Here is a 68824-nt window from a genome sequence, read left to right on the forward strand (position 1 = left end):
GAGGGTAGTAATGAGGGATTCTTGCAGTTACAAAGTCTGACAACAGGCAGGTCCCACATGAGGTATTTTTTTGTTAGAATTCCCTATCAAACCAGATCCCTTGGATTCCCTCAAGGCTCCACCCCAGGAACACGTGATCCTGGGCTTGCTGCCCATTATTTTTAGAGCACTTTATTTATTTTCCCTTTCTGTACAGACTCTCCACACCATGGCCCTTTACCCAACATCATTGTTCCCATCTCAGACCGTGGGCCAGTCCCTCAAGGAGTGTAATCCCCATCTCTTTGCTGGGGGCCAGGATGGGTTCCGAAAGCATAGGGAATCCACTGATCAGTTACGTAATGCCTGCTTTGATGTCCCCACCTGTAAGGATACCAATGGGGCCTGCCCGCTACCTAACTCCCTACTTAGGAGGCCTGTCACTGGGGACTTCCTTATTGCTATTGATCTTTTGTGTGGAAGGTGCTCAGATATGATAGTGATGGACAGCAGGCCAAAACTAGATATCTCACCCATCCAGGAGTCAATCTCCCAACACTACAAAAACACTCCCAGAGTCTGGAAATGCTGAAACCCGAGGGGCTGCTCAGCTAAAAGGAACCTTCATGTAGAGCTGCTGAGAGGGGATAGGGGGCTACCAGGGCCCTAGAAGCCTGGCATCACAGAAAGGAGGGGACAGAGGTCGGCTCCATTACCAGTTGCAGTTTGCAGCAAGAAGTACCTCTGACATAACAGTCCCTTTGTGCTGCACAGAACACCCCTTGGAGATAACAGTCAGAGCTCCCGTTTCTCAAGGAAACAAAACTTCCTGTTAGCCCCATAGACTCAGCCCAGTGACAGGAGAGGGAACCAGAGGCTAGTCTGGCTCACACATCACCAGTAGAACGGTTAGATGAGCCAAGTGCTCTTGGTTACACTTGGGCAATCTAATGAAGGCAATGGGGTTAGGACTGTGTGGCTCACATGGGACCAGGACACAACGGTGATGAGGGGGAGGGGAATGTGGCTGCACGTGGCTCACCTGAGGGTGTGACCTGAAGGTCACAGGACAGTTTGGGTGATGACTGCACAGAGGTCAGGATATGGCCTGCCGAATCATTCTTGCTGGTGATGCTACAAGGCGGGGAAGACCTTAGCATAGCTCCCAGCTCCTGGGGAGTTTGAGGCATTTGTGTCACTGAGATGATGAGTACAGGGCCCCAAGAGGTGGGTTTGACAGTCACTCACCAGAACAGAGCTCACCAGAATCGTTTTCCTGTGCTGTGATGGGGAGGCCGCGAGGTCCTGCTCAGCTAGGGCACAGGGAGGGAGCTTCAGCCCCGACAAAGGATCCTGAGCTGGGAAGGGGCTAGGAAAGCCCTTGCAAAGGCTCCTCCTGGTCCCTTTGCTTCTTGTCCTCATCCTCTGCATGAGCAGCTTGTGCCCAGATGAGGTGCCAGTGCCGGGGCATGGCTGAGCGGCCACCTAGATCATGTGCCACAAAGAGGTAGACTGTGGTTGCCCATGGAGACCACAGCTTCCAACAAACCTGGGGTAGCAAGTGTGGGACCTGGGGAGGGAACCTGAGCCTAAAGTCTCCAAGAGGAGAATGAGGTGAGCCCAGAGGGCGGGAAAGAGTCTGGGCCCAGGGGAGGAGACTCGGGGGGGGGGTGTTTGAGTGGGGGCCAGAGGGGCAGCCTGGGCCCCAGGGGGTGGGGTATCTCTGAGATGGGGCAGGGAAAGGAGCCTGAGTCTAGTGGGGTGTGTCTCCGAGCTTGGGAGTGGGTCTCTGAGAGTGGGGGAGGGAGCCCGAGCAGGAGCTGTCTCGGGGGGTGGGGGCAATCTGGGCACCAGGGAAGGTCTGTGAGGGCAGGCGGGGCAGGACCTGAGCCAGGGGGTAGCAGGGGAGGGAGCCTAGGCCGGGGTGAGGCTCTTGGTTGACCCGGCACTCTACCTCCTGCATTCGAGGCCCCATTGGCTGGTAGTTCTGTCCCTCTCTCGTCCCAGCCAATCAGCGTCGTTCGGCTCCTCCAATGGCAGGAGGGGACGAGCCCACCAGGCGAAGTGGCCTGGGTGACGCGGGGACAGCCAGAACAAGGCTCCACCCAGGGAGCTCACGTGGCCTCTAGCCGGGCCGGCGCGGCTCCTCGCTGGAGACTTTGTCACGTGAAGTGAAGAGCTCCCCCTCCACGTGACCCGTGAGCCAGTAGGACAGGCTAAGAGGCGGGCCGAGACCGGGCTCGGCCAATGGGAAGACGGCCGAGGGGAGGGGAGGTGGGTTGCCCAGAAGCGGCGTCACGAGTGGCGCGGGTGCTGGGCGAGAGCATCCGGAAGAGGCGCTGTCTCTCCAGAAGCCCGGGCGCCTCCTGTTCGGGAGCTGTCCGGCGAGTGGCGGGCCGGGCCGCCCCGCTCTGCGCTGGGGTCGCTGGAGATCGGGCAGCACCGAGCAAGGACGGGGAGCGCGCCTCGGGGACAGGTGTGATGGGGCGGAGCTAAGGTGGGCGGGGTTACGGAAGGTGGGCGGGGCTAAGAGCGGTGTCTAAGGCAGGCATGATTGCTCATGCATGGGGTGGCTTGGGGCAGGATTTGGTAGGGTGTGTTGGAGTGGGGCAGGGTACGACAGGGTGCAGATGGATAGTGTGTGGTATGGGGATGGGATGGGTAGGGAGGGGAACAGCATGTGGGGGTAGGACAGGGTGCCAGAGGTGAGGGGAGGTGGGAGAGGGCAGGGTGCTGGAGGTGGTGTGGAAGTTTGGCAGTGTCTGGTGTGGGGTTGGGACAGGACAGGGTGCTGGAGGTGGGCCAGGGCAGGGGAGCAGTATGTAGGAGTGGAGTAGGACAGGTTGCTGGGGGGACAGTGTGTGGGGGGCAGGGACAGGTACTGGGGAGGTGGGGGGCAGTGTGTGGAGGGAAGGACTGGGCGCTGCAGAGTCTGTTGATGCCCCCAGCAGCGGCACACCTGCACTGACAAAGCATCTTCCCTTTCAGTTCTGTTTCCTTGCCTGGGTGGCTGCTCTTGTGCTGGCGGGATCAATAGGCCCTTCAGAGTGGTTTGGATGGGGATGCAGATGGAGAGTTGCAGAAACTGACAGTAGGGCTGCAGGCTCCATGCTAACAAAGCGAGCTGTAGGGAGGTGTGGGCTGGGACCCTCATCACCTGCCTCCAGTCCCAACTGCAGGCATCCCAGTTCAGTCTGGCCTTGGTGACCAGTGTGGTTAGTGATATGGACCATGTCCAGTCTAGGATTTAGGGGAGGGATGGGTTAAATCATAGAATCATAGAATATCAGGGTTGGAAGGGACCTCAGGAGGTCATCTAGTCCAACCCCCTGCTCAAAAGCAGGACCGATCCCCAATTAAATCATCCCAGCCAGGGCTTTGTCAAGCCTGACCTTAAAAACTTCTAAGGAAGGAGATTCCACCACCTCCCTAGGCAACGCATTCCAGTGTTTCACCACCCTCCTCGTGAAAATGTTTTTCCTAATATCCAACCTAAACCTCCCCCACTGCAACTTGAGACCATTACTCCTTGTCCTGTCCTCTTCCACCACTGAGAATAGTCTAGAACCATCCTCTCTGGAACCACCTCTCAGGTAGTTGAAAGCAGCTATCAAATCCCCCCTCATTCTTCTCTTCCGCAGACTAAACAATCCCAGTTCCCTCAGCCTCTCCTCATAAGTCATGTGTTCCAGACCCCTAATCATTTTTGTTGCCCTTTGCTGGACTTTCCAATTTATCCACATCCTTCTTGTAGTGTGGGGCCCAAAACTGGACACAGTACTCCAGATGAGGCCTCACCAATGTCGAATAGAGGGGGATGATCATGTCCCTCAATCTGCTCGCTAAATGGGATTAGATTAGCTCAGTCTCACTAACTCAGGCATTACATTGACTGGCTCAGTGTATGCTAAACATCTAAAGTGCAGTTTGTTTTTTCTTGACTAGGTGTTAGGTTAATCACTGTTATTTAGCCATCTATCTTCCTAACCTGGTGTAGCCAGAGCCCAGGAAGAGGGTGCACCCAGCTCGCTAAGGAGACCTGCAGCTGCTGTGAAAATGGCAGGAGTTGCAATCAGCACAGGACAGAAAGGCTCCCTGGAGAAGGAGGGGGCTGATTAAAAGAAGGGGAGAGGTTAGGAACGTGGGCAGTGACTTGCAAAATGAGGCACTGAATGGGCAAGTGCAGCTGGGACACCTGAGAGGGATGATCTGCCAGCCAGAACCTGGCTGGGAGATGGGACAGCCAGAGTGGCCAGAAGGAGCTGGGGGGAGGACACGTGGCAAAGGAGACCACCTGGGTCTGTGATGGGATGAGGCTGCAGGAAAGGCTGGTGCAGGTTGAGGCTGGTGTGCGTCTCCCACAGCAGGAACGGAGCCCTGTTCTTTGCAGAGCTGAGGCAGTTGGGATGTTGTGTTTGGGAGCTGGGTTTCTCGGAACCAGAAAGGGATTGACAAACCCTAGGGCATGAGAAGAGCCACAAAACAGTACAGGGAGCTGGAGGGGGAGACTCCAGAGAAGGGGGTGTGGGGGGGGGGCAATCGGCCTAAGGGCAAGGGAATGAGCCCCCAGGAGGGGGAGGGGTAACATGCAGGGGCAAGATTAGGAGCTCCAGCAGGGGACTAAGAAAGTAAATCTACCTCCCTTGATTCTTCTTGAAGCTTCAGTCTGACAGGGGTTCTCCTTCACTTCCCGCTAGGCACTCCTGTGTGGCTGTTCAACAGCTGCCTAGCCCCACCCCAGAGGTGGCTGCACATTAGTGCTGGATAAGGGCAGGGCCGGTGCAACCATTAGGTGAATGAGCCGATCGCCTAGGGCATCAAGATTTGGGGGCGCCAAAAAGCGGTGCCCCCCAATTTTTTTTTTTTTACATTTTAAACTTGTCTTTTCTCTGAGCATGGGCACTGCCTGGCCGCCGCGCAGCACCGGGGGACGGACCCTGGGTGCAGCTTTCACTGTGGCGGGCGGGGCAGCACTGCGGGCAGTAGCAGATTCATCATGGTGCCAGGCCCACACTCCGAAGGGGCCCCAGCGGCCACTCTTCTCCGTCCCCCGCCCTCCCCTGCAGGGGCAGAAGCTTGGTGCTGGGGCTCTGTTCTACTTCAATAAGGCAGGCTGTGCCTGCAGCCTAGCTCCTCCCCTCCCCCGCCTCTTCCCCCAGCGTGCTGGGTTCCCACCTCCCCCTCTCACTCCCTCTTCCTCCCTGCCACCGATCAGCTGTTGCCAGGGAGAGGGAGGAAGTGGAGAAGAGGCAGGAGCGGGGCCTTGGGGGAAAGGGGTGGAATCGGGGTATATCCCCTCCAGCCCCCTGCCGTGAGCCGCTCAGGGCAGGGGGCTGGGAGCATCCCCATGACCCTAGCCCACACCTCCAGCCCTCTGCCCTGACCCCTGCACCCCCCACACCTCCCAGCCTTGACCCCTGCACCCCCCACAAATACCCAACCCCCGCACACCACATGCCCTGACTCATGAACCCCCCTCACACACACCCTCAGTCCTGACTCCTGCACCCCCACATATACCCAGCCTGCCCACCTCATGCCCTGACTCCTGCACATCTCCACCCCCAGCAGGGACTAATCCTCCCCCCATGACCCACTGTGCTCATCTTGCCCCTGGCCCCTGTCTTGCTCCAGCTGGGGATCAATCCTTCCCCCCCACCATGCCCAGTTGTCAAGGTGGATAAAAATCAATGACTTAAAAAAAATGGATTTTTTTTAATTTAAATCGGATTTTTGAGGGAAAAATCCATCTAAAGATACATTATATCTTAATTAAAACTATGATGGAATAGGGATTATAAATTCTAATTCTATAGTATGAGACAATATATTCATGTAATGTTTAAGAAAAGTTTTGTAAATGATTTCTAATAGTTCATGGATTAGGGACCCAATCTTATGGGGTTCTGTATAGATTATTTATGTTAATTTTTCTATCTACCCAATGGGACTCAGTGCTCAGTCTAGAAGATACCTTCAGAGATGCTTAGTTTTGCAGTTCTCAAACTGTGGACTTGTGTCTCCAGAGATAACACGGTTGTTAACAGCAAAAATGTTTTAAATAAATAAATTAATGTATAGAGGTGAGAAATAACAGACCTCAACTCTATTGTCCCTCTGCAAATTTGTGTACACAGGGTCAACCCCTTACCTCTCTTTAAAAGTGAAAGTTTCAAAAAGTTCAATGAATAGAAGAATAGAATTTGGGGCAGAATAGATCTGGACAAGGAGAAGAAGTCTGGAGATAAATGAGAGAAGTGAGGGACATATGCTTTTTTTTGTTAAAATATTTTATGTTTGCTGTTGAAGAAAAAAATCGAGACTACTTAAAAATCAAAGACTACTTATGCTTTTTTTTGTTAAAATATTTTATGTTTGCTGTTGAAGAAAAAAATCAAAGACTACATATCTTTTTTTTTTGTTAAAATATTATAAATGTTAAAAATCAAAGACTACATATGCTTTTTTTTGTTAAAATATTTTGTTTGCTGTTGAAGAAAAAAATCGAGACTACTTAACGTTGTTGTTTTAGCTAAGTAAAACAATTTAAATGTCTTTCTGGTGATGTTCTCCTCCTAAAACAGCCTGGCAAGAAAATCCTCCAAATATTAATGATTAACCTCTTGAATTGAAGATAGTTCACCTCCCAATGACTTCATAAATATCTGCTCCAATTATCTTTGATAAATGAAATAACCAAACAATCATTCATTTTCATCTGAAAAGTTTTCAAAAATAAATCATTTAAAAAATGTATAGTGTGTACCTTCTAAAAATGAAACCTACATCTATCTCTGAGTTGTGAAGAATATGTATTAAGGTTATAACAACCAACAAGAATGCACTTTTATGTAGAAACCCATGATTAAATCAAGTCTTTCTAACTAGTGATTTAAGTCATGATTTAAATCAAATCCACCCTGCCTGCTGTGTTCTTGGCCCGGCCTCTTCATTCCCCAGAGGGGCCCACAAAAAGTTAATCCAGCCCTGAGGGGAGCCGGGCCGGCTCCCTCCAGGGTGGGGAGCACGGGGCCTGGCCTGCTCTGAGGCGGAGCACAGCCCCTATGGGCCCACAAGATGGGCCAGGCTTGTCCCACCTAAGGCAGGACCCTTCGCAGAGCAGGGCTGTGGCAAGACCAGATGGGAGCTGCAGGCGGGCGCTAGGGGGATGGAGCGGGACTCCTTGCCCAAAGCCTGAGGGTAAGGGATAGCTCAGTGGTTGGAGCATTGGCCTGCTAAATCCAGGGTTGTGAGTTCAGTCCTTGAAGGAGCCATTTAGAGATCTGGGACAAAAATTGGGGATTGGTCCTGCTTTGAGCAGGGGGTTGGACTAGGTCCCCTGAGGTCCCTTCCAACCCTGATATTCTATGGTACCTGGGTACCTGCCACTGCCTCCCCGTGTGCCCCCTGCAGCCTCAGTGACCCCTGCCTGCCCCCCTCATTCTACATTTGGCCCAGGACATTTTTAAATTTCTTGGGGCAGTTTACCCATCTCAGGATTTCTGTGGGAAATGCTCACCTGGAGCCACAGCTGGTCAATGCAGAGACAAGCAGGCACCATGAGGCATTATAGTTACCAAACATGGAAACCTCCCCCTCTGGGTACCTAGAATGTGTGTGTGTGCGATGTCATTTTCCTCGTCATGCGCAGCCATCACCCGTTCTGACAGATTGTTTTAGTGCTAAGTTGACTAGTTTTCGGAGGTTGTCGACTGAGGCTAACTATTTTTGTTGAGTTGTTTCAGATCTAAGACTCTGGCAAGTGCTGCTGCATCAAGTATTAACTTTGTGTCAGTTGTGTGTGTATGTTCAGTGTTTGAGTGTATATGTTTATGTGCAACTATGTGTGTGTAGGTTGTTGAAATTTGTCCTATTGATATTGTCATTGCCACTTTGTACCGTAGTGAAGCAGTACGAGGGGAGGGGAAAGGAGGGGAAGGGGGGGCGCAATGTGGAAGTTTTGCCTAGGGCGCAAATATCCTTGCACCAGCCCTGGGTAAGGGATCCCTGTGCATACAGGGGAAGTGCTTTGGGATCCTTCAGGGGAAAGGAACTAGAGATGTGCTGAGTTGATTATTCAGGGTGGTGTCTCTCCCATTTCTTCCCAGCATGTTGTACTGATTAGTCCCTGGAAGAGGCCTCAGTGCAGCACGCAAGGCACAGACTCTCCCCACCACAGGGCTGGATTATCTTGGGGTTCACGGCGCTGTGACCGGGGTTAGAGTTTGACACTCTCCCCACCCAAGGGTGGGAAAGAGCCCAGCTGCATCACTCTGTGGCCATGAGGTGCCTTGTTACCGGGGGCAATGTCAAAGGTGCGTGCAGGGCTACCAGCTGGGCATGGGGATGGGGAATAGGATGTGAGGCCTTTCCCCCTAAGGGTCACTGGCTCCCATCTGGCCCAGGGCAGAGGGACTGGTCTCAGCAGGGTGGGGAATGGGACACGGGGCCTTTCCCCTCTAGGGGGCGCTGGCTCCAAATGGCCTTTCTTCCTGCCTCAGAGAGCAGGAGTTTAGGGGAGTTGGGGTGGGATGGGTCTGGCGCAGGGTCACTGTCTCTCTCCTTCCCCCCCAGTCATAGGGAAGGCCGTGCACTCTCTGTCCCGCATCGGAGACGAGCTCTATGTAGAGCCCACGGAGGATGGGGTAAGGGGGGGTTTGTTCTAACTGTTGGGGGGCACCCTTCTGATCTGAGGGGGAGGGAAGAACTGAAGGGGGTTGTCAGCAGAGGACAGGGGTGTCTAATCAGGGTTTGGGAGTTGTCACTGAGCTCCAAGAGGAGCAAGCTGGGTCGCTCTCTGGTTGGTTATGGGGCTGGCTCTCCTGCGGGGGGGTTGGTTGGTGATGGGGCTGGCTTTCCCATGGGGGAGGCGGAGGAGCTGGTTGGTGGCGGGGCTGGCTCTCCCCGTGTTGGGCTGGTCGGTGATGCGGCTGGCTCTCCTCTCCACAGCTCTCCCTGCGTGCTGTGAACTCTTCCCGCTCAGCCTACGCCTGCTTCTTGTTCGCCCCACTCTTCTTCCAGCTTTACGAGGAAGGGAACTTGGACCCCGATGGGGAGACCTTCCGCTGCAAGGTCCTCATGAAGGTGAGGCTGTGGTGCCATCAGGGTGTCAAGGGTGGGCCTCAGAGGGATGCCCCAGGGCATAGGGATATCTGGGATATGGGAAGCCCAGCAGAGGGCCCTGGCTCTATGGTGGGGGAGTAGTCCATTTGCCCAGGGAGAGCTGGGCTCAGGGCTGTGCCCCTGGCTGCACCCCTGGCCGCACCCCTGGCCTGTGCTGTCTCCTAGCAGCCTGTGTGCCTAGTTCCTGTGTCCCAGGGGCTCGCCTGCAGGGAGCAGGAGCTTGTGACTTCCTTTGCCCTGGGCAGTGAGTGCAGCTGGCACAGGGTGTGGTGGGGGAGTGAGGAAGGGATCGGGGCTTGGGACCATCCTGTTCCATGGGAAAGAATCTTGGTGTGAATCTGCAGGAGTCCTGGGTTCTCTCCCTGGCTCTGGAAGGGGAATTGGTGTCTCATGGTTACAGCAGGGGAGCTGGGAGCCATTTCCCCAGCTGTGTGGCGGGAGGTGCAGGTGGTGACAGGGTGGTGTCTATGACCCCCTAGTCCTTCCTGGGTGTGTTCCGCTCGCTGCCCTCGCTGGAGAAGACTGTGGAGAAGTGTCTGATTTCCCTGAACCCCCGGGCCAGCCGGCTGGTTGTCCAGCTGCACTGCAAGTACGGTGAGTGCACTGCTGCTGGGGAGCCCTCTAGTGGAGTGGGAGGTGGGGATCTGGGTGGCCCTGCTGGGACAAGAAGGGGTGTCCAGGAAACTCCATTAGCAGGGTGGGGGAGGGAAATGAGGGAGCCCTCCAATGACAGGGGGCACCTCAGGGGTCCAGTGACGGTAGCAGGGGGCCTGGATGGAGTGAGTTTGGGTTGGAGGGCTGGGGCAAGCGGAGCTGGGGGCCAGGTGGGCAGAGGGGGCCCTGCAATGAATGGTACTGGGAAGCGGAAGGGGGCCTGCAGGTGGGCAGGGCCAAGGGGTGAGTGAAGCTTTGGGGGCGGGGGTGTGTGTGTGTGTGTGTGGCAGTTTCCAAGGGTCAGACCCTCGGCCTGGTTCCCTGTTGAACACAGGGCCAGGCTGGTGAGGTGCATTGGGGAGGATCTGCAGGGGTGGGTTCTGGGCTGGTGATGGTCCTGATGCCAGGGCAAAGACGGCCCTGGCCCTGAGCTGCTGTCCCGATGCCCTTGCCAGGAGTCACCAAGACCCACAACTTGTCATTCCAAGAGTGCGAGTTGCTGCAGGCCGTTTTCAACAAGGATCTGTGCGCCAACATGCTGCGCGCCCCTGCCCGGTGAGTGGCCTCTGCCAAGTCAGGGGAGAGGAAGCAAAGCATGAGGTATAGCTGAGGAGTTCACAGCCTTTTTCTTTCTGAGGCCTCCCTGCATGCTATAAAAATTCCAGGGCTCAGTGGGGAGGCCTCCAGGCTTCAGCTACCAAAGCAGGGGCGTCTTCTGGGAGGGAGGGACATGAGCCCGCTGGGGCTGGGACTCAGGGGCTTCAGCCGCAGTGTCAGGGGGGATCTTGGGACTGTGGGCTTCAGCCACTGGGTGAGGGGAGGAGTTCTGGGCTTTAGCCCTGTGGGGCTGGGGGCTTCTGCCTTATGGGGCACCAGGGCTCGGCGCGCCAGGCTTTGGCCCTGCAGCTTCACTTCTGGCTTTAGTCTCGCGGGGGAAAGGGACTTGGGGTTCCGGGCTTCAACTGTGGAGCCCGCAGACCCCTGAAACCAGTTCGCGGCCTCCCTGGGGTGCTGTGGACCCTTGGTTGAGAACCACAGATATAGATGAGGGGAGCGCAGAGAGATTGGGAACATATGCTGGCTCCCTTAGGTGCTAGTTTGGGGTGGGAAGATCGGGGGGGCAGAAGCGGTCTCTCTGGGGTGCTAAGTCGGCATGGAAGAGGTTGGAGGTTCGGGGGGGCACAGCTGGCTCTCTAGGGCGCTAGGTTGGCACAGAGAGGGTAGGAGGATTGGCGTCACAGCTGGCTCTCTGGGGTGCTAGGTTGGCACAGGTGGGAGGATCGAGGGGCACAGCAGGCTCTCTGGGGCAGTAGCTTGGCACGGAGGGGGTGGGAGGATCGGGGGTTCAATTGGCTCTCTGGGGCGCTCCACGGAGTGGGTGGGAGGATGCAGCTATGTCTGTAGGGTGGGGCTCACAGCTCGCTCACCTCTGGTGGCAGGGTGCTGGTGGATGCTGTGGTCCATTTTCCGGTGACACTGGCCGAGGTGACGCTGGGGGTCAGCCCTGCCGGGAAGGTGAGCTTCCGCAACTACCTGGATGAGGAGACAGGTGAGCCAGCCCGCCCACCATGGGCTTCATCCTAAAGAGACACAGCACGGCCCAGTCCTCCTGCCATGGGGCTGGATTGGAGCTGGCACCCCCTAGAGGGGAAGAGCCCCATGTCCAACTCCACAAGCCCTGGTGTCTGAGCTGGCTGGCATCTCTGGGGCGGGAGGTTTTGGCAGCTGTTTATGGAGAGTGGCCGGTGGGTCCTGGGGGGTGGCTTGGCAGTGTGGGGACACCAGGAGGCTGATGCTGAGCCCCCTCTGTCCCCAGAGCCCAGCAGGATAATGGTGACCGAGCTGTGCCTCTCTGAGGATGAGTTCCAGGATGTCCAGGTGCAGCAGCAGTCCCATGTCACCTTCTGCCTCAAGGAGTTCCGGGTGAGCAAGCAGGGCCCCCCTGCCCCCCAGCTCTTCTGCTCTAGCCCCAGAGGGTGAGGCTGCCTCACTGACCCTGTCTGTCTGCCCCTAGGGTCTCCTAAGCTTCGCCGAGTCCTCCAACCTGCCTCTCAACATCCACTTCGACTCCCCCGGCAGGTATGTCCAGGCCAAATGTTTGTGGGGTGGGGATGCTCCCTCTACCTCAGTGCCCTGAGCTGGCTCTCTCCAGATGGGATCACGTACTCATTGCCACTCACTCCCTGCCCCTCTGGATTGGCTGGGGTCGCATGTGGACTCCCCAGCCTCCTGCTGTAGCTCTCTTTTTTGCTCTGTACACACCCTCTGCTGTCCCTGTAGAGTCTTGGACCGCCCCTCCCAATCTGTCTCATCCCCCTGTGCTATCCCTGCAGGCCAGCCATCTTCACCCTGTCAGACCCCCTGCTGGAAGTGCACCTGGTCCTGGCCACCCTGTCAGACCCCAACAGCAGCTCTCAGGTCCGTTCCACAACCTTGCAGGCTCAGCCGGCCAATGGGTAAGCAGGGCCCTGTGGGTTTGAAAGTAGCATTCACAGTTGTCATTAGAGTTCAGAGTGAACAGCCCCATCAGACTAGTTGGCTGCCACCTCCCTCGTAGAGCTGCTGTTGCAGGCTGTCTGCAGACTCAGGTAGCAGCTTCTGTGGGGAAGCCTAAGGGTGGGAGAGCTGGGTTACTGGGCTGGCCACAAGGGGGAGGGGTAAGGACCCCATCTCCAGAGGCAGGGTTTGACTGTGGCCCCAGCCCCACTCCCTTCTCCCCACAGTGCCTTTCCCCTGGCTACTGCTGATGACTTCACAGCCGATGATATTGATTCCTACATGATTGCTATGGAGACCACATGTGAGGAGGGGCCAGGGCTGCCCTCCAGCCCCACCTTTCCCCAGAGATGCCCCCATCCGTGCGGTGCCATGGAGAGCGATCTGGAGGTGGCTGTGCCAGGGACCCCCCCCCAAAAAAAGGTATGTGGTGGTGACTGGGGGGGTGCCCTAATGTGGGCAGAGGCATCAGGGCTGTTCTGTGGAGGGGAGCTGTGTGGACTCCCAGTTGCTGGTGGCAGGGGTGTATGGGAGCCTGGGGGGAATGGGACCATGTGGGTGGAGGGGGAGCATGGGTGGAGAGGGAAGCTGGGGAGTCCTCTTACCCCGCCCCCCATCTCTCCCCCCTGCCCCCACATCCTGCTGCATCTCTTTCAGTTCCGCTCCTTGTTCTTTGGGTCGGTGCTGACCCAGTCTCAGGCTGGGACCCATCCAGGGCCCAGCCAGGATGTGCTGGCTGAGGACAGCGAGGGAGAGTCCTGAGAGGTCACCTTCTGCAGTGTGGCTCCAAGCCCCCAAGAACCTGCATGGAGAAGCTGGACTTTACAACCCCATTACCTCTGCTGAAGCAGGGCTAGGGATGCTGCTTCCAAGCCCCTGTGAAGACATTGCCCTGTAAATAAAGCTTTTATAATAAAACATGCTGCTGCCTGCAGGGCTGCTGCTGGGGCTGAAGGAGAAGCTCTGCTCCACCCCCAGCCAGTTGGCGGGGCTGCGGGCAGGATCCTTTCCTTCCCACACCTTGCAAAAGCTAGGCCAGGCTGTTCCATCCCCCCAGTGCCTCTTACTGTAGCTAAGCTAGCTGGTCTCCCTGCTGCTTGCCTAGGTCCTTCTTGCAGGGCTGGTGGGTTTGAGGCTGTGACAGGGGCTGTATCTGCCCCAACTTGCCCTGCAGGGACTGTCCTCGCTCAGGGCAAATTCCTGGGAGCTGCTGGAGCCCTGCTGCTGGCCGTGAGTGAGCTGGCTATGGAGCTGAGCTGCTGGGCTAACAACAGCCACAGGCTGAGCAGCTGGGGCACACTGTAACCCTCTTACTGCCCAGGAGCACCATCCCACCCAGCCCTGGGGTCCAGTAAGCAGTCTCCCCACCCCACCGTTTCCCTGGTTAGAAGCCAGCAAATCTGCAGCTGCCAGTGTGCATGGTGTCTACCTCGGCTGAGGGAAGCTGCCAGACTGTCTGCTGGGGGGCCACAAACTAGGCAGAGCACGGGGCTGTCCCCTGCTCCTGGGCACCTGGCTCTTATTAGCCCTGCTGCTTCCCAGCCACACTGGGGGCAGAAAGAGCAGGCCCATGCTTTCCCCCTCCAGCACACTCCCATTGTAATGGCTGTCATATCCCCTTCCAGGCAGCTGAGTTCACCCAATATCCTCTGCTACAGTGACCCCCACATGCTGCCTCCTCCCATCTTAATGAGGGGGCAGTCTGGGCTCAGCTGCCACTGACACCCTCAGCACCCCCTTCTGGCAGGGAGCCCTTGGCTCCTGGAGCCATCAAGGTCCCTGCAGGGGCTGTGGCCCCCTGCACTCCATCATACCAGGCTAGTTCATGGCCCCACCATAATACAACCCCAACCGATGGTGTAGGGGCAGCACAGCTCTCCCCAGAAGTGGCTGCACATCAGCACTCCGCCAGGGAAGGGGGGGGGCGCGTGAGGAGGTGCTGGGGGCTGGAAGGCGCTAGGCCCCTGCTCACAGGTCAGAAAGGAGCGCCCTGTGGCATTGGCTGCAACAGGCAGGGGCTGAGGGGAGATACCATTGTCCGCTCCCAGGGGCATTAGAGCCTCAGCATGGGGCAAGACAGGGTATTCCCTGCATAGCCCCTCAGAGAGCCCCTGCCATGGGTTGGGAATGGAGGGACAGGGAGGCAGCAGGGTAAGAATTTCTGGTAAATATTTATTCAAAAAAAATCTTCTCAGCATTGTGGGGGAGGGGCAAGGGGCTCAACTGGCAAAATAGACTTGATCCAAAAAGGTTAAACCCACTCCCCCAGAATCAAGAGCCCTCTCTGGCTCCCTCTCCCCAGAGCAGGATTTTTGGTATCAAACTCCAGGAGTTTAAAAATAATAAATCAGCTCTGCCCCAGGCAGGCAGGGTGGGCACTAGACAGCAGAGCCCCTCTGTGCAGAGAACTAAGGACAGGGCAGTGAAGGGGCACCCCCAGTCCATGGGGTAGGGCAGGGGGAGCAGCTGGTTACTTCTTGGCCTTGGCTGAGTTACGCGGGGGTGTGACAGGGCGCCCGCCGGGGTTCAGGCCGCTGAACTGCCCGTACTTGCCCTTGTTCTTGTCAGCCGGTTTCAGGATCTGCAGGAGAAGAGGCAGGTTGGATGCAGAGAAGGGGGTCCCAGCCTGCTGGGCCCTGCCCCTCAAGAGCTGGCACAGGTACTGGGCCAGGGCCCATTCCAGCCCCCGCAGCCCAGAGGATCTACTGCTCTTGAAATTTCAGCCCCGCCCCATCACTGAAGAAGTGGCTGCCATAGGGACACCTCCTCAGAGTCCAGACTTGGGGTCCCCACAGCTCCTCTAAGGCCCAGACCCTTCCCCATCTGGGCTGTTACTGGAAAGGGGGGTTGTCCTCTGCAGGAGGTTTTGTCCCCCACTCGCCATTATCCCAGCTGATGTCTGACACCCCTCCCAGCTCCCCCTGGCAGGGAGCTCAGGCTGCAGGGCCAGGGCTGCCGCAGGGTGCTGGCTCCACACCCCCCCTGCCCCAGCAGGGTGGGCATGGCACTGCCCTGCCCCGGGCTCACCTGGAAGGAGCACATGAGCGTCTCGTCCACACTCATCATAGCGCCTGCGTTGTCAAACTCGCCGCAGTAGTTGGGGGCTGAGAAGAGTGTCACCAGCTGGCGCTTGGCAAAGAACTCGTAACCATCCTCCACCACCTGGGGCAGGGAGACAGAAGTTAGTATCTGGCCCGACCCAGCCCCAGGCACCCCACTCCATGCCCCCAGCTCTGCCTGACCCCCAAACTGGCACAGCCTGGCACCACAGACTAACCCCTCTCTGTCACCCACATGGGACGCAGGAGCAGGAACAGACTGATCCAAACAATGCAAGCCACCCCCAGCCAGCAGGTTCCTGTACCCCAGCCAGGGGAAGCCCCACCAGAGAGCACCCCACACAGTTCTGACGATGGCCCTCCATCCAGACCCACGGCCCCCCAGCCATCCCAGCCCTTCTGATGCCCCTCAATCTCATCCAACAGCCCCCTAGTGCTGGGCTCCCCTGCCCCCCCCCCCCCCCCCCCCCGCTAGTACCTGGTGTGCCCGACAGATAAGGTCCAGGTCGTGTTTGTGCAGGAACTTAGCGACCACCTCAGAGCCAAAGGTGAAGGAGACGCCGCGATCATTCTCGCCCCAGCCCTGGACATCCTTATCGGGGTCAGACCAGAGGAGGTCGCACAGCAGGCCCTGATCTGGCACGTCCGTGGGGCGCATGATCCTGCGGATCTGCTCCATCGACTGCAGGTCTGGCGAGAGCCCTGAGGGGAGGGGGGAAATTAGTCTGTTAGATTCCGCCCCACACACTGTGGTAGCATATTAATAGGGCCCTTCGTTTTCAGTTTTTATTTTATTTAATTTTCTCCAGGAATTTATCAGTGTTTATTACCACAACACCACCACCAGGTGAAAAATCAGTGCAAAAAACTTAATTTTTCTGGGTAAATATTGGTTTTATTTTGGTGGACGGAAGGACGGGGGAAAAGTATTCAGTAAATTAATGCTGTGAATTCCATTCATCAATGTGGTTTGCTGCAGAACTAAACAGAACTCAAAACACAATGTCACCTCTGAGTTTAAGAAAACAATAGATCTCTAATCCCCAAATAAAGCTTTTTATTTGAACAGTTTACTGGTGTAGACTTAGAACTATTTGCATATAAATATTTACATTTAATAATTGGGCCACACCATTTGCAGCACATACACTCAACTTCATCCTTTTCTCATGTTTTTGTTTTTGAAAACTTTTGAATACTTCCTTCTGTTCAGAAATGTATTCTGATACAGATTTTCTTCTCATTTTAGTGTGTCAGATCTTTAAACCGTTATCTGCTAACAGCTTGAAATGTGTACGTGGTGAGCATGAGATTCATAAGTATGTTCAGATGCACATGCACTTCAGATTTTGCATGTTGCCTCTTTATTTCTTGCATGTATCTTCTAGACCAATACATAGCCTTAGTTCAACAGGCAGCTTTGCATATACACAGACTAATGTATTATCGTGATACATATAGCTCATGCAATGCTTTGTATTTTCCTAATCAAACATTTTTTTATATATATTTGAATGACGGAAAAGTAGGGTGAAAATCAGAAAAAAAAATGAATAATACTTTTTGTAAAAACCTGGGGATTTTTCGGTAAAAATCAGTTTAAACTGAAAACAAAGGGGCTTACATTTTAATTATCCCACCATACACAGCCCCTATAGCAACTCCCTGCCCCCCAATATCTGCCTTGCAGCAGCCCACCCCAGATGCTCCCACCCCCACAGCTCTCCCAGCATCCATTAGCCCTACCCCAACACCCTGCCCTGATCAAGTGCCCACAGCCCCATGGGACACTAGCACCCTCCGCCTTCCCCAGCAGTGCCCTCTACTGGATGAAGCCCACACTGGAATTCCTGAAACACCCCACTAGGTTGTCTCCCTGCCCCGCCCCCCCAGGACAGGGTCACTGCCCCACACACCCTGCAGCCCCTCCCACACCTCCATGGCCGCAGAAGATCTTCTCGTCCACAATGGCAGCGATGGGCAGGCAGTTGAAGCAGTCGGTGAACGTCTTCCACAGCTTGATGTTGTAGCGCCTCTTGCCTGTGGGGGGATGGGAGTCCAGTCACTGTGGGAGACACAGGAGCTGCCCCCCCCCCCCCCCAGGCTGGGCCCTGGCCTGCTGGGAGAGACCTAGGCCACACAGGGAGCCAAATGAACTGTACAGTGACGGCACATAGGGCCTTCCTCTGTAGGGGGTGCCAGTCAGACCCTGTCAGCTAGGGGGCACATGGGATATAGGGCAGAGGCTGCCCTCTGCCATGGACATTGGCACACTCACGGTTCGGGGTGTAGAGGATATGGTGGTCAGGGCAGAGGGGGTACAAGAGTATAGATACGGGGTGGTGGAGGATATGGAGTGTACAGGGGGCAGAGTAATGCAGGCACACTCATCATAGAAGCCGTAAACGCGGTTGATGCTGGAGCGCTCATGGTAAGGGTGAGGGGAGCTGGGTTGGGGGGGGGAATTTGGGGGGCCAGGTGGTGGTGGTGAGGGGCCCCCACACTCACACTCATCGTAGAAGCCGTAGATGCGGTTGATGCTGGCACACTCATGATTGCCGCGCAGCAGGAAGAAGTTCTCAGGGTATTTGATCTTGTAGGCCAGCAGGAGGCAGATGGTCTCCAGCGACTGCTTCCCCCGGTCCACATAGTCTCCCAGGAAGAGGTAGTTGCTCTCAGGCGGGAAGCCTCCGTACTCAAAGAGCCGCAGCAGGTCGTAGTACTGCCCATGGATGTCACCTGGGAGGTGAGGAGGTGAGTACAGCAGCTACCACAGCCAGGCCTAACCCGCCTCCCCCACAAAGCCAGGGTCCTCCCCCCACAGACCTAGGGATCCCTCCCACCTCTGGAAAAGGCCAGGAAGTGGGCCACGGATCCAGCCCTGGCTTACCCCCCACCGAGCCCAAGCCAGCGAACCCCCCCCCCCCCCCCCCGAGTGAACAAGAGGTGCAGGGAATCCCCCCAGCCTCTACCCCATGGCTGCTAGGAGGAAGGTTCCCACCCCTGACCTTGTTCACTCACCGCAGATTTTCAGTGGTGCCTCCAGCTCCAGCAGGATGGGCTGGCTCAGGAAGATCTCCCGCGACTTGAGGCAGAGGCCCCGGATCTCACTCTCCGTCAACTGCACGTTCTTGCCGGGCCGGGAGCCTTGCACTGCAACACAGCACAGCGGGCGTCTCTGCTGGGCTGCGGTCATAGCCCCTGCAAAGCTCACAGACCCCCCCAGCTCAGGGCAAGGCCCCAGCTCCAGCTGGAATGGTTCAAGGGACTACAGGGCTGAACTGCCTGAGGCTTTTCTGGGCAGGCCTATGTACCCACCCCCCACACACACACACGGGCAGGTTAACAGGTGAGTCAAGACCAGCAAAGGGGGAGGAGGTGTCAAGGAGCCCTGGCCCAGCCTAGGTCCTCACCAGCTCTGTGCAGCCGGCTCAAGAGGCGCAGTGAGGCTGGACCCAGACCCACCAGGGCATCTCATACAGGACCTTCGGCCAGAACCCATATGGGATCTTCAGACACTCTACCAGTTAGAGGAGAGCTCGTACCCCCTACAGACGAAAGGCCCTGCATCCCATTTCCTCACCCCTCTGAGCCAGCCAGTCCCTCCACCCCAGGGCAGGATTGGACCCAGCACCCCCAGTGGGGAAAGGCCCCATGTCCCATTCTCACACCCCTCTAAGCCAGCAAGTCCTCCCACTCTGGGGTTGGATCAGAGCCAGTGCCCTCTAGAGGAAAAGGTCCTGTATCCCATTCCCCACCCCCTCCGCTCCTGGTCACACTAAAGCCCTTTTCAACACTGCAGGCTGCAAGAATACACGTTTTAAGAAGCAGGGTGGCCTGGTAGTTGATACTGGATTGTGAGACCAGGCACCTGGGTTCTTTCTCCAGCTCTAAACTGTTCTGTAACCTTGGGCCACTCAATTTCCCCATATGACACACAGAACTAATGCTTCTGCTTTGCCTTTGTGATGCATGGGGATGCGAGATCAGATAATCTGCCGCTCAGCAACTGCTCCGGTCCAGGGTCCAGCCCCAGGGGTCAACTACCACCCAAAAAGCGTAGCTAGGGTCGCCCACCCAAACACCCGTAGTATTATAAGGGTGCAGGGAAGTAACAGCTAATCTCTCCCTCCCTTTTGTTAGCAGCACTGGGAGAGCAGAGGTCGCACTGGGACCACCGTCACCTCCCCCCACACCGGTCTGACTCTTTCCACAAACGCCCCCCTCTTCCCGGTCTCCCCTCCCTCCACAAACGCCCCCGCCCCCAGGGGTCTCCCCCTCCAGCGGCGATCAAGTGCCCACACCGCCCCCGGGAATGGGAGAGTCCCTAGCTCCTCCCTGGGGCCTAGGAACAGCGAGTCCCACCCAGGACTGCCATGAAACGTACACGCCAAGGGCCCGGCCGGCGTGGGGCAGGCAGCAAGCGGCCGGGCCGCTACCGGAGCCCCGGTCCCCGCCCTGCACGAAGGGCCCGCCCTGACCCCCGCCCAGGAGCGCGCTGCAGGCAGGGAGACCCGAGCGAAAACAAAGGAACCCACGAAGTCAACACGGAACTTCCCGGAGCGCCCGGCCCGTTCCAGCCACAGCGCCCCGGGGCTCCCCGCGGCCGACCCCGCCACAGCCCAGCCCGTGCGGGGCGGGGGGCAGGGCAGGAGCCAACCGGACAAATCCCCAGCACCGCCCCACGCCCTCCATCGCCCCCGCTCGGGCTCCTCCCGTCCCGGCCCCACCGCACCTTCCAGCAGCCGCCCGATGATGGAGTCCAGGTTGAGTTTCTCGCCCTCCGACATGGCGGCTCTGCGGGGGGAGGCCCGGACTCCTGGGTTCCTCACGCTGCACTCACCCCCCGCCCGCCTGCTTGGCTCCGCGAGGTCCGGGCCGAGAGCCTGGCTCTGACTGACTGACTGACTGCCGCTTTCAGCTAGGAGGCGGGTCGGGAGCGCCGCGCCCCCTAGAGGAGTGGAGGGATTATGAGCAGACACGGGCCTATAGCCCCGGGGGAGGGCGCGGCTCCGCAGCGCGGCCTCTGCCAGCAGGGGGCGCTGCAGGGAGCGGGGTGGGGGCGCTGGCTGGAGCAGGGGGAGCTCCCGGCTACTCCAGCTCCAGCCTCTGCCAGCAGGGGGCGCTGCAGGGAGCGGGGTGGGGGCGCTGGCTGGGGCGGGGGGAGCTCCCGGCTACTCCAGCTCCAGCCTCTGCCAGCAGGGGGCGCTGCAGGGAGCGGGGTGGGGGCGCTGGCTGGGGCGGGGGGAGCTCCCGGCTACTCCAGCCACAGCCTCTGCCAGCAGGGGGCGCTGACTGGGAGGAGGGAAGCTCCCGGCTACTCCAGCTCCAGCCTCTGCCAGCAGGGGGCGCTGCAGCGAGCGGGGTGGGGGCGCTGGCTGGGGCGGGGGGAGCTCCCGGCTACTCCAGCCCCAGCCTCTGCCAGCAGGGGGCGCTGACTGGGAGGAGGGGAGCTCCCGGCTACTCCAGCTCCAGCCTCTGCCAGCAGGGGGCGCTGCAGGGAGCGGGGTGGGGGCGCTGGCTGGGGCGGGGGGAGCTCCCGGCTACTCCAGCCCCAGCCTCTGCCAGCAGGGGGCGCTGACTGGGAGGAGGGGAGCTCCCGGCTACTCCAGCTCCAGCCTCTGCCAGCAGGGGGCGCTGCAGGGAGCGGGATGGGGGCGCTGGCTGGAGCAGGGGGAGCTCCCAGCTACTCCAGCCACAGCCTCTGCCAGCAGGGGGCGCTGCAGGGAGCGGGGTGGGGGCGCTGGCTGGGGTGGGGGAGAGCTCCCAGCTACTCCAGCCCCAGCCTCTGCCAGCAGGGGGCGCTGCAGGGAGCAGGGTGGGGGCGCTGGCTGGGGGGGGGGAGCTCCCGGCTACTCCAGCCCCAGCCTCCCCAGCAGGGGGCGCTGACTGGGAGGAGGGGAGCTCCCGGCTACTCCAGCTCCAGCCTCTGCCAGCAGGGGGCGCTGCAGGGAGCCGGGTGGGGGCGCTGACTGGGACGGAGGGGAGCTCCCGGCTACTTCAGCTCCAGCCTCTGCCAGCAGGGGGCGCTGCAGGGAGCGGGGTGGAGGCGCTGCCCCACAAACACACTCCCCGTGGCCTCAGGTTCCCCTCCCCCTTCACCCGCATGCTGCCTGCTGCATCAGCCCTGTCAGGTGCAAAAGGAAATGACAGCAAAGAGGAAATAAGTTTGCAGCGCCCGTGGGGAGCGCGCTGGACTGAGGTGTTGGCAAGGGACGGATGCACGACCGTGCCACTTGGGCACTGCTCCACTGGGAATGGCCCCAGCACAGAGCACGAGCTAAGGGGATTGGGCACATTGAAGGTGAGTGGGAACGAGGGAATGGAGCACGGGGAGGGCTTCTTGGGGACAATGTGGGGACATTGCCTAGGAACCCCCCTGAGCTGTGCCAGGGGGCCAAACTTGGAGACCAGGGCTGCACAAAGTCACCCCCGGGATAGACACAAGAGAATTGGGGTGGGGGGCTCTGTGTGAGGGTGTTACGCTCCCTGCCCAGAAACCAGGCCCCCGTGGGTTCCTCCCCCCAGTACACAGGGCAGACTCTGGGGGAGAGGGGATGAGGGGCACCAGGGGGCAGACCCTGGGGGAGATGGGGGTGCAGGGCCCTGGGCAGGTCAGACCCTGGGGATGTCTCCTGGGGTGTTGGGTTCAGGGCTGGCCATGCTGGGCGCTCACTGCAGGCCCCTCTCCCTGCCCTCTCTCCCCCTGCAGGGTGCTGGGCTCGCAGGCATGGCATCCGGCCCCATGTCCTCTGCTGACTCCTCCAGCCTCAGTACCCCGGAGGAGCTGTTGGACACCTTCGACTCAGCCCTTGGGCGCCATGATGACTCCAGCTCGCTGGGCTCCGACTCTGAGCTGAACGGGGCTGCCCCCTATCGCCAGACCGACCGCTATGGCTTCCTTGGGGCCAGTGGCGCCCAGGATGGGTGAGTGGGGCAGGCCTGGGCATTGGAGTGCTCAAAGTGGGCATTGCAGAGGGGTGCTGCAAAAGGCACTCCTGTGTCCCCTGGGGGTGAGCACGCTGCATGGCTGACCTGGATGCCTGGGTCCCATTCCTCGTCCTGATATCTTCCTCCCTGGAACCATCATGGGTGCTGGGCTGATACCCACCTGAGCTTTGAGCCTGGATCCAGCATCTCCCCAGTCTGTGAGCTGAGGATATGGGGTGCTCAGGCCCATAGAACGGACATACACAGAGGAGCTGAGCCCCTGGCCTGGGGACTGGGGAATCAGCCCACATCCAAGAGGAGCAGCTTGTGGTTGTGACCCTGCCCCCCACCTCTCTCCTAGTCCTGCTGCCCCCTGGGGGGTGGGGCAGAAGCAGGGAAGAGGTGGAGTTTGGGGAACGAGGGTCTCAGAAACTGGGAGAGAGAACAGTTTGGGACTCTTGCATCAGGGCCCTGTGCACCAGCCCCACCTCCCTAACAGCCAGATGTAGGGGAGCCCCCGACCCAGGGAATATGTCGGGGATGCCCTCTGGGGTCTCCACACCCAAGGTGCTAGTGAGGGCAGGCACTCTGCTGGGGAGGCACAACGGTCCCTGGGCACCCCGGTTCACTCTCTGTACCTTCCCCCAGCTGGGGAATCACGAGTGGGTGTACAGCCCCAAAGCTGGATCCAGGTAGAGTCGGCTCAGGCCATCAGCCTCATGGCTGGGTCAGCTGAGGTTGCGGGAGCTTTCGGGGTAGGGTTTGGAAGAGCCCATGCCACCCTGGTGCCAGTGTGCCATGCTGCTGCCCCGCTTCCTGCAGCAGAGTGTCCTGTGTGCCCTCCTTCCTAGAGGCAGCCCCAGCCCCATAACTGTCTACGTGTACAATCACAATAACACCTAGCTGTTCCAGAGCACCTGCCATCCCATCTCCTATTGGATGGGAGAGGTGCGGGGGTGGTGTCCTACTCCCCATTGTACAGATGGGGAAACTGAGGCACCAACCAGGGCAGGTGACCTGCCCCAGCTCACACAGCCAGCACTGACTGCAAAGTGCTGCAGGGTGAAAGATGCTATGTTACTATAACATCCTCTCCTGCTTCCCTGGGACCTGGATTATTGGGGTGTCTCCCTGGACACTGGGCTAGCTGATGGTGATAATAAATGTGAGGGCTAAGCTTAGCTAGTGCCAAGGGGTTTAGTGGTGATTATTCAGCATGGCAAGGCTAAGGTCTGTTTGGTTGTTGTTTTAATGCACAGTGTGCTAAAGGCAGATGACAGGGTGGGGTTTTCTAACTACCTGCTCAGTCAGGATTCCAAGGTCCTCCCTTGGGGGAGGGGGGCATGTTTAAGTAGGGTCTAACCAAACAGATCCCAGTTCTGAAATCTGCAAGGTGCGTCTGCAAAGGAGCAGAGCTCAGGAACACCAGAGATGGAAGCTCTGTCTTTGGAGGGGATTTTCCCTCCCCTTCCTTACTGTTCGTTACAAAAACCGTAGGAAATGAAATGCAAACTATGACATCAATGCAACACGCGGAGGCATGGGAAGGCTCCTGGATCCCTGGCTGGAAGGCCAGAAGGGGCTGTTCTGATCATCTAGTCCAGTGGTTTTCAACTTTTTTCATTTACAGACCCCAAAAAAATTTCAAATGGAGGGTGCAGGCCCCTTTGGAAATCTTAGACATGATCTGCAGACCCCACCCATGATCTGCAGACCCCACCCATGATCTGCAGACCACAGGCTGAAAACCACTGGTCTAGTCTGATCTCCTGTGGAGCCCAGGGGTGACTCCTCCACTGATCCCAGAACTTGTGATGAGCTCGAGCGGGTCTTTAGAGATGTCCCCTCTGGACTGCCAGGCACCGAGGCCTGGAGAATGCTCCGGCCCTGGGGGAAGCTGGGGAACTCTGCCCCATTCCCATGCCATGATCCTGCAGAGAACATGAGCTCAGAAGCTGTGGTTTTCTTCCTAACTACTCACACCTGTCCATGGCCCTTTTCTTTCTTTGGGTTCTGGGGGTGGGGCGTGTGCTAATGACGGGTGTGAGGCCCATGTCAGCCCCAGAGAAGAGCTCTGGCCCCTCACCCCTCTGGGAAGGGCTCTGACCACTGTGAGTGCTGGGCCAAGGGAGGGGAGCACCCTGGACCCCTCGACCCGCATGAACTAACTTCCTGTTTCAGCAGCTCATGGCTCAGCCACATCCTGTCCCTGTCTCCATGGTGATGTGCACACCGTGCTTGCAGCAGTGTGCGGTCAGGGACGTCAGTGCCCCAGCCTCTCCCACCCCCACCTCACCCCGCCGAGCGGCTCAGGGTGTGAACGGGCCCAGGAGAGAAGAGAGAACAGCCCTGTTCAGCCCCACACCTGTTTTCCCTGGGATCCTTTCCTACAGCCTTGCCCTGGGGATCCACTCTGTGCTGCTGGGAAGGTTGCATGTGGTGGGGCTGCCAACCTGCCCCCGAAGGCAATTCCCCTGCCCAACAGACCTGTCACTGCCCACACCCGTGTCCTGATAAAGAGTATGAGAGTGAAGCTCTGTGGGTTAAAACACTGATAGTCTTACTCCCTCTTTATTCAGTGTTTATTTGCTCATTATTCAGTATTTGCTCGCTCATTACTCAGTGTTTACTTGGTCATTACTCAATGTTTATTTGCTCATTACTCAGTGTTTACATGGACATTACTCGGTGTTTATTCGCTCATTGCTCGGTGTTTATGTGGACATTACTCAATGTTTACTCACTCATTACTTGTTATGTGGACATTACTCAATGTTTACTCGCTCGTTGGTGTTTATATGTGGACATTACTCAATGTTTACTCACTCATTACTCTGTGTTTACGCACTCATTACTTTGTGTTTACTCACACATTACTCAGTGTTTATTTACTCATTACTCAGTGTTTACACACTCAATAGTCAGTGTTTACACACTGATTACCCAGTGTTTAGGTGCTCATTACTCATTACAACAAAAATGATTAGGAGTATGGAATAGCTTTTACATGTGAAGAGATTAAAAAGACTGGGACTGTTCAGCTTGAAAAAGAAACGACTAAGGGGGGCTATGGTAGTGGTCTATAAAATCATAACTGGTGTGGAGAAAGTGAATAAGGAAGTGTTATTTACCCCTTCACATAACACAAGAACCCGGGGTCACCCGATGAAATTAACAGGCAGCAGGTTTAAAACAAACAAAAGGAAGTATTTCTTCACACAACACACAGTCAGTCTGTGGAACTCATTGCCAGGGGATGTTGTGATGGCCAAAAGTATAGCTGGGTTCAAGAAATAATTAGATAAGTTCATGGAGAATAGGTCCATCAATTACTTTTAGCCAAGATGGTCAAGGACAAACCCCATGCTCTGGGTGTCCCTAAACCTTTAACTGCCAGATGCTGGGAGTGGATGATATGGGATGGATCACTCAATAATTGCCCTGTTCTGTTCATTCCCTCTGAAATACCTGGCATTGGCCACTCTCAGAAGACAGAATACTGGACTAGAGGGATCATTGGTCTGAGCCAGTATGGCCTCTCTTACATTCTTAGTGTTTACTCACTTGTTACTCCATGTTGTTTACTCACTCGTTACAGCAGCATCACTATAGTGTAGACACGTGCTATGGTGAGGGAAGGCATTTTTCCATTGCTGTAGTAAATCCACCCCCGTCGAGAGGCAGTAGCTAGGCCAATAGAGGAATTCTTCCATCAACCTAGCTGTGTCTGCAGTCAGGGTTAGGTTGACCTAACTATGTTGCACAGGGCATGACATTTTCCACAGTCCTTAGTGATGTAGCTAGGTTGACCTAAGTTTTATATGTAGACCAGGCCTCAGTGTTTACTCGCTTGTTATTCAGTGTTTACTCACTCGTTACTCAGGTGTTACATAGGCCCAGATGGAGGGCAGGCAGTTTGTGGCAGGTGCCAGTTCTGCCCTCCTCACAGGCTACAACAACCCTTGAGGCTCAACTAGTGCCTCTGCTGCAGTAGACCGATGGAGCTTTGCACAGAACAGTCAGAGACAGTGCAGCACCTCCCCTCCCCTGTTCTGCCCCTAGGACACCACATCTACCTGGGGCTGCTGCAAGGTGGCACATGAACTGGCAAAGCCAACTTTGCACCTGGACCTAGGGTCCTCTGCATAAAGACTAAACTGGGAGGAGTGGTAGATACGCTGGAGGGGAGGGATAGGATACAGAAGGACCTAGACCAATTGGAAGATTGGGCCAAAAGGAATCTGATGAGGTTCAATAAGGATAAGTGCAGGGTCCTGCACTTAGGACGGAAGAACCCAATGCACAGCTACAGACTAGGGACCGAATGGCTAGGCAGCAGTTCTGCAGAAAAGGACCTAGGGGTGACAGTGGACGAGAAGCTGGATATGAGTCAGCAGTGTGCCCTTGTTGCCAAGAAGGCCAATGGCATTTTGGGATGTATAAGTAGGGGCATAGCGAGCAGATCGAGGGACGTGATCGTTCCCCTCTATTCGACATTGGTGAGGCCTCATCTGGAGTACTGTGTGTAGTTTTGGGCCCCACACTTCAAGAAGGATGTGGATAAATTGGAGAGAGTCCAGCGAAGGGCAACAAAAATGATTAGGGGTCTGGAACACATGAGTTATGAGGAGAGGCTGAGGGAGCTGGGATTGTTTAGCCTGCAGAAGAGAAGAATGAGGGGGGATTTGATAGCTGCTTTCAACTACCTGAAAGGGGGTTCCAAAGAGGATGGCTCTAGACTGTTCTCAATGGTAGCAGATGACAGAACGAGGAGTAATGGTCTCAAGTTGCAGTGGGGGAGGTTTAGATTGGATATTAGGAAAAACTTTTTCACTAAGAGGGTGGTGAAACACTGGAATGCGTTACCTAGGGAGGTGGTAGAATCTCCTTCCTTAGAGGTTTTTAAGGTCAGGCTTGACAAAGCCCTGGCTGGGATGATTTAACTGGGAATTGGTCCTGCTTTGAGCAGGGGGTTGGACTAGATGACCTTCTGGGGTCCCTTCCAACCCTGATATTCTATGATTCTATGATTCTATGACTCCCTAGGGCAACAGGGAGTTGAGCCCTTGGCATTTGCTAGGTCATTACTCAGCCATGTTTAGTTGGTTATTATTCAAATGCCACCTGGTGTTTGCTTAGCCATTGCTCAGTATTCAGTTAGTATTTACTCAGTCATTATTCAGGGTTTACTCAGTGGTTATTAAGGCATTGTGTGGTGTTCATTTAGTCATTACTCAGTAGTCAGGGTTTACTAAATTGTTACTAAGTGTTTATTGAGTCATTATTTGGTCTTTACCTGGTCATTACTCATGGTTTACTCAGTTGTTACTTGATCACTCCTTTGCTGCTACTCAGGTTTATGTAGTCATTACCCAAGCATTACTTGATATTTACTCAGATGCTACTCAGCAATTACTTGCTAATGCTCAGTGTTTACTCACTTGTTACTCAGGGATTAGTAAGTATTTACTCAGTCATTACTCACTGATTAGTTGTGAATCATTACTCCTTGCTTACTTGGCCGTTACTCAAACTCATGGTCTCCATGGCAGAAGGAATGCATCCAGATCTGGTTGCTCAGAATGTGCCCCATGAATTTACAAACCCAATAAACAAGAGATCTGTGCTTCTGGTGGGAGTGTGGGGGTTGTGGGGTGTCTCTGAAGCACATGGAGGGTGAAAAGCAATGCTCTGGGTCTCTAAACAATAACAGACGGTTAAGACAATGCTCCCTCAGCATGCAGAATGTGGGGGTGACGCTGGGGGGGAGGTCTATGGCTCATCTGGGGGTAGTGTTGGCAGGGTGATGGTGCTGCCAGCCTGTAGCTGGGGTTAGGCAGGAGAAGGGTCAGAGTTAAGGTGATGTTAGAATCATAGAATCATAGAATATCAGGGTTGGAAGGGACCCCAGAAGGTCATCTAGTCCAACCCCCTGCTCAAAGCAGGACCAATTCCCAGTTAAATCATCCCACCTAGGGCTTTGTCAAGCCTGACCTTAAAAACCTCTAAGGAAGGAGATTCTACCACCTCCCTAGGTAACGCATTCCAGTGTTTCACCACCCTCTTAGTGAAAAAGTTTTTCCTAATATCCAATCTAAACCTCCCCCACTGCAACTTGAGACCATTACTCCTCGTTCTGTCATCTGCTACCATTGAGAACAGTCTAGAGCCATCCTCTTTGGAACCCCCTTTCAGGTAGTTGAAAGCAGCTATCAAATCCCCCCTCATTCTTCTCTTCTGCAGGCTAAACAATCCCAGCTCCCTCAGCCTCTCCTCATAACTCATGTGTTCCAGTCCCCTAATCATTTTTGTTGCCCTTCGCTGGACTCTCTCCAATTTATCCACATCCTTCTTGAAGTGTGGGGCCCAAAACTGGACACAGTACTCCAGATGAGGCCTCACCAATGTCGAATAGAGGGGAACGATCACGTCCCTCGATCTGCTCGCTATGCCCCTACTTATACATCCCAAAATGCCATTGGCCTTCTTGGCAACAAGGGCACACTGCTGACTCATATCCAGCTTCTCGTCCACTGTCACCCCTAGGTCCTTTTCTGCAGAACTGCTGCCTAGCCATTCGGTCCCTAGTCTGTAGCTGTGCATTGGGTTCTTCCGTCCTAAGTGCAGGAACATCCTGATTTGCCTAGTGTTTAGTTTTCACATTCCCAGGTGCCACCTCCCCCTGCCCAGCCCCAGGGTAGGGCAGGGGTACAGGGAGCTGAGGCAGCAGTACGCAGAGAGGAAGGATTGGACAGGGGGTGGGCAATGAGGAGGCTGTGCTCTCTTCCCAGAGAAGTGCCCCAGGAGGGGAGCCTAGTGCGGCGACTGAATGAGGGAGAAGAGGGGGCACAAGCGAGGAGGAAAGAGGGAATGAAAGAGAGGTAGAAGGGGTGCACCAGGGGGACAAAGAGATGGTAGGAATGGAGGCACAGGGCGAGGAGGAGATGGCCTTTGGCCTGACACCCATTCTCTTCACTAATCCAGCCCGGCCCAGCCCCCAGTAGAGCTCGTCCGGCACCGGGAAAACAGATGGCTGGAGATGACATCACACTGGGAGAAGGCCATGGCCAGGAGGTACAAGAAGGTGAGGAGGAGCCACAGAGAAATCCCAACCCCTCTATGGGGCCACCCCGATTGCCCAGTGGGGCACTCAGCCCTCCCATGGAGCACCCCAAAGGGCCCTGCTAATTCCCCCAGGGAGCAACCAGTCTCCCCATAGGGCACCCCAGTGTCCTCCAGTCCCCCAGGGGATTGGCTGCTGCCAGGGCTTCCCCCATTACATCTCCTGACAGTGTCATACCACACAGCTGAGCCCCCTGGAGCTAGGGTCTCCCTGCCCCTGAAGCCTGTGTCCCAGGGCCCTGGCTCTGTCTAGTGTCTAGCATGCTGGACCCCCATTCCCTGGCCTCGTCCCATGGGGGGGGTGCACTGGGTCCCCTCTCCCTGGCCCTGTCCTGTGGAGGGTTGTGCTGTGGTTGATGCAGTTCTCTGGCTCCAGGTGAAGGTCCTGTGCCGTAAAGGGATCCCCTCGTCCATGCGAGCCCGCTGCTGGCCCCTGCTGTGTGGAGGGCAGGCCAGCATGACCCGCAACCAGGGCAAGTACAAGGTAACCAGCTCCTCCCCTCTCCCCTGCCTCCCTGGCAGCTCCCACTCTCCCTCGGCATCCTCTGCCTCCCACCCACCACCTCTGGCCCACCAGCATCCATGCCGATGCCCCCAAGCTCTGAGCCAGCTGCCTCCCACACTTTCACACGCCTGGCTCTAGGCACTGGCTATGCACAAGGCTACCCTGTATTGACTAGCGTGCAGAGAGGATAACATCCCAGCTAGCACTGCTGCTAGGGGAGCGCTCCTTTACCTCTTGCAGCAGGCACCTGCATTGCTGCAGTGGCAGGAGGGGAGCTCTCCGCTCCCCAGGGCCAGAGGGCAGGGGGTTAATATAGAGGGTGAAAGGGCCTGATCTTGTTCTCCCTGACCCTGCTGACTGCCATGGGGTGACTGGCAGGAGAACAGGATCTGGCCCCAGGGTGAGTCATTGTCAGTGTCAGAATATGACGTCTCGAGGCCCAGATCCACTGGATCTGTGCTATGACCCAGCTTATAAACAGTGCTGTGTGGGTACCCCTTCAGTGTACCAGTCTCCCGAGGGGTCTCATTCTTCCTTCAGGGCTGGCCACAAGGCCTTAATGCCTCCAAGATGGAGCTGCTGGACTCCAGCCCTCCTATTTTGTGCTATGAGCTCTGCCCCACGAGTCCCAGCTGAGCCAGATGCCTGGTCAGAGATATTCACCCCCTCCAAGGCCCCGCTGGCACATGGTGCAGGGAGTCCTGAGGGGAGAAGCAGAGGGACAAAAGTTAAGACATCATCTGTCCTGACCAGCACCAGAGCTCCATGAGCCATGCTGCTGCTGTGAGAACTGCAGTTTCCTTTCTCTGTCCGTGTCCCTCAGTCCCAGGTGAGAGACTGCAACTGATTTCATGTGTTCAGCCTGCTGGGAGCCCTTGCTGATAGGTGGCAGTTCAGTCATTGGGGTTTCCATTGCTCTTGGTTGGTCCCAGCCAGAGCCGAAGGACCCACATCCAGTTGCTCTGATGCCCCTTCTGGCCCACACTGCGCCTGCAAACACAACCACCATGCCAGGAGCCACTAATAGCCGCCCCAGGCCCTGATCTCCCGCCGCTAACCCTGAGCCCCTGCCTGGGGGATGGAGTGGGGTGGCCCACTTCCTATCGCCATAGTCACCCATTGCCGTGTCACCGTAGGAACTGGAACAGTCACCTGGCGACCCGCAGTGGTTGGAGACCATTGAGAAGGACATCCACCGCCAGTTCCCCTTCCACGAGATGTTCCTGTCGCCTGAGGGGCACGGGTAAGGGGGTGGCAGGGGCACAGCCAAGTGCTGGGGGAGCAGAGGGAAAACCCTGCTGGGGCTAATGCCTGAGTTGTCCCTGCAGCTGGAGCGGGGTGCTGTGTCCTGCCACCCAGGCCAGGATGATCCTCCTGGCTGGGCAGCGCTGCCCTAGTGGGCCTGTGGTTCCCATTCCAGGCACTTGCCACTGAGTGGTGCTGTCTCCCCACTGACACCAGCTCCCAGCGGCTCCAGTTAAAGAGCAGGGATTGTCCAAGGGGCAGGGGGAATGTGGCTGGGGTCCATGCCATTGAGTTGCGCCGGCTGGGGCACCACTCGGGCATATGAGCCAGAATCATCCCCCCACACCCGGGCAACCTGCAACTGAATGGTGTCCCCTGGGGAGTGCCCAGCTGGGCAGCAGAGTTACCCCCAAACCCCTGAGGAGAGGAGGAGTGTGTGACCCATCTATCAGTCCCCATCCACACTCCTCCTTCCTTCTATCTATCCCTCCCTCCCTTCCTCCCTCCCTATTCACACTCCTTCCTCCCTCCATCCACATGCACACCTATCTCTCCCTCCCTCTATCCACACATCCACCCAAGAGACTCCCCTCTAGGTATCTATTTAGAGAGTTCTGTATATACGTAGCCTCATGGACTCAGGACACCTGGGTTCTCTTCCCAAAGGTCTGATCTGACATGGGGTGGGGTATGGGTGGTGGCAGGGGATGATACTGGGCTAGATGGGCCCAGTGTTCTGGTCCTGTATGGGGAGGGAGCTCTGCACCGGGCACCCCATGTCCAGGCCCAACTCTAACACCCAGCCCCATCCATGCAGGCAGCGAGGGCTCCTGCAGCTCCTGAAGGCCTACACTGTGTACCGGCCCCGCGAGGGCTACTGCCAGGCCCAGGGCCCTGTGGCTGCAGTGCTGCTCATGCACATGCCTGCTGAGGTGAGTCATGCTCAGCAGCTACTGGGAACCATGCCCTCCCCCAACTGCACTGCCTCCCCCCCTGCCCTGGCACCTGACCTAACTGCCCTACCCCTCCTCCACTCCCTGCCCCTCCCCCGCTGCCCAGCATCTGTCCTCACTGCCCTGCCCCTCCCCTACTGCCCTGCCCCTCCCTGCAGGTCACCCGCCCTCACTGTCCTGCCTCTGTACCCATTGCCTTGCCCCACCTCATCCTACTGCCCAGCCCCACCTCACAGGGCACCCACCCCCATTGCCCTGCCCCTGTCCCCACTCTCCTGAACCCACACCAGGCACCTGCCCTCACTGCCCTGCCCCACCCTGTCGAGTACCCACCCCCATTGTTCTGCCTCCCTGTGATATAACCCCATCCACTCATGGGCACTGACTCATGGGCACTGCCCTCCCCCATGGAGCAGCCAGCTCCCATCCCCTCACAAGACACCCTCCCCATCCCCATGGGTCACCAACCCCACTCCCAGCCCTCATTAGCCAGTACCCTCAGGCCCCTTTGCATGCTGGGGCAGCCAGTTCCCCTCTCCCCCACACATGATACACACCTTCCCCCTCACATAAACTCTGTGTTGCTCCCCTGACAGCCCCCTGTGCCTCTCCTCTATTCACCACTGCCCCCGTGTGCTCCGGGGACTCCAACATCCCCCATGACTAATGTCTCTCCCTCCTCTGCAGCAAGCCTTCTGGTGCCTGGTGCAGATCAGTGAGCGCTACCTGCCTGGCTACTACAGCCCCGAGATGGTGAGAAACCCCCTGTGCCCCTCCCCCAGGATGGGAATTCCACAGGGTCATGGACCCTTATAAGATGCAACATAGAGTCAGCAAGGGATGGGGAGGAGCCTGCAGCTGCCTGGCCTCGCCCTCCCCATCAGGGGGCGCTCGGACACCAGGGATGGGGAGGAGCCTGCAGCTGCCTGGCCTCGCCCTCCCCATCAGGGGGTGCTGGGACACCAGGGATAGGGAGGAGCCTGCAGCTGCCTGGCCTTGCCCTCCCCATCAGGGGGCGCTCGGACACCAGGGAGAGGGAGGATTCCTGCTGTGACACCACGGAGGGGGAGGAACCTGCACTGCCCAGCCTCACCCTCCCCAGCAGGGGGTGCTGTGACACCAGGGAGGAGGAGGAGCCTGCACTGCCAACCCTACCTTCCCCAGCAGGGGAGTAGGAGAGGGCTATGGAGCTGGAGCCTGTATGCTTGGCAGCAGGGTGAGGCTGTGCAGCGGGCAGATCTGATGGGTTCTTGGTTGCCCCCACAGGAGGCAGTTCTGCTAGATGGCGAGGTCTTCATGGCACTGCTGCGACGCGTCTGCCCCAAGGCCTACAAGCACCTACAGAAGCATGATGTGGGGCCGCTGCTCTACGTCACTGAGTGGTTCCTGTGCCTCTACAGCCGCACCCTGCCCTTCCCCACCGTGCTGCGCATCTGGGATGCCTTCCTCAGCGAGGGTGTGTGATACGCTGGCTCAGCCCAGAGCTCCACCAACTGCCAGCCATCCAGCCTGCAGCCAGGGCTGTACTGGGGGCATGGTCCTGCACAATTTATGCTCCCCCACAGCTGAGACGTCCTGGCTGCTCTGGACCAGGAGGGGCGGGGCCGGGTCATGTTGTCTTGGTGGTTTCACAGCTCCCCACAAGCCTGCTGCCTGTTTCATGGCTCCACCTTCCCCAGCTCCGCTGACTGCTTCATGGCTCCCACACACACCTTGACTGGCTGTTTCATGGCTCCCCTCCCAGGTCCCCTGGCTGTTTCATGGCTCACCCGGCCACCTCTTGGCTCCCCCTCCCAGAGGCCTTTGACTGTTTCAAGGCTCTCCCCCCACCCCCCCCAGCTCACCTGGCTGTTTCATGGTGTCCCCCACACACAGCTCCCCAGGCTGGTTCATGCCTCCCTGTGTAGGTCCTCCTGGTTGTTTCACATTCTCTCTCTCTCTCTCTCACTCACACAGAGCTCCCCTGACAGTTTCATGGCTCCCCCTCCCAGGTGCCTTTAGCTGTTTCATGGCTCCCTCCTAGGTCACCATGGCTGTTTCAGCCCCTCCTGCCCGCTCGCCCCCATCTCCTGGCTGTTTCAGGGCTGCGCCAGCGCCCCCTACTGCTGGCTTGGGGCCTGACGGCTGCGATCTCCCTGCAGGGGTGAAGGTGCTGTTCCGGGTGGGGCTGGTGCTGGTGCGCCTGGCTCTGGGCTCTTCGGAGAAGCTGCGGGACTGCACGGGCGTGGTGGAGACACTGGAAAAGCTGCGCAGCATCCCGGCCCGCCTGCTGCAGGAGGACACATTCATGGCCGAGGTGAGGCACAAGGCAGGGACCAGGCTGGATTTCTGCTGCAGAGATAGGAACCTTCTCCAGCCTCCAGCACAGCCCCTGGTGGGGCCAGGTCTCCCTCCTCTATTCAACCCACAGGGCCAGGCATCCCCAGCTCCTTCCTCCCCCATTCTCCTGCCCCCTCCCCAACTCAGTCCCTGCAGGGACAGGCCTCCCCAGCTCTGTCCTGCCCCCTTCTTCTGCCCCCTCCCCAACTCAGCTCCCAAAGGCCATGCGTCCCCAGCTTTGACCTCCCCCTCACCCTGCCCTGCCCCTTCCCCAATTCAGCCCCCTGAGAGGCTTACAGCACAGTGCACACTGCTGGGGAGGGAGGGGCTGGGCAGCTGCTTTACAGGCTTTACTTTCCCCCCACCCCCCAGTGTCATAGAATCATAGAATATCAGGGTTGGAAGGGACCTCAGGAGGTCATCTAGTCCAACCCCCTGCTCAAAGCAGGACCAATCCCCAACTAAATCATCCCAGCCAGGGCTTTGTCAAGCCTGACCTTAAAAACCTCAAAGGATGGAGATTCCACCACCTCCCTAGGTAACGCATTCCAGTGTTTCATCACCCTCCGAGTAAAAAAGTTTTTCCTAATATCCAACCTAAACCTCCCCCACCGCAACTTGAGACCATTACTCCTCGTTCTATCATCTGCTACCACGGAGAACAGTCTAGAGCCATCCTTTTTGGAACCCCCTTTCAGGTAGTTGAAAGCAGCTATCAAATCCCCCCTCATTCTTCTCTTCTGCAGACTAAACAATCCCAGTTCCCTCAGCCTCTCCTCATAAGTCATGTGTTCCAGTCCCCTAATCATTTTTGTTGCCCTCCGCTGGACATTTTCCAATTTTTCCACATCCTTCTTGTAGTGTGGGACCCAAAACTGGACACAGTACTCCAGATGTGGCCTCACCAATGTTGACTCATATCCAGCTTCTCATCTACTGTAACCCCCTAGGTCCTTTTCTGCAGAACTGCTGCCTACTCATTCGGTCCCTAGTCTGTAGCGATGCATGGGATTCTTTCGTCCTAAGTGCAGGACTCTGCACTTGTCCTTGTTGAACCTCATCAGATTTCTTTGGCCCAATCCTCTAATTTGTCTAGGGCACTCTGTATCCTATCCCTACCCTCCAGCGTAAATACCTCTCCTCCCAGTTTAGTGTCATCTGCTGAGGGTGCAATCCACACCATCCTCCAGATCATTAATGAAGATATTGAACAAAACCGGCCCCAGGACCGACCCTTGGGGCACTCCACTTGATACTGGCTGCCAACTAGATATGGAGCCATTGATCACTACCCGTTGAGCCTGACAGTCTAGCCAGGTTTCTATCCACCTTATAGTCCATTCATCCAGCCCACACTTCTTTAACTTGCTGGCAAAAATACTGTGGGATACCGTGTCAAAAGCTTTACTAAAGTCAAGGAACAACACGTCCACTGCTTTCCCCTCATCCACAGAGCCAGTTATCTCGTCATAGAAGGCAATTAGATTAGTCAGGCATGACTTGCCCTTGGTGAATCCATGCTGACTGTTCCTGGTCACTTTCCTCTCCTCTAAGTGCTTCAGAATTGATTCCTTGAGGACCTGCTCCATGATTTTTCCAGGGACTGAGGTGAGGCTGACTGGCCTGTAGTTCCCAGGATCCTCCTTTTTCCCTTTTTTAAAGATGGGCACTATATTAGCCTTTTTCCAGTTGTCCGGGACCTCCCCCAATCACCAGGAGTTTTCAAAGATAATGGCCAATGGCTCTGCAATTACATCCGCCAACTCCTTTAGCACTCTCTGATGCAGCGCATCCGGTCCCATGGACTTGTGCTCGTCCAGCTTTTCTAAATAGTCCTGAACCACTTCTTTCTCCACAGGGGGCTGGTCACCTCCTCCCCATGCTGTGCTGCCCAGTGCAGTAGTCTGGGAGCTGACCTTGTTCGTGAAGACAGAGGCAAAAGAAGCATTGAGTACATCAGCTTTTTCCACATCCTCTGTCATTAGATTGCCTCCCTCATTCAGTAAGAGGCCCACACTTGCCTTGACTTTCTTCTTGTTGCTAACATACCTGAAGAAACCCTTCTTGTTACTCTTAACATCTCTTGCTAGCTACAACTCCAGATGTGATTTGGCCTTCCTGATTTCACTCCTCCATGCCCGAGCAATATTTTTATACTCCTTCCTGGTCATTTGTCCGATCTTCCACTTCTTGTAAGCTTCTTTTTTATGTTTAAGATCAGCAAGGATTTCACTGTTAAGCCAAGCTGGTCGCCTGCCTTTTTTACTATTCTTTCTACACATCGGGATAGTTTGTCACTGTAACCTCATAAGGATTCTTTAAAATACAGCCAGCTGTGCTGGACTCCTTTCCCCCTCATGTTATTCTTCCAGGGGATCCTGCCCATCAGTTCCCTGAGGGAGTCAAAGTCTGCTTTTCTGAAGTCCAGGGTCCATATTCTGCTGCTCTCCTTTCTTTCCTGTGTCAGGATCCTGAACTCGACAATCTCATGATCACTGCCTCCCAGGTTCCCATCCACTTTTGCTTCCCCTACTAATTCTTATCATAGAATCATAGAATATCAGGGTTGGAAGGGACCTCAGGAGGTCATCTAGTCCAACCCCCTGCTCAAAGCAGGACCAATCCCCAATTAAATCATCCCAGCCAAGGCTTTGTCAAGCCTGACCTTAAAAACTTCTAAGGAAGGAGATTCTACCACCTCCCTAGGTAACGCATTCCAGTGTTTCACCACCCTCCTAGTGAAAAAGTTTTTCCTAATATCCAACCTAAACCTCCCCCACTGCAACTTGAGACCATTACTCCTTGTCCTGTCCTCTTCTACCACTGAGAATAGTCTAGAACCATCCTCTCTGGAACCACCTCTCAGGTAGTTGAAAGCAGCTATCAAATCTCCCCTCATTCTTCTCTTCTGCAGGCTAAACAATCCCAGTTCCCTCAGCCTCTCCTCATAAGTCATGTGTTCCAGACCCCTAATCATTTTTGTTGCCCTTCGCTGGACTCTTTCCAATTTATCCACATCCTTCTTGTAGTGTGGGGCCCAAAACTGGACACAGTACTCCAGATGAGGCCTCACCAATGTCGAATAGAGGGGGACGATCACGTCCCTCGATCTGCTCGCTATGCCCCTACTTATACATCCCAAAATGCCATTGGCCTTCTTGGCAACAAGGGCACACTGCTGACTCATATCCAGCTTCTCGTCCACTGTCACCCCTAGGTCCTTTTCTGCAGAATTGCTGCCTAGCCATTCGGTCCCTAGTCTGTAGCTGTGCATTGGGTTCTTTCGTCCTAAGTGCAGGACCCTGCACTTATCCTTATTGAACCTCATCAGATTTCTTTTGGCCCAATCCTCCAATTTGTCTAGGTCCCTCTGTATCCTATCCCTGCCCTCCAGCGTATCTACCACTCCTCCCAGTTTAGTATCATCCGCAAATTTGCTGAGAGTGCAATCCACACCATCCTCCAGATCATTTATGAAGATATTGAACAAAACCGGCCCCAGGACCGACTCCTGGGGCACTCCACTTGACACCGGCTGCCAACTAGACATGGAGCCATTGATCACTACCCGTTGAGCCTGACAATCTAGCCAACTTTCTACCCACCTAGTCACCCATCATCTAGTCCACTCTCCGCGTTAATACCTGTGGAGAGAACATGAAAACGGTTGCTTACCTGTATCTGCATTGCTGGTACATGGACACTCCCCTTTCTTCTTCTGGAGGTCACATGTTGCCAAATTTCTTCACCGCCCTCCTGTCCCCACTGCGCAGCCTGCTCTGAATCTTCAGAACATTGTGTCCGTAGAAGCATATCCTGACATCTGTCCAGGAAATCTTCAGTTTCTCTTATGCAACACAGGGTCGATACTTGTTTCTTCAGACCTTGAACCTTCTCTTCCAATATGGAGACCAACTTGCACTTTGTACAGACAAATTCGCTTCTGTCCTGTGGAAGAAAGACGTGCAGGTCACAACAGCTGAACACTCCCCATCCATATTACCTTCCTTCTACGAGCTTCCTCAGAAGTTGTAGTAACTACTCAGAGAAGCCGGCAAGATGGCAAGATGTAAGCCTCAGTGGGCCCTCCCCAGGCGAATGCCCAGGAAAACTCCCTCTGTTCGCCGCTCAGCTGGTTTGCAGCTGACTGGCTTTTTATAACAGTCAGGCCCACTCAAAGTCATGGTGCCCTCTGCTGTTTCTCTTCCCTGCACACACCTAGCTGAGGCTTCTCACCTGTGCACTTGGGGTCTCTTTGCACACGGGGCTCCCCCCAAGACTCAGACCCAATGATGTCCCCCCACTCCCATCTCCTGCAGGTTTACGACGTGGCCGTCTCGGACCGCGATGTGGAGCGCGAGTGCCAAAGCCAGCTAGCCAAGCTATGCAAGGTCCGGCCTGATTTCGGGTACCGCCCAGAGCAGCGCCTGCCCAACGCCAAAGCCGTCTTCGACGCCCAGCAGCTGGAGGATGCGCAGCAGCCCGAGAAGGACAAGCACCCAGCGCCCACATTCCTCATCCCCGAGATTGTGGTGGACCCGCCCCCACCCCTCCTGAAGGAGCAGCGCCGGCTGGAGAAGGAGCGGCTGAAGGAGCAGCGCCGACAGGAGCAGGAGCGGCATCAGCAGGAGGAGGTACAGCGCCAGCAAGAGGAGGCGGCAGCCGAGAAGCAGGCACGGAAGAAGAAGCCCCCAGGCAGGAAGAAACCGGACACGCGTGGCAAGACTTTCCACATGGCTCAGCATCCCATGCTCAGCCCAGCGCAAGGGGGCGGGAAAGGGGAGGAGCCTGGTCCCGCCAAGAGAAACTCTGCCCCTTACCTGGAGACCTATTTCTGAATGGGTAGGGCGGAGCCTGCCCTAGCAAGAGAGACTCCACCTCTCACTGGAGACCTGTTTTGAATGGCAGGGGCGGAGCCTGCCCCACCAAGAGAGGCTCCACCCTCTATTTGCTCAATGGATGGAGAGGAGACAGTGTGGGGCGTCGCGTTGAAGAGGGAAGGGGTCTTGGGCTTAGAGGGTTGAGACCCCCCTGCATCCTGTAGCACCGATCAGCAAGGCCTGATTTTCCCAGTCCCCAGCAGCATTCACACTGTGTGATGAACATGCCCACTGCAATCTGGCCACTGGTGTCAGCAACATGAACAGTCCGGCCCCTGCCTGGGCCTTGCTCACGCACAAGCACTGCCCCTCCATTGGAGACCTGACTGAGGCACACAGCTCCTTACGGGAGAGCCAGGCCCCTGGGTACTGTGGCAGCCACCCTGTGAATACTGCAGCCTATGATTGTAGCGGGGAAGAGGGTCAGATTGAAAACTTAAAGGGAAATGAAACTTCTTTCTGGGGTCCCTCCCCCCTGAGCTGTGGCCAGGATGGGGGGTGGGGCTGATGAGCCACCGCTTGGTAGCTTGTCTGTGTAGATGGTATTAAAAGTTCGTCCTGGGGGCAAAAGCCAATCAGAAGTGTTGAATCGGGAGCCTGTTTGTTCAGGAGACCACAGTGGGAGGAAGGAAATAGCCCCATCCACCTACGGGCAGGGGCAGGGCAGCTCTTACCTGACAAACAACAGGAATTACTGGGGGAAGGAAATATGCCCTAAGGCAGCCTCCTGGGGATGGGCCAGGGCAGGAATGGCAGGAGACTGATTGATTGATTTTTCATTGTTCTTAAAATCCAAGGGTTTGGGTCTGTGTTCACCTGTACAAATTGGTGAGGATTACTATCAAGCCTTCCCCAGGAAAGGGGGTGTAGGGTTTGGGGCGATATTTTGGGGGAAGACGTCTCCAAGTGGGCTCTTTCCGTGTTCTCTGTTTAAAACGCTTGGTGGTGGCAGCATACGGTTCAAGGCCAAGGCAAAGTTTGTACCTTGGGGAAGTTTTTAACCTAAGCTGGTAAGAATAAGCTTAGGGGGTCTTTCATTTGGGTCCCCACATCTGTACCCTGAGGATCCCGCAGTGGCTTTCTACGTGGAAGCCAGCTGGGCTAGAAACCTGGATGGCCAGCAGTGAAGGTGCCCTATCCCCGGTGGTGGTCAAATGGGGTGGGATTAAGGACCTTCCCCCTCCGCCCCACAGATGAGTTGGCCTGTGGAGTCAATGCTAGGTAGCAGCCCAAGGCTGCATGATCCAATGACAGCAGGGCCGGTAATTTTTCCACAAAGGGCAGCCAGTAACCAGCTTAGCCCCCTTGTCAGATTACACTGCCATATATAGACAGGCAGCCACACACCTGCAGGGCCCTCCCCCATGCTAATCTGGGCCCATAGGCTGGCCCTTGACACCTGTGCCCCCAGACAGCATTAACTCTCCACCAGGATTAGGCACTGGCCCTGCCAGGTGCAGGAGGCTCACGGAACTGGAAGCAGCTGCTCCCTGCAGAGCCTGAGCTGTGTGCTGGGGCAGGGGGAGAAAGCACCCCCCTCCAGGGGACAAGAAACAGAAACCCTGGGCAGGTCCAGCTGAGATCACTGACTTGTTTTGGAGCCTGGGACCGGATTGGAGTCGGCGCCCCCTAGAAGGGAAAGGCTCTGTGTCCCATTCCCCACCCCCACTGGCCTGGAGCAGCCAGTTGCCCTATGGGTCCATGTAACCCATGTGCTTTGCCCAGGCTGTGGGGATTTTGGTTGCTCCTCGGGCACCTGGCTCTTGGCGCAGGACTCCTGGCACTTCCCCCCCAACACACACACACCGAGCATGCAACCTGCCACCTCCCTCCCCGGTGATAAGATTAGACTTTATCGTTTCAGCTGTGTTGATCTATGGTGGAGGCACTGATATGTAGGGCCTCATTGCTCCATCTCTGCGCTGCCCGTGGGGCTGGGGTGGAGCTCTGAGTCAGGCATGGGGGCTGTTATAGCAGCCCTGCGAGGGCTACTGCCTGGTCCAGGGCCCCGTGGCTGCCAACAGGGCAGAGGGGGAGCCCACAGCAGGGTCTCGCAAGGTGAGCTGGTGGCTCAGATTGGGAAACTGGGGCACAGAGAGGGGAAAGCCTCCTGCCTGGGGTCATGGCCCCACTCTGTGCTCATCCCTGCCCTAGAATCAGCCATGCCTTTTAGAACAAGGCCCTGAGTCCAGATCTCCCTTGGGTAGCTGCTCAGAGGCCGAGGGCTCACTCCCCCTCCCTTAGGGCGTAACCCTATAGAATCCTCTGCCTCCTATAGAATCCCATAGGTTGAATCCAGAACCCTCCAGAAAGAGATTCATTCTCCAGTCTGGTGTCCTTGTATAGGCACCCTATGCCATGTCTGGCTGGTTTCATCTCCTATGGAATTCCGTAGAGACCAAGGAGGGATAAGTGAGATCTTCCCCTGAACAAGCCCAGGCCAGAGATCTCCGATAAATCCAGCTTTATTAAGGAAAAGTAGAGAGTCCTGCTAAAGGCAAACTCACTGATGGGTAGCCTCACAATGGGAGCCCTGCAAGCCAGGGTCGAGGCCCACCTGTGCACAGACAAACAGTGAGAGACAGGCCCTGCCCCGGCTGAGATCAGGGCCCCCTTGTGCCAGGCACTGCACAGACAAACAGTGAGAAACAGGCCCTGCCCCGGCTGAGATCAGGGCCCCCTTGTGCCAGGCACTGCACAGACAAACAGTGAGAGACAGGCCTGCCCCGGCTGAGATCATGGCCCCCTTGTGCCAGGCACTACAGGCATACAGGGAGCCCTGGTCTACACTACAAACTTACGTCAGTATAGCTACGGCAGTCAGGGGTGTGGAAAATCAACACCCCACGTAATGCAGTTGTACGGACCGAATGCCTGGTGCAGACAGCGCTATGTGGACGGGAGGGATTCTCTGGCCAAATTAGCGACTGCCTCTCAGGGAGGTGGATTAATTATGCCAACAGGAGAACCTCTCCTGTCAGCGTAGGTAGCGCCTTCGGTAAGCGCCGCTGTGCTGCTGCAGCGCTGGAATTGTAGCCAAGCCCTGACCTCTGGCTTTGACTGCCCTTGAGTGCTGGAGAGCCAGTCCTGGTGTCAGGTTCCCACAACCCATAAATCCTGAGCTGTGCGTGGGCATGAGCTGTGCTGGGTCTGGCTCTGGGCTGTCCCTCTTTTGTCTCAGAGGGGGTGGCGGGGGCAGATCTGGCCTTCCTAGAACAACACCCACCTGGGCCCTGTTTCTGGGACCTCAGCTTAATAGCTACACTTGTTCTGACCTTTGTGAGGCGGCCCCTCATCCATCCAGCCACTGCTTTGTTTATCCCTGGCTTGGCAAAAGAGCAGGTGTCCGAGTCCCACCATCAGCTGCCCTGGAGTCTCATTCCATCATAGCGGCAGAACCAGGGGCCTGGGGGTGGGGGTCTATCTTTGCTGCCCCCACAGTATCTCACAGGGGTGAGAGCAGGACCTGCCCTGAGCCCCCAAGCCACCGCAGGCCTGGCAGAGACACCCAGCCTGGGGAAGATGCAAGAGCATGTGTGCCAGCCACTGAAGTGTGATGGGGGATGGGACAGGACACTAACACCTGAGTGGAGGGCACAGGGGCCAGCCACTGAGGTGTGATGGGGGATGGGAGAGGGCACTGATACCTGGGAAGGGAGGCACAGGCTGCCAGTCACTGAGGTGGGGGATGGGACAGGGCACTGGCACCTGAGTAGGGGGGCACAGGCTGCCAGTCACTTGGGTGGGGGGTGGGACAGGGCACTGGCATCTCAGTAGGGGGGCACAGCGTCCAGCCACTGGGGTGGGGGATGGGACAGGGCACCGGCATCTGGGTAGGGAGGCATAGGGGGCACACAGGGCCCCAGTCACTGAGGAGAGGAGTGCAATGGGCACCAGCCACCAAGGAACTTCCATAAGAAGGGCAGAGTAGGAACTACCAGGAAGCCCCTTCCCAGCCTGGAACTGTCTGTTCCCCTCCTGCAAGCCCTTACCCTCCCTCCAATCCCTCTGCCCCCGCACAAGCACCAGGAGCTCTTGCCCCCAGCTCAGAGCCCGTTGGATTCTGAAAGGCACTGGGTACATGGGGAGAAACACGTAAAGCACTGGTGCTGTTGCGTGCTGGGTTCACCCAGCGGTTGAGGGGGAGAGCTGGGCCTCACCCTCAGCGCTTTGGCATTGCTCTGGCTGCAAGGCAGTAACCGTGGGAGGCGGCAGCCAATCCCTGCCAGCATCCCAGGGAATGTGCTGCGTCCAGGGGCCGAGCTCTCTTGAGCTGGGGGACAGCTAAAAACTGAGTGGGGGGGATGACCCCCAGAGCTCCTGGTGCCTGATTAGCCATGGTCTCCATCATCTCTGCAATTTTCTGTTGGTTAAACAACTGGTTGATGGTGCCAGTTAACACCTGGCAGCATAACACCCCCCCTCTCCCATGCTGACACCTTGAATGTTTCCCTGCCAGAAAGAAGAATAAGGGTTGGGAGAAAAGGAGGGTATGGGGGAGACATGGGGATGTGCATATCGCCTGGCATTGTGGGGAATGGGGGACCCTGGTATGGGGGAGGGGAGAAGGGGATACACAGGGTCCCTACATGGGGAGAAGAGGGGAAAGGGGGGCAGACAGAGCCCCTGACATGGGGCAAACTTGGGGCCCTGATATGGGGGGAGGTGGCACACAGAGCTGCTGACATTGGAGGAGAATAGGAGAACCTGGTATGGGGTGGAGGGGGAAAGGGTGTACACAGAGCCCCTACCATGAGAGGAGAACGGAGGACAAACAGAAGCCCTAGTGTGGGGGAAATTGGGACCCTGCCATGGATGCAGAGGGACTGAAGCCCTAAGCAATTTGATCAATGTTACATGAGAAGAGCTGGGAACAGAACCCAGTCTCCCAGCACTTTAACCACTGGACTGTCCTGCCTTTTTCTCCATCCCTGCTTCTCTTCGGACTCAAGGCTCTTCTGTCCTTCCCTCTCTCATGCAGCTCCTCTGCAGCCCCTTCTCTGTGTCTGTGCAGCATCTGGCATGATAGGGCCTTCAATCTCGATGACTCTGACCAGCAGCCAGCGTGATGAGGTCCTGATCTCAACGGAGACCTCTGGGTACAGCCGTAAAATACACACATTAGAGACCCGTTCAGAGAGGGTCTCAGAACATTTCCCCGCCTCCCATCTTAAGACCCTAACAAGGATATGGGGGTGCTAACAAAGTGACCCAGTAGCACAGCAGAGACAACCATGATGTCACCCTGTGAGCTCTCATTGGCTGAGCAGTACCCTGGTGGCTAGGAAAAGCTACCCAGTGGCTTACAGGTGGCAACACACAGTGTGTCAGCGACGCAGCTGACACGTACCTGGCACAACTGCGAGTGACACTGCCTGTCCCATCAGACCTGCTCCAGCTTGTCTCCATGGCAACCAGACAGACTGGTCCCTCGCTGAGATCAGGTAACCAGAGACACGCCCTTCACTGTGCTGAAGGGAACATAAGCATAGGACTCCTGGGTTCTACCCCAGCTCTAAGTGGGGAGTGGGATCTCGTGAGCAGAGTAAGGGGGGCTGGGAGCCAGGACCACTGGCTACTACTCCCAGCTCTGGTAGGGGAGTGGTGTCTAGTGGTTAGTGCTGGGAGCCAGGACCCTGGGTTCTATTCCTGTTTAGCCACTGATTGTCTCTGGGGTCTGATTTCCATGGGCACCCAGCTCTTTGGCCCCATGTGAACTTGTTAAGGTGCTAATGGCTCGTTTTGTCCCAAGCGCTTTGCTGCTTTGGGAGCTCTTGGCATGAGATCAGCACTGATTTTTATCTGTATCGTAAGCCGGGGTGCCTGGGCCAGATAGGCTGGGGAAGAGGGAGCAGAATGACAGTGATGGATGAAGATATGACCTGATGGCCGTGGTGAGCCCCAAAGCAGGAAGGTGAATGTTGACGGCTCCCATCGATTGAGGAAGGAGGAAAGGGGAAGAGGATGTGATGGGTTCTACCTCATGTTTACCCAGCCAGTGAGAGTCTGGGAGCACAGGCGGGCAGTGGGGGTGGGGCACGAGCCAACGTCAGACACAAGGGGCAGAGAACAAGGACAAGATGGGTGTGGGAATCAGGAGATGTTCCCACAACCCCCACATGCGTTGGGCTCATCAAACAGCCCTGATTGTTCTGCACTCGTGGGTGTGGCACTGGAGCCAGCCTGGAGCTAGCTAGCTGTCCTGCCCTATCTCAAGGCTGACACAGGCCACCAGCAATGCCCTCTGGGTACACGTCCTGCAGATCCAAACAGCAGAACACCTTGGGGATTGTGGAAGGAGAAGCAAAACTCTCATGGTTCCCCTCTGGGAATGTTCCATGATTCCTTGGGCCTAGCCCGTGGTTGCTCCAGGCCTGGAAGCTGCGTGCCTGGTGTGACAGGGTCAGGCCAAATGGCTACAGGAGAGTAATCCTATTGGGATCCGGGAAGTGGGCGGGCAAAGCCTAAGATTCCCCCCCCAGCCTAAGAGGGGGATCCACAGGACCTGGACACCAAATAAATCCGGGGGACAACTCATGAAATAACAGGGACAGGAGTGTGGTCAAAGGGTCAAATGAAGAGAACCGGATGGGGACACCGAGTTACAGGAGAGTAATTTTTTTTTTAAGGCAGAAAAGAATTTTATTTGTGTGTAAGCAGTGTCAGGATGAGCTCCACCCTGACATCTGGTGGTGAGGTGTGGCAAGTTGTGGAAAAGAACTTCAGGGGCAGATCTCATTTGCATAGGCACACCCACCACGCCTAGAATGAGACCATAGCTGCCCAAATGGTCACTTTGGCTGCTGTGGGATCCCCAGTGTCTCTGTTATTGGGGCAGGAAGAATAAATTGTTATTACCCTGATTATGGGAACTGTGCTTGGAACTGTACGTGGCCTTTTGTTACGATGGAGGGATTCACCATCATCTAAGTAGCACTCGCTAGGCAAGGGTCATGGGTTCCAAAACTGTGTGAATGGAGAGAGGCTGGGGACAAGTATTAATACTTGGTGGCATGGGCCCCTTGGTGAGGGCCTTACATGCTGATTGCACTTCCTCCTCTCTCCACTGTGGAATATCAGAGCTAATTTTGATTTCATTAGAAGTCTAGTTATAGGCTGCTGAGCTCACTTTGGGCTGACAGTGCCCCAGCACTGGGGCTCCCCTACTATAAGCTGAATTCACCTAAGAGCTGAAATCACTGAGTGTTGTGTTAAGTAGTGGGGGAGCCTGAAGATATATTGTGGAGCAGTTTGCGGGAGGGCTGGTGAAGCAGTTCGACACGGAGCAGTGTGTGGATGGCAGGAGCTGCTTGTGGGCCGTGGAGCTGAGTGAAGGAGTTCGTGGGGCGGCTGGCGGAGCGGAGCGCAGCTGAGCGAAGGAGTTCGTGGGGCGGCTGGCGGAGCGGAGCGCAGCTGAACGAAGGAGTTCGTGGGGCGGCTGGCGGAGCGGAGCGCAGCTGAACGAAGGAGTTCGTGGGGCGGCTGGCGGAGCGGAGTGCAGCTGCGCGAAGGAGTTTTGTGGGGCGGCTGGCGGAGCGGAGCGGAGCGCCGCTATGGAGCTATGGGGCGGTCAGCTTCAGATCACGTAAGGTGCCTCTTACCCCCGTCCCATTTCCACCCAGGTTGGGAGGTAAAGCTCCGCCGATAAACTTTCGAACTCTGGGGCTGCCCTGACCAGGGACAGAGACTTTTGGGGCATTGGACTTTTGGGGTTGCTGGACTCAAGAACCAAAGGGAAAAGGGCATGCCCCAATTTGCCTGGGGTGGGGTTGTTTTGCTCATGGGTTGTGTTATGAATCCGGTTGGTGGTGTTTCCCCAACATAATGCCACATTGTTTCTCTCTGTTATTAAAAGACTTTTGCTACACTCAGACTAGGTGCTTGCGAGAGGGGAAGTATTGCCTCTTGGAGGCGCCCAGCGGGGGTGGTATAGATTTGTCCCAGGTCACTGGGTGGGGGCTCGAGCCGGTTTGCATTGTGTTATTGGAATGGAACCCCTAGATATTGAACCCGGCCCTTGTTGCTGCCAACTCTGACGGGCAGAAGGGTTACATTTTTGGGGGCTCGTCCGGGATCGCCTGGGTCAGTACCCCTCGCAAGCACCTGTTGAGTGATCCACTACATTGGGAAACAATTTATATATTTTTTTTGTTTGTGCTTATATTTTGAGGAAATTACTGTTTGTATAATGGCTAATATGTCAGGTTTGTTGGGCCCTGGCTCAGCAGCTTCTAGCTCGGAGGCTGCAGCCTCGGCTGATGATTGGACAAAAGCTCTGGGGCAAATATTGGAAAAGGTTGTGCTGCCCCATGCTGAGTCAGACTCTTGTCGTAAGTTAAGATTATTTGCTGGGGAGGAGGAGTTTGAACCCTGGTTAGAGCATACCACTGAAATGCTGCAAGAGTGGGCCGTACCAGATGCAGAAAAGCGAAGATGCCTTATAGAGAGCCTTGGCGGCCCAGCATTAGATGTGATTCGCACCCTGAAGCTCATTGACCCTGGGGTCAGTGTGAAGGACTGCCTAGAGGCCCTTGAACACAACTTTGGGAGCGTAGAGGGCCCTGAAGACAGCTACTGTAAGTTCCTTAATTCCCGACAACAAAAGGGCGAGAAGGCTTCAGCCTACATACAGAGACTGGAGAGACTGCTTCAGAGAGCTGTCATGAGGGGAGCAGTGACTGCTGAGCAGATGGATCAGACCAGACTGGCTCAAATTATAAGAGGAACTCAGTATCAGAACCCGATTCTACTTCATCTCCGGCTAAGAGAACGACGGGAACATCCCCCAAGTTACTCCCAGCTGATAAAAGAGGTCCGAGAGGAGGAAGAAAGGCAGGCTGCCAGTGAGTTTTGGGAAGCCCAAACATCGGAGCCAGCCAGCACAACACCACTGCAAATGGCCAGTGTACTGATGGTGAGCACCAGAGAGGAACTTGCCCAACAAATGCAGGTCCTGACGGAACGGATAGCTGAGCTGCAAAGTACCGTTGACCGAGTTAAGACTTCTAGGAATAAGAAGCCTCAAACTGTGGCGATTGAGAAGCCCGCACTTAGAGCCACCATCCCCCCCAGGCGAAGGGGGAAAGGTCAATTCTTCTGCTACCGATGTGGTCAGGATGGACACAGTGCTGCCAAGTGCCGTAATGAAGAAAACCCCTCCTTAGTGTATGGAAAGCTGAGGATCAGTTGGGAGAGATCCGGTAGCTGCCAGAGGGTCTGGGGACGGGGACCCCCCAGGTCTGCAGGATTTGAAGATTCCCCCAGAAAAGACTTTCCAGCTGGGATCCCTGCAGGACTGATAGGGCCTCGAGCAGAGGTCATGGTGAGGATCGAAAGGGTGGAGTGTAAAGCAGTGCTTGACACTGGATCTCAAGTGACTATTATATTTCAGTCATTCTACCAACAGATGCTTAGGCACTTGCCTATACAGCCACTGACTGGCCTTGGCCTATGTGGCCTCAGCATGGATGAATACCCCTATCAAGGGTATGTCATAGTGCACCTGGAATTCCCAGAGGAGGTTGCTGGGGTAAGAGAAGAGGTAGACACAGCTGCCTTAATATGCCCTGACCCTAAAGGGACTTCTGATGTGTCTGTGCTGATAGGGACCAACTCCAGTCTCTTCAAGGTACTCGCGGATTACTGCAGAAGGCGGGCTGGGGACCAGTACCTGAATACCCTGATGATCCATACGCTTTGTGCTGAAGCCTATAGGAAAATTGAGAGCGCTAAAAGGGACACATCTGAGCTACCGCTTGGGGCACTGAAGTACGCGGGCACAACCCCCTTAGTAGTGCCTGCAAGGACGGAGCAAGAAGTGCTTGTCATGAGTACCTGTCTGAAAGGCAGTAAAGGGAAGTTAGCAATGATAGAGCAGCCGATGGGAGGAGAGCTCCCTGAAGGAGTGCTGGTCCCCAGTGGAGTCATAACCCTACCTGCTGAAGCCCAGGAAAGGGTGACTATACTGATTGCTAATGAAACGAGTCGTGATATTTTTGTGAAGCAAGGACAAAAGATAGCAGACCTCTTTGAGCCTGAGTCGATTGTAAAACCCCAGTATGAAACTCCAGTTCCGGCAATAGACCCAGCAAAGTTTGACTTTGGAGATTCACCAGTGTCCGAGGACTGGAAAGATCGCCTGAGGAAGAAACTTTGTGAAAGATCCAAGGTGTTCTCACTGCATGAGTGGGATGTGGGATGTGCAAAAGGAGTAGAGCACAATATCAGACTACATGACTCTCGACCTTTCAGGGAGAGATCTAGGAAGATTGCTCTCTCTGAGATGGAAGATGTGCGACATCATCTTCAGGAGCTGGCTGCGAATGGCATCATTACAGAGTCCCGCAGCCCATACGCCTCACCCATTGTGGTAGTCCGCAAAAAGAATGGGAAAATCCGGATGTGTATTGACTACCGCACCCTAAACAGCCGTACGGTGGTCGACCAGTACACTATGCCTCGAGTGCAAGACGCCTTAGACTGTTTGCTGGGAAGCCAGTGGTTCTCTGTGTTGGATCTTCGAAGTGGATACTACCAGATCCCTCTGGGAGAAGAAGATAAGGAGAAGACAGCCTTCATCTGCCCATTAGGGTTTTATCAGTTCGAACGCATGCCCCAAGGGATTTCTGGAGCACCTGCCACCTTTCAACGTCTCATGGAGAAAGTTGTGGGAGACATGAATTTACTGCAAGTGTTAGTTTATTTGGATGACCTGATTGTGTTTGGAAGAACCTTAGAGGAGCATGAAGAAAGACTTCTTAAAGTGCTTGATAGGTTGGAGGATTATGGTCTGAAGCTTTCAATTGACAAATGCCAGTTCTGCAGAACCTCAGTGAAGTATGTGGGTCACATTGTGTCCCAAGAAGGTGTGAGTACTGATCCTGATAAAATAGAAGCACTCACTACATGGCCACGTCCAAGTAACTACAGAGAACTCAAGACCTTCCTTGGATTTAGTGGCTACTACCGCAGATTTGTGAAAAACTATGCTACGATTGTAAAGCCTCTGAATGATCTTACCAGGGGACATCAGTCCAGCAAGAACAAATCTAAGTCCAAGAATAAGGGGAGGTCCCCAAAGCCTCCTGTGCAGAGACACAATGGCCCCTGTGCACCATTTGGGCCACGGTGGGATGAGAGATGTGAAAGGGCTTTTCAAGAAATCATTACTTGCCTAACTCATGCTCCAGTCCTAGTTTTTGCTGACCCAAGCAAACCATTTATCCTGCATACTGATGCCAGTTTGGAGGGTCTGGGAGCAGTCCTGTACCAGGAAGTGGAAGGCAAATGTAAACCTGTAGCCTTTGCCAGCCGAGGATTGTCTGATAGTGAAACTCGCTATCCCACCCACAAGCTGGAGTTTTTGGCCTTGAAATGGGCCATCACTGAGAAATTTCGAGACTACTTGTATGGTGCTCAGTTCCAGGTGTGGACAGACAACAATCCACTGACTTATGTGTTAACAAGTGCTAAGCTGGATGCTACAGGGCAGAGATGGGTGGCCGCCTTGGCTAGCTATGAGTTCAGCATTCAGTACCGATCAGGGAGAAGCAATGTAGATGCAGATGCATTGTCCAGGCGTCCGCAGGCTCCAGAAGTTGCTGTGATACCCACAGATGGAGTGAGAGCTATTTGCAGTGTGAGTCGCCGAGAGCCAGAGGCCCGTGAAGACTTTCAGGGATGTGTTGCAGAAGCTTTGGGCCTGCCCCCTGAATGCATGCCTTCTGCTTCGGTGAACTATATTGCATTAGACCAATCTCCTTTGCCCATGCTCAATGCGGCTGACTGGCAAGAAGCCCAGCGGCAAGATATTGACATTCGTGATACACTACTTGCCAAAAGGGAGGGGCGAAGCCCGACTGCGGTTGTCCCACCTAACCCGGAGGGTAAACTACTATTGAGAGAATGGACCAAACTAAAACTGATTCAGGGAGTGCTACACCGAATGACCACTGACCCTTTACAAAAACAACGAGCACAACTAGTACTGCCAAAAAAGTACAGAGCCCTGGCCATGAGGGCCCTGCATGATGACTTTGGGCATTTAGGGATGGAGAGGACCCTGGAACTTATTCGTAGTAGGTTCTATTGGCCCCGAATGGCTGAAGATGTTCGCAGGAAATGTGAGACTTGCGCTCGATGTGTTCAAAGGAAAACTCTGCCCACGAGGGCTGCATATCTCAAGAACATCACCAGCAACAAACCTTTGGAGTTGGTATGCATTGATTTCTTGTCTGTAGAGGTAGACAAGAGGAATGTTGGAAACATTCTAGTAGTGACTGACCATTTTACACGGTATGCACAAGCATATCCCACACGTGATCAGAGGGCCACCACCGTTGCTCGAGTATTGTGGGACAAATATTTCTCAGTCTATGGATTCCCGGCTCGGATACACTCTGATCAGGGGCGGGATTTTGAGAGTCACCTTCTGAAGGAGGTGCTGAAGATAGCAGGAATTAAAAAGTCTAGGACAACGCCTTATCACCCCCAAGGTGATCCTCAGCCAGAGAGGTTCAATCGAACCCTATTAGATATGTTGGGAACTTTGCGACCAGAGCAGAAGGCAACCTGGAGCCAGCATGTCGCATTTCTGGTGCATGCCTACAATGCCACAAAGAACGATGCTACGGGAGTCACCCCATATCTCTTGATGTTTGGGCGAGAACCAAGATTACCCATAGACTTGTGCTTTGGTGTATCAGAGGATGGAGATAGCTATGAAACTCATCAGCAATATGTATCCCGACTAAGAGAAAAGCTGCGGGATGCTTATCGCTTAGCTACCGCTGCGGCTCGGAAGAACGCAGACCGCAACAAACATCGATATGATGCTAGAGTGCGTTCGCAGGAGCTCCAGCCGGGGGACAGAGTCCTGCTGCGAAATTTGGGTATTGCTGGCAAACACAAGATAGCTGACAGATGGAAGGCAATACCTTACCTGGTGATGGAAAAGCTGGGAGATCTGCCGGTCTACAAGATCAAACCTGAAGACGGTCCAGGGCAAATAAAGACGGTGCATAGAAACCTTTTGCTCCCTGTGGGGGAATTGGTAAGCACCCCTTGTGAGATGGGCCACGGCAGGGCCGCCGGGCAGAACAGAGGTGCTAGACCAAAGCCGCCATCCAACACAGACAGTGGGCCCCCTGCAGCTAACTTACCCCTATTCTGCACATCTGAGAGTGAGTCTGAGGAGGAAGACACAACCCTGGTGTATCCTGGGATGGAGACAAGATTTCAGTCTCGATCAGCTGAACCAAACGAGAGTTTTCCCTCTTCCGCCCTAAACCCAATGGCGGAACTATTTAGGCCCCTTTCTGATACCCCGGTGCTGCTGATGAGACCCCCCTGTGATGACACACACAGGTTATTGGACAATGGGGACAGACAGGTAGAGGATGTCCTGGGCACCTTGGACCCTCCAGCGTTAGAACTAGGAGTGCAGGGGCCTACGCCAGTAGCCGAGGGACCCTCCAGGGAAGCCTCTCCATCCGTCACTCAAGAGGATGTTCCCCTTACTTCGGCAACAGAGATTCTCAATAGACGAGACAGGGTGATAAGACCAGTGAAACGGTTAACTTATGATGCACCTGGGGTGACTAGTGAGGAGCCAATACATTTAGCACACAGGCTTGTGGAAGCTAAAGTGGGCTTCCTGAGGCCCTTTGGAGGAAACCAATGAGTTGGTATAAAGGGAGTGTGATTTGTCGGGACGACAAAGTCTCGGCTGGGGGGAGGATGTAAGCAGTGTCAGGATGAGCTCCACCCTGACATCTGGTGGTGAGGTGTGGCAAGTTGTGGAAAAGAACTTCAGGGGCAGATCTCATTTGCATAGGCACACCCACCACGCCTAGAATGAGACCATAGCTGCCCAAATGGTCACTTTGGCTGCTGTGGGATCCCCAGTGTCTCTGTTATTGGGGCAGGAAGAATAAATTGTTATTACCCTGATTATGGGAACTGTGCTTGGAACTGTACGTGGCCTTTTGTTACGATGGAGGGATTCACCATCATCTAAGTAGCACTCGCTAGGCAAGGGTCATGGGTTCCAAAACTGTGTGAATGGAGAGAGGCTGGGGACAAGTATTAATACTTGGTGGCATGGGCCCCTTGGTGAGGGCCTTACATGCTGATTGCACTTCCTCCTCTCTCCACTGTGGAATATCAGAGCTAATTTTGATTTCATTAGAAGTCTAGTTATAGGCTGCTGAGCTCACTTTGGGCTGACAGTGCCCCAGCACTGGGGCTCCCCTACTATAAGCTGAATTCACCTAAGAGCTGAAATCACTGAGTGTTGTGTTAAGTAGTGGGGGAGCCTGAAGATATATTGTGGAGCAGTTTGCGGGAGGGCTGGTGAAGCAGTTCGACACGGAGCAGTGTGTGGATGGCAGGAGCTGCTTGTGGGCCGTGGAGCTGAGTGAAGGAGTTCGTGGGGCGGCTGGCGGAGCGGAGCGCAGCTGAGTGAAGGAGTTCGTGGGGCGGCTGGCGGAGCGGAGCGCAGCTGAACGAAGGAGTTCGTGGGGCGGCTGGCGGAGCGGAGCGCAGCTGAACGAAGGAGTTCGTGGGGCGGCTGGCGGAGCGGAGTGCAGCTGCGCGAAGGAGTTTTGTGGGGCGGCTGGCGGAGCGGAGCGGAGCGCCGCTATGGAGCTATGGGGCGGTCAGCTTCAGATCACGTAAGGTGCCTCTTACCCCCGTCCCATTTCCACCCAGGTTGGGAGGTAAAGCTCCGCCGATAAACTTTCGAACTCTGGGGCTGCCCTGACCAGGGACAGAGACTTTTGGGGCATTGGACTTTTGGGGTTGCTGGACTCAAGAACCAAAGGGAAAAGGGCATGCCCCAATTTGCCTGGGGTGGGGTTGTTTTGCTCATGGGTTGTGTTATGAATCCGGTTGGTGGTGTTTCCCCAACATAATGCCACATTGTTTCTCTCTGTTATTAAAAGACTTTTGCTACACTCAGACTAGGTGCTTGCGAGAGGGGAAGTATTGCCTCTTGGAGGCGCCCAGCGGGGGTGGTATAGATTTGTCCCAGGTCACTGGGTGGGGGCTCGAGCCGGTTTGCATTGTGTTATTGGAATGGAACCCCTAGATATTGAACCCGGCCCTTGTTGCTGCCAACTCTGACGGGCAGAAGGGTTACATGTGTAACACTTAAAAAGAATCACCAAAGAAAATAAAGCAAAACTATTCAACAAAACAAAAGCAAACAGAAGGTATGTCACAGCAGCCTTCAGGAGGGAGAAGTGTTCAGGCTAGCCTGGGCCCAGAGCGGGGGCTTCCTCGACACTCGTGGTCTTCCACCCTCCTGAGTTACCTGGTGGCCTAGAGCGGGGGGACTTCCTCGACACTCGTGGTCTTCCACCCCCTCGAGTTACCTAGTGCCGCGCCCAGTGTCACCGATCCTCCCTCTCCTGAGAGTGCCCGGTAAGATGGGCACGGCTGCGGGGTGGGCGGTTTAGGGGTGGGGGGGGGATTACACCCACGTGTTATAGGACCCCTAGGTGACAGTGATGATGGTATCCACTGCGGCGACGGCTGGGGCTGGGGTCTTTCGCTCTTCCCCTCAATCAAAGGGTCAGACGGAGGGAACCGGACGGGGACACCGAGTTACAGGAGAGTAATAGAAGGCAGCTATATTAGCCCCAGGTTAAGTAGGTCCCTTTTCCCTATGTAAGGTAACAGGGAAGGTTTTTGTTTTTGTTTTTTTAAACAGAAAAGAAGTTTATTGGTAACACTTACAAAATTACCAAAGGAAACAAAACAACTATGCAACAAAACAACGCAAACAGAAGGTATAACACAGCAGCTTTCAGGAGGGAGAAGTGTACAGGCTAGCCTGGGCCCAGAGCTGGGGGGCTTCCTCGACACTCATGGTCTTCCACCCTCCTGAGTTACCTGGTGGCCTAGAGCGGGGGGGCTTCCTCGACACTCGTGGTCTTCCACCCCCTCGAGTTACCTAGTGCCGCGCCCAGTGTCACCGATCCTCCCTCTCCCGAGAGTGCCCGGTAAGATGGGCACGGCTGCGGGGTGGGCGGTTTAGGGGTGGGGGGGTAGACACCCATGTGTTATAGGACCCCTCCTAGATGACAGGAATGATGGTATCCACAGCGGCAACGGCTGGGGCTGGCGTCTCTCGCTGTTCCCCTCAATCAAAGGGTCAGACGGAGGGAACCGGACGGGGACACCGAGTTACAGGAGAGTAATAGAAGGCAGCTATATTAGCCCCAGGTTAAGTAGGTCCCTTTTCCCTGTGTAAGGTAACAGGGAAGGTTTTTTTTTTTTGAAACAGAAAGAAAGTTTATTGGTAACGCTTACAGAATTACCAAAGGAAACAAAACAACTATGCAACAAAACAATGCAATCAGAAGGTATAACACAGCAGCTTTCAGGAGGGAGAAGTGTTCAGGCTAGCCTGGGCCCAGAGCGGGGGGGCTTCCTCAACACTCGTGGTCTTCCACCCTCCTGAGTTACCTGGTGGCCTAGAGCGGGGGGGCTTCCTCGACACTCGTGGTCTTCCACCCCCTCGAGTTACCCAGTGCCGTGCCCAGTGTCACCGATCCTCCCTCTCCTGAGAGTGCCCGGTAAGATGGGCACGGCTGCGGGGTGGGCGGTTTAGGGAGGGGGGGTAGACACCCATGTATTATAGGACCCCTCCTAGATGACAGGAACGATGGTATCCACAGCGGCAACAGCTGGGGCTGGGGTCTCTCGCTCTTCCCCTCAATCAAAGGGTCAGACGGAGGGAACCGGACGGGGACACCGAGTTACAGGAGAGTAATAGAAGGCAGCTATATTAGCCCCAGGTTAAGTAGGTCCCTTTTCCCTGTGTAAGGTAACAGGGAAGGTTCCAGAACAATCAGGAACCTTCTGGAGACAATTAAGACAGACAGGCTGATTAGAACACCTGCAGCCAATCAAGAAGTTGCTAGAATCAATTAAGGCAGGCTAATCAGGGCACCTGGGTTTAAAAAGGAGTTCACTTCAGTTTGTGGTGTGAGTGTGAGGAGCTGGGAGCAAGAGGCACTAGGAGCTGAGAGTGAGAACGCGGACTGTTGGAGGACTGAGGAGTATAAGCATTATCAGACACCAGGAGGAAGGTCCTATGGTGAGGGTAAAGAAGGTGCTGGGAGGAGGCCATGGGGAAGTAGCCCAGGGAGTTGTAGCTGTCCCACAACTGTTCCAGAAGGCACTCTAGACAGCTGGGTTCCACAGGGCCCTGGGCTGGAACCCAGAGTAGAGGGCGGGCCCAGGTTCCTCCCAAACCTCCCAACTCCTGGTCAGACACAGGAGGAGTTGACTTGGACTGTGGGTTCACGAAAACGGCCAAATTGAGGATTGCCGTGAAGCTCCAAGGTGAGCAAATCTGCCAATAAGCACAAGACCCACCAAGGTAGAGGAGGAACTTTGTCACACTCGTTAAAGGTCCCAGCTCTCCTCCTGGAGGAGAGAGAGTCCCTCAAGGGAGCCAATGCCACACTCTGCAGCAGGGCAGGATAAATACCCAGAAGCCTCTGGGGCGAACACATGTCATCAAGTGGCTGAGTCAGTTATAGCAAAGGGACCTCTAGACTCCTGAAAGGTGAGGAGCCATTAGCCAACCAGACAGCAGCCATCCTTGACCCTACATCACAAATCAGAGCAGGCCACCCTGGCACTCCTGAAAAACCCTACAATAATACACCAAAGAGTGGAGCCCTGACCATAGAATCATAGAATATCAGGGTTGGAAGGGACCTCAGGAGGTCATCTAGTCCAAGCCCCTGCTCAAAGCAGGACCAATCCCCAACTAAATCATCCCAGCCAGGGCTTTGTCAAGCCTGACCTTAAAAACTTCTAAGGAAGGAGATTCCACCACCTCCCTAGGTAATGCAGTCCAGTGTTTCACCACCCTCCGAGTGAAAAGGTTTTTCCTAATATCCAACCTAAACCTCCCCCACCGCAACTTGAGACCATTACTCCTCGTTCTGTCATCTGCTACCACGGAGAACAGTCTAGATCCATCCTCTTTGGAACCCCCTTTCAGGTAGTTGAAAGCAGCTATCAAATCTCCCCTCATTCTTCTTTTCTGCAGACTAGACAATCCCAGTTCCCTCAGCCTCTCCTCATAAGTCATGTGTTCCAGTCCCCTAATCATTTTTGTTGCCCTCCGCTGGACGTTTTCCAATTTTTCCACATCCTTCTTGTAGTGTGGGGCCCAAAACTGGACACAGTACTCCAGATGAGGCCTCACCAATGTCGAACAGAGGGGAACGATCATGTCCCTCGATCTGCTGGCAATGCCCCTACTGATACATCCCAAAATGCCATTGGCCTTCTTGGCAACAAGGGCACACTGTTGACTCATATACAGCTTCTCATCCACCATAACCCCTAGATCCTTTTCTTCAGAACTGCTGCCAAGCCATTCGGTCCCGAGTCTGTAGTGGTGCATGGGATTCTTCCGTCCTAAGTGCAGGACTCTGCACTTGTCCTTGTTGAACCTTATCAGATTTCTTTTGGCCCAATCCTCTAATTTGTCTAGGTCCCTGTGTAGCCTATCCCTACCTTCCAGCGTATCTACCTCTCCTCCCAGTTTAGCATCATCTGCAAACTTGCTGAGAGTGCAATCCACGCCATCCTCCAGATCATTAATGAAGATATTGAACAAAACTGGCCCCAGGACCGACCCTTGGGGCACTCCACTTGATACCGGCTGCCAACTAGACATGGAGCCATTGATCACTACCTGTTGTACCCGACAATCTAGCCAGGTTTCTATCCACCTTATCATCCATTCATCCAGCCCATACTTCTTTAACTTGCTGACAAGAATACTGTGGGAGACCATGTCAAAAGCTTTATTAAAGTCAAGGAACAACACGTCCACTGCTTTCCCCTCATCCACAGAGCCAGTTATCTCGTCATAGAAGGCAATTAGATTAGTCAGGCATGACTTGCCCTTGGTGAATCCATGCTGACTGTTCCTGATCACTTTCCTCTCCTCTAAGTGCTTCAGAACTGATTCCTTGAGGACCTGCTCCATGATTTTTCCAGGGACTGAGGTGAGGCTGACTGGCCTGTAGTTCCCAGGATCCTCCTTCTTCCCTTTTTTAAAGATGGGCACTACATTAGCCTTTTTCCAGTTGTCCGGGACCTCCCCCGATCGCCAGGAGTTTTCAAAGATAATGGCCAATGGCTCTGCAATCACATCCGCCAACTCCTTTAGCACTCTCGGATGCAGTGCTCGTCCAGCTTTTCTAAATAGTCCCGAACCACTTCTTTCTCCACAGAGGGCTGGTCACCTCCTCCCCATGCTGTGCTGCCCAGTGCAGTAGGCCGGGAGCTGACCTTGTTCGTGAAGACAGAGGCAAAAAAAGCATAGAGTACATTAGCTTTTTCCACATCCTCTGTCACTAGGTTGCCTCCCTCATTCAGTAAGGGGCCCACACTTGCCTTGACTTTCTTCTTGTTGCTAACATACCTGAAGAAACCCTTCTTGTTACTCTTAACATCTCTTGCTAGCTGCAACTCCAAGTGTGATTTGGCCTTCCTGATTTCACTCCTGCATGCCTAAACAATATTTTTATACTCCTCCCTGGTCATTTATCCAATCTTCCACTTCTTGTAAGCTTCTTTTTTGCGTTTAAGGTCAGCAAGGATTTCACTGTTAAGAATATTTACTATTCTTTCTACACATCGGGATGGTTTGTCCCTGTAACCTCAATAAGGATTCTTTAAAATACAGCCAGCTCTCCTGGACTCCTTTCCCCCTCATGTTATTCTCCCAGGGGATCCTGCCCATCAGTTCCCTGAGGGAGTCAAAGTCTGCTTTTCTGCAGTCCAGGGTCCGTATTCTGCTGCTCTCCTTTCTTTCCTGTGTCAGGATCCTGAACTCGACCATCTCATGGTCACTGCCTCCCAGGTTCCCATCCACTTTTGCTTCCCCTACTAATTCTTCCCGGTTTGTGAGTAGCAGGTCAAGAAGGGCTCTGCCCCTAGTTGGTTCCTCCAGCTCTTGCACCAGGAAATTGTCCCCTAAACTTTCCAAAAACTTCCTGGATTGTCTGTGCACCTCTGTATTGCTCTCCCAGCAAATATCAGGGTGATTGAAGTCTCCCAAGAGAACCAGGGCCTGCGATCTAGTAACTTCTGTTAGTTGCCGGAAGAAAGCCTCGTCCACCTCATCCCCCTGATCCGGTGGTCTATAGCAGACTCCCACCACGACATCACCCTTGTTGCTCACACTTCTAAACTTAATCCAGAGACTCTCAGGTTTTTCTGCAGTTTCATACCGGAGCTCTGAGCAGTCATACTGCTCTCTTACATACAGTGCCACTCCCCCACCTTTTCTGCCCTGCCTGTCCTTCCTGAACAGTTCATATCCATCCATGACAGTACTCCAATCATGTGAGTTATCCCACCAAGTTTCTGTTATTCCAACCACATCATAATTCCTTGACTGTGCCAGGACTTCCAGTTCTCCCTGCTTGTTTCCCAGGCTTCTTGCATTTGTGTATAGGCGCTTGAGATAACTCGCTGATTGTCCAGCTTTCTTAGTATGAGGCAGGAGCCCAACCCTCTCACGCTCTTCTGCTCGTGCTTCCTCCCAGTATCCCATGTCCCCACTTACCTCAGGGCTTTGGTTTCCTTCCCCCGGTGAACCTAGTTTAAAGCCCTCCTCACTAGGTTAGCCAGCCTGCTTGCAAAGATGCTCTTCCCTCTCTTTGTTAGGTGGAGCCCGTCTCTGCCTAGCACTCCTCCTTCTTGGAACACCATCCCATGGTCAAAGAATCCAAAGCCTTCTCTCTGACACCACCTGCGTAGCCATTTGTTGACTTCCACGATTCGACGGTCTCTACCCAGGCCTTTTCCTTCCACGGGGAGGATGGACGAGAACTCCACTTGCGCCTCAAACTCCTTTATCCTTCTTCCCAGAGCCACGAAGTCTGCAGTGATCTGCTCAAGGTCATTCTTGGCAGTATCATTGGTGCCCACGTGGAGAAGCACATGGGATACTCTTGGGAGACCCCCGCTATCACAAATCAGCAGAAACAGCCCCTGAGTGATCCTACAGTAACATATCAGGGTACCGTTGTGGGAGATAGAGGCATTAGCTATGGGGTTCTGAAACTGGGGGTGGGATCCCTCAGGGGGTCACGAGGCTATTACATGGGGGTCACAAGCTGTCAGCCTCCACCCCAAACACCGCTTTGCCTCCAGCATTTATAATGGTGTTATATATATAAAAACGTGTTTTTAATTTATAAGGGGCAGGGGGGTCGCACTCAGAGGCTTGCTCTGTGAAAGGGGTCACCAGTACAAAAGTTTGAGAACCACTGCATTAGCTGCTGGGAGGCAGAGAGAAGCACTTGTAGCAGGGGAGATCAGCCACTGGGAGCCCCGAAAAAGGGACACATTCCCTCTACTGCTCTAGCCATTGCCAGGATGCTGGGCGGCTGGGGGGCAGGCAAGGGGAGAGAGACTGGAAAGGTTAAAGCCATTTCAGAAGTGGCAGGGGTGGGGGTGGCTGTTGGGAACTGTTCTAGTGTGTTTGTTTTGTGTCTCCTGTGTGTGTGTGTTTTAGGGGTGGGGATCTGTGCTATGATTTATGGGTTAGTGACATGCTAGTCAGGGCATTTTACAGCCTGTGCTATTCCTAGAGCTCCTGGGGCTCTCCTTCCCCCAGGCCCGGCCGTGATCCCATAGGCCCTTTGCCCCCTGCTCTGCTTTGGCTCAGGGCAGTGCTGGCCGCTCACACGTTTGAGCTGGTTTAGTAAACCACTGTACGGACCCTGTGTGCTCCCACACTGCAGCATGAGCTGCGCAGGTTGACTCCTCACTGGCCCAGTAATAACCCTGATTCAACTGAAATCAGAGCAGCCACATGGCCTTCTGCATGGGTCTGGCTATGTCACTTTCAAATCACAGCTCTGGTCCTGTCTGCACACAGCTGCTGTAACCTTCCTGGGCCAGTTATAGTGGTACAACCCCCCTTTCCCAGTGTGGATGCAGTGACAGTGGTACAATGAGGCACTGGACTTGAGGCATTGATTTGTTATTGGAGGATCACTGATGTTCTGAGGCTGGCTGCTCTTGTTTGTTGTTGTGTGTCACTGGGGTTGTGTGTGCTGGTTTGTTATTGTAGGGTCACTCAAGCTGGTTTGTTATTGTAGGGCCGATTGAGATCACTGAGGCTGTGCATGCTAGTATGTTATTGTAGGGTCACTCAGGCATTTTGGGGTTGCTTCATTTCAAATGGGAACACTATACTGGAGTCCTTGGGATCCACCGGAGAGGCCAGGAATGCCCCTGTTTCCAGTTAATCAGAGACCTCTAGCACAGTGCTAGAAATCTCAGTGTCAACATCATCATAGGTCAGGGCTTCAAAATTCCCACAGCCCCTGGCTTTCCCCTTGGCAGCGGAATTAGGGAGATGGCCAAAGGGGAAATGGCCAGTTACAAACTGAGCTTCTTCGGGTAACTCCCCTTGCACAAATAGGGTTGCCTGTTTTACTTGGATGTATATCTGGAGGGTTCATCACATAACATAATCTTTAATTAAAGATTCATCTTTAATTCGTGGAGACTTCAGGACAATCCTGGGAGGGCTGGCAATCCTATGGCCTAAACGCTTGGCAGGACTACAGCCAGAGGGGGTTTAGCTGCTGGATAAACCCATTAGCTTTGTGTGATGATTGTACTAAGCACACCCCAACGTACAGCCTAGCACAGGATCCCCTTTGTGCTGCCAGACTGCAGGGAGAGGGGGAGTCAAAGTCTCAGGACAGACTCTGCCTTTCAGGCATGCCAAATCTCAGCTAAATTTGGAATCAGCTGCTTTGATACAATTCCCCGAGAGTGGGTTCGGAGACTCCAGTGGAGCACTGGCCAATTCACACCAGCTGGGGATCTGGCCCATTGACTCCAGTGGAGCTGTGTTGATTCACACTAGCTTGGGATCTGGCCTAAGGTTTGGGTGTTGGCCCCATGAGCAGGAGTCAGAGGAGATGGGGTCCTAGCAAACCCGCCCCCCCACGCTTACAGCCATGTGAGGAGTGGGATGAGCCCAGGGCCTGAGGGTTAGGAGGCCCCACTTGCGAAACATGGAGTGGTATTTGAGGGAAGGGGCTCCGGAGGCAAAATGAAGTGGGCCCATTTGGTTGTTGCTGGGCTGAGCAATGGGGAACTGCCAGGCTGGGTGGGGGAAGAGATGATGTCTTCAAAGAGACACCCTTTGCTGCCTGGGAGTGGTCTGTATCACTGGGGGGCTGCCTGGAGGAGATCTGTGTAATGGGGGGCTCACTGGTACTTGGGGGATCTGTATAATGGGGGGCTGACTGGGGTCCGGGGGATCTGTAGAAAGCGGGATCTCCCAGGAGCCTGGGGGAACTGCATAATGCAGGGGCAGGGTCTCACTGAGGCCTGGAGGGGATCTGTATAATGCGGGGGCTCACTGTTACTTGGGGGATTTTCATACTGGGGGAGGGCTCACTGGGGCCTGGGGGGATTCTGTATCATGGGGGGTTGGCTTCTCTCCACTCTTTGTTGTTTACAAAAACTCGGAGCAGGCGAGGTGCTGGCACCCAGGGGGTCAGGCCGGGGGCGGGAGGGACCTGCCGGAACAAACTGCAAGTGTTTCCCGGGAACAAAGGATAAAGGGAGCGCGGGGCAGCGAGGCCGACAGAGGGGCCTTTGTGTGCCAGCCCTCAGGTGCCCCCATGCCGCACTGCCTGTTGGGAGCAGGGCCAGGGAGCCTGTCAAGGGTAATTCTCCACTCTGGCTCTTCGAGTGCAGAAGGTGGGGGCCTGCAAGGATTCTAAAAATTAATACTGGGCACTCCAGGCTGGTATTAAACTCCCAGGTGCCCACTCACTTCCTTTTACCTATGCATAGCAGTGAGACTTTTTAACCCTTTACAGGTAGAGCAATTAGAGAACAGCTATGAAGAGGGATTTTATAGCTACTAGCTGGCTGGGTGTCCATAAAAGGGAATTACCCCCCTCCCTTCATTTATCTCAGAGCCGCAGACCTGAGGGGAGGAGGGAGGCACCAGGGAGAGTAGAGGTCGCACTGCTGGGATATCCCCACCCATGGACGTACTCAGCGACCTCGTGGCCCTGCCTCGTGTGGGCAGCCTTTGGGGCCTGCAAGTTGGGTGTGGTTCCAGGCAGTGGGACCCATGTGGCCCCCCCCAGGGTGGAGTGAGACTGCTGGGGCACCCCAGGCCCTGACCGCCCCAGGCTGGCCATCACCCCCAGGCCATCACAAACCAGAGCAGGCCACCCTGGCACTCCTGAAAAACCCTACAATAATACACCAAAGGGTGGAGCCCTGATACTCATGGGAGACCCCCACCATCACAAATCAGCAGGAGCAGCCCCTGAGTGACCCTACAATAACATACCAGGGCACCGTTATGGAAGATGGAGGCATTAGCTCAGGGGTTCTCAAACTGGAGGGTGGGACCTCTCAGGGGGTCACGAGGCTATTACATGGGGGGTCACGAGCTGTCAGCCTCCACCCCAAACACCGCTTTGTCTCCAGCATTTATAATGGTGTTAAATATGTAAAATGTGTTTTTAATTTATAAGGGGGGGGGGTCGCACTCAGAGGCTTGCTCTGTGAAAGGGGTCACCAGTACAAAAGTTTGAGAACCACTGCATTAGCTGCTGGGAGGCAGGGAGAAGCACTTGTAGCAGGCCCCATTCAGGATGTGGGGGCTCTGGGGCCGTGGCGCTGAGACAGGCTATGAGGGGTTCCCTGTGTGGGACTGAGGTGACCCCGGCTGCCCCGATGGGACAAATGGGGACACACAGCTCAATCCCAGGGAGGGTGGGAATCTCATTCCCGGGCTCCATCCCTCCTGTCTGTCTTGTTCCTGAGCAGAGAAAACAATCACCAGGGAAAGGAGTGGAAAATGGATTATGTGAAATGAAAGGAGGGGCAGAGATAGCCCTTCCCCAGGACAGAGCTGAGTGGTCTTGGTGGGCAGGGCAGGCCCGAGAGGGACTGGTGGAGAGGGGGAGAGGCAGAAGGGATCTTGGGGGGTACCAGGTAGCTGAGGGGTTCAGGCAGAGGGGGGGAGCCCTGCCAGTGTGGGGTGGGGCAGGCCAGAGCGGAAGTGGATTTGGGGGGTGGAGATGTGCGAGATGGGAGTGGGGCGGATCAGAGGGAGGTCAGGCAGAGATGATCCCTCCTGGCATGGGACAGAAGGGGCTGGGGATTGTTGGGCATTCTTAGCAGGGTACCAGTGCTGCCTGGGTCAGACTGGCTGACTCCCCACCACCCCAAGGTTGTCCTTCAGGGCAGTCTGTGTGGGGTGGGGGCACTGCTCCCTGTTATTGCTCAGGCCATCCTCCCCAATGAATTCAGACCGGCAATGCCTCTTTCGGCCTGTGGCTGGGGGGATCTGGGCAGGGCCCCCTGGGGGCTTGGACATGGGGGGCCCTGCTGGGGCCTTACAAGGACTCCTTCACCTAGGAGCATCAGCAGCCCAGTGGGTGGCTGCCCCCACCCCCTGAAGTGCCGCGGGAGCTCATTACACTGGCAGCTTCTGATGCTGTTGCTCCTGGTGATGGTGGTTGCCATGACGCTGTTTCCAAGCCTGCAGGATCCCAAAGAAATTTCCATCCCCTGGGTTGGCTCATGCTCTGCTGCCACCCCAGCTCATTCAGCAGGCCTGGGGCCCCACCCCTGGGCACCTCTAGTCCTGTCCTCCACCCCCATCTCTGCCCTTCTCTGTAGCTGGATGGACCATGCCCAGTCCTGTGGCAGCCCTAGATCCCCACCTGTCTCTCCAGATCTGCATCCCACCATGGGGTGGGGTGGGAGAAATGGGACGTAGGGGGCAGCCCGTTCCAATGCCAAAGGGCCACCTCCTGCCCTGCTGCTGAGAGGCAACATTGTTCCAGCATTTTCACTGCTTGCCTGTTTTCCCTGCGGCGGCCCCTGCACCTTCTGATAAACTTCCAGGCATTCAGAAGGCACTGGAGTGCTAGAGAGCTGTGAGGGTGTGGGGGGTGTAGTGGTTAGAGCAGGGGGAGCCAGGAGTCAGGCCTACGCTTATAGCAGAGGGTATGGGTTCCACTAAGGGCACTGTGGCAACTGGCCCTCCTGGGTTCTATTGCAGCTCTGGGAGGGGAGTGGGGTCTATTGGTTGGAGCTGGGAACCAGGACTCCTGGGGTCTGCTCCGGGCTTTGGGAGGGGCATGGTGTCTAGTGGATAGAGCAGGGGGCTGGTAGTGGGGGGGACAGAGCCAGTGAAAGGGGGGGCCATCACTTGTAGCCTGACTGCCAGCTCCTTTCTAGGGCTGGGTGAATAGCTCCCACCTGGCCTTTGGGGGCTGTGGAGGAGCCAGTTACTGAGCAGCTGAGCAAGTCCCCTTTGGCTGGTGACAGGAAGTGAGTGTCCCCGCCCCCTTGGCTAGCTGTTGGCATCCCGGGCATCTTGGCCGCATCACGTAACAGGATTAGCGAGCTTCGCAGTGCCAAGGGGGTCCTGCTGCCCTAGCCCCACCCACTGTGTATGGAGCTACCTACCTGGGCACCCCTGCCTGGGGCAGACTGATGAGCTCTAGGGCCTCTATTTGTAGAGCAGGTCTGAGTGGCTTCCCCACCCACGTGCCCCTGCAGCTTGCCTGAACCCTGACCCGGTGGGGACTGCTGCTAGGCAGCTGGCAGTCCCTGATCCAGTCGGGAGCTGGAGCCTGGCAGCTGGAGAGACTCTTAGGGGCCTCAGTCCTAAATATGACAGGTTTCAGAGTAACAGCCGTGTTAGTCTGTATTCGCAAAAAGAAAAGGAGTACTTGTGGCACCTTAGAGACTAACCAATTTATTAGAGCATAAGCTTTCGTGAGCTACAGCTCACTTCATCAGATGCATATCGTGGAAACTGCAGCAGACTTCATATATACACAGAGAATATGAAACAATACCTCCTCCCACTATTACCAGCAGGACAGTGGGGTGGGAGGAGGTATTGTTTCATATTCTCTGTGTATATATAAAGTCTGCTGCAGTTTCCACGATATGCATCTGATGAAGTGAGCTGTAGCTCACGAAAGCTTATGCTCTAATAAATTGGTTAGTCTCTAAGGTGCCACAAGTACTCCTTTTCTTAGTCCTAAATATATATGGCAGCCCCAGCCTGGCCCCTGGCCCCCCCTCTACCACCAGAGGGCACTGCAGCTGCCTCTGGGGCAAAGGTGGCCTTTGGGCTATGGTCCTAGTGTAGGATGCTGGTGAGCTGGGTTCAATTCTGCCCACTGCCTGTGAATGGCCTTGGGCCTTCCCATTTCCCCTCTCTCTGCCCAGTTTCTCCACCTGTGGTGCGGGGTGACTCTGATTCCCTTGGTGAAGGTCACCTGGGAAATGCTGGGAGAAGCCTGTTGTCCAGGCCTCAGCAAGGGCTAGGGACAGCTGCTTCCCCTCAGGGGCTGTCAAGTGATGAGGGCTCTCAGCTGCAGCTGCTCCTGGGTGGGTTCACAGAGCAGTGAGGTGACAAAGGCTCCAGAGCCTCTTAGCTCTTCCTGCCCTATCAGATGCCTGGCCAGGGGCTGGTCTTTCAGCACAGCCCCTTTGGCTTCAGTGAGACATGGGCCAATCCCCGGGGCTGTTCGTTCTTCCCTAGAGACTGGGCCATACTCTATCTAGCTGTCCATCCCCCCAAGACCCGTCTATTCAGTGACCCCAGGATCATGTTTTGGGGCAGACAAATAGCACCTTAAAGTCTCCAAAAGACCAACTTCATATTCCCTCACGGACCCACCTGAACAGTGTAATACTAACAGGCCAAGTAGGATGGGAGGGTCAGGACTCCTGGGTTCTAGGCCAACTCTAGGAAGGGAGTGGAGTCTAGTGGTTAGAGCTGGGGGAGGCAGAAGACAAATAGGAGCCAGGACTCCCAGGTTCTACTCCTGACTATGTCATTGCCTTGCTGTGTAGCCTTCAGCAAGATCCTGTGCCTCAGTTTTCCCATTTACAATTCAGGGATGGTTACCTGTAGCCCTGGGGCCTTGTGATGACTCATTAGCTAATGTTTGTGCAGAGCCTGGAAGATGCAAGGTGCTAATTATCTTAATAAATCCAGCTCCCCAGAGCCACAGTGAATTCACAAACAAGCAGCCCTTAGCACCCAGCAATAGTGGGGTGAGGTCAGGGGTGGCTCCCAGCTGCTAGAGCCAAACTGACCCAGACAGAACGATCCACACACCACCCCTCTTATGGGTGACTTGCAAAGCACAAAATAGGGCTAGCACCCGCCACTCCCCTGAAAAAAAAAAGTGTTAAAATCTATGGAAATTCTAAGGACAAAACTTGGGTCCACTTGTCCACCCAACGCCTGGTTTTGGTTCCTGGCTTTGCCGCTGACTTCCTGTGGGACCTTGGGCAAGTCACTTCTCTCTCAGTTCCCTAAGGAATAACAATCTTTCCTTTGCCCATTTAGACTCTAAGGCCCAGATCCTCAAAGGTATTTAAGTGCCTTACTCTCCTGGGGCACAGAACGTCTGACCAGCACTAGTGCCAGTCTTAGCTGGGGCTCTGGTGCTATCGTAAAACACCTAATAATCCTCTTTCATTTCTGCTTAGGGTTTCTCCAGCCATAGGTGGAGATGTTCTCTGTCTTGGTCATTTGCTCTCTCACTGTTCATCCCCCGGCTGCTGCAGAAGCTAAGTCTTGATGCTCATAGTCTAAGGGATGTTAGATGGGTGGGATCTGAGTTACTACAGAAAATTCTTTCCTGGGTATCTGGCTGGTGAATCTTGCCCATATGCTCAGGGTTTAGCTGATCACCATATTTGGGGTCGGGAAGGAATTTTCCTCCAGGGCAGTTTGGAAGAGGCCCTGGAGGTTTTTCGCCTTCCTCTGTAGCATGGGGCACGGGTCACTTGCTGGAGGATTCTCTGCTCCTTGAAGTCTTTAAACCACGATTTGAGGACTTCAGTAGCTCAGACATAGGTGAGAGGTTTTTTGCAGGAGTGGGTGGGTGAGATTCTGTGGCCTTTGTTGTGCAGGAGGTCAGACTAGATGATCATAATGGTCCCTTCTGACCTTAGTATCTATGAATCTATAAGGCTCTGCGTGGCCCCAGGGGGAATTTCACTGTGAAATGCCCATCAGTATGGACTGAGGCCCTGGCCCCTTTCTACAGAGAACCACGTGCAGGGAAGATTGCTCTGCTTTCCGCCCACTCATGCTGCTGTGGCTAGGGGAGGGTTAGCTAATCCTGGGCCAGCTGGGAACCTTGCTGGGGCTGCCCCTGGGGCCCGAGCGGTTTGCCAGTATTGGTGACCGATATTCCCTTTGGAGGAGAAATCAGAGAGATGCATCAGGTCCAGCCTTGTTTGCACCAGCATTGATGCTAATGGAGCTCTGGCCCTTTATATCAGCTGGGGATCCGGCCCACTGACTCCAGTTACCCCATACATCATCACTAGAATCTCTGCTCCATTTGGATGTTGCTCCCAGTCTGTCGCCCCTCTGTGATTCACAGCTCTGCATCGGGCTCTGCTAGTGCTGGTGATCCCTGCTAAGCTCTCAGCCTTTTCTCTGTTCCAGTCACTCTTGTTCTTATTCCTATG

At 55.2% G+C, this 68824-nt stretch overlaps 3 protein-coding genes across 3 annotated transcripts; 2 read left to right on the plus strand and 1 right to left on the minus strand.

Annotated features, from left to right (window-relative positions):
- The first annotated feature begins 2261 nt into the window (after nucleotides 1-2261).
- Nucleotides 2262-13170, plus strand: RAD9A (RAD9 checkpoint clamp component A). The gene is made up of 12 exons (XM_073346850.1): nucleotides 2262-2455; nucleotides 8088-8294; nucleotides 8554-8624; nucleotides 8929-9063; nucleotides 9582-9696; nucleotides 10212-10311; nucleotides 11196-11305; nucleotides 11573-11679; nucleotides 11771-11835; nucleotides 12090-12212; nucleotides 12480-12675; nucleotides 12910-13170. Exons 2-12 carry the CDS (start codon nucleotides 8261-8263, stop codon nucleotides 13012-13014), a joined length of 1161 nt encoding a protein of 386 aa, XP_073202951.1. The 5' UTR covers nucleotides 2262-2455; nucleotides 8088-8260; the 3' UTR covers nucleotides 13015-13170.
- Nucleotides 13171-14404: 1234 nt separating this feature from the next.
- Nucleotides 14405-20247, minus strand: PPP1CA (protein phosphatase 1 catalytic subunit alpha). Its single transcript, XM_073346851.1, has 7 exons — nucleotides 20047-20247; nucleotides 18333-18464; nucleotides 17820-18050; nucleotides 17247-17351; nucleotides 15790-16013; nucleotides 15280-15414; nucleotides 14405-14833 (listed from the first exon to the last, which is right to left on the minus strand). The coding sequence occupies exons 1-7, from the start codon at nucleotides 20099-20101 to the stop codon at nucleotides 14723-14725; spliced, it is 993 nt and encodes a 330-aa protein (XP_073202952.1). The 5' UTR covers nucleotides 20102-20247; the 3' UTR covers nucleotides 14405-14722.
- A 1044-nt stretch (nucleotides 20248-21291) lies between these two features.
- On the plus strand, nucleotides 21292-40040 carry TBC1D10C (TBC1 domain family member 10C). Its single transcript, XM_073346852.1, has 10 exons — nucleotides 21292-21615; nucleotides 22024-22238; nucleotides 29226-29325; nucleotides 29740-29847; nucleotides 31005-31111; nucleotides 31931-32045; nucleotides 32754-32819; nucleotides 33333-33522; nucleotides 34208-34362; nucleotides 38705-40040. The coding sequence occupies exons 1-10, from the start codon at nucleotides 21418-21420 to the stop codon at nucleotides 39221-39223; spliced, it is 1773 nt and encodes a 590-aa protein (XP_073202953.1). The 5' UTR covers nucleotides 21292-21417; the 3' UTR covers nucleotides 39224-40040.
- Nucleotides 40041-68824: the final 28784 nt, after the last annotated feature.

Source organism: Lepidochelys kempii, chromosome 6, assembly GCF_965140265.1.
Source record: "Lepidochelys kempii isolate rLepKem1 chromosome 6, rLepKem1.hap2, whole genome shotgun sequence".
In the NCBI taxonomy this organism is placed as follows: Eukaryota; Metazoa; Chordata; order Testudines; family Cheloniidae; genus Lepidochelys; species Lepidochelys kempii.

What these genes read in the sequence shown, in the direction of transcription:
- RAD9A (XM_073346850.1), top strand. Translation starts at nt 8,261, where the DNA reads ATGAGGTGCCTTGTTACCGGGGGCAATGTCAAAG. An exon ending in TCTGCCTCAAGGAGTTCCGG is followed by an intron (nt 11,680 to 11,770) that starts GTGAGCAAGCAG and finishes GTCTGCCCCTAG; the next exon opens with GGTCTCCTAAGCTTCGCCGA. An exon ending in GGACCCCCCCCCAAAAAAAG is followed by an intron (nt 12,676 to 12,909) that starts GTATGTGGTGGT and finishes CATCTCTTTCAG; the next exon opens with TTCCGCTCCTTGTTCTTTGG.
- PPP1CA (XM_073346851.1), bottom strand. Translation starts at nt 20,101, where the DNA reads ATGTCGGAGGGCGAGAAACTCAACCTGGACTCCATCATCGGGCGGCTG. An exon ending in TTATCTGTCGGGCACACCAG is followed by an intron (nt 15,415 to 15,789) that starts GTACTAGCGGGG and finishes TCCCTGCCCCAG; the next exon opens with GTGGTGGAGGATGGTTACGA. An exon ending in CGCTCATGTGCTCCTTCCAG is followed by an intron (nt 14,834 to 15,279) that starts GTGAGCCCGGGG and finishes CTTCTCCTGCAG; the next exon opens with ATCCTGAAACCGGCTGACAA.
- TBC1D10C (XM_073346852.1), top strand. Translation starts at nt 21,418, where the DNA reads ATGCTGCCTGCTGCATCAGCCCTGTCAGGTGCAAAAGGAAATGACAGC. An exon ending in GCCAGTGGCGCCCAGGATGG is followed by an intron (nt 22,239 to 29,225) that starts GTGAGTGGGGCA and finishes TCACTAATCCAG; the next exon opens with CCCGGCCCAGCCCCCAGTAG. An exon ending in GGATGCCTTCCTCAGCGAGG is followed by an intron (nt 33,523 to 34,207) that starts GTGTGTGATACG and finishes ATCTCCCTGCAG; the next exon opens with GGGTGAAGGTGCTGTTCCGG.